This window comes from Eptatretus burgeri, chromosome 13 (assembly GCF_056783735.1).
Source record: "Eptatretus burgeri isolate ZD-2024b chromosome 13, Ebu_testis_v1, whole genome shotgun sequence".
NCBI classification, from domain to species: domain Eukaryota; kingdom Metazoa; phylum Chordata; class Myxini; order Myxiniformes; family Myxinidae; genus Eptatretus; species Eptatretus burgeri.
In genome coordinates, this window is record NC_140973.1 from 73384161 (window position 1) to 73456249 (window position 72089).

The following is a 72089-nucleotide window of genomic DNA, read 5'->3' on the forward strand; positions in this document are numbered from 1 at the left end:
ATGTCCTGCTCCGACCTCACGACATAATATGAATCGCCCACACTGAACTCCGCGTCATGACTTGCCTTGCAAGAAACGCGGGCTGTGCTCTGATGACTGGCCGAGGGCAGCGTCGGTCCTACACGCCCGCTCGGGCGCCCCCGACCAGCGCTGGTCAACGCGCCCGCTCCGTGTGCGCCACGGGGCCCGAGCTGCACAACATGCCTCCGCCTGATCGCAGCTTCGCTGGCCGTAGAGGCGAGAAGGTAAGATGTTATGGCGAACCCATGCACAGACAGTAAGATGTGCCCATTCGTGCCTGGCTCTGTACGATAACAAAGTGTCGCGAGCGGTGCACGGGTCTGCCTTTGACAGCACGTTCCGTACAACATCTTCCGTTCCGATCCGCCATTATGCCCGTGGCCAGCGCTCGTGTTTGCCCGATTCTGCTATCATGTGCGTGGGGCGAAACCCAATCGATATAATTAGTCCAGAAATGGGTTGAAAGGAACGCGCCACTTGCGCTTTGCACACTCGCATCCCGCACAAAGTAGTGTGGGGTTGCCTTTCTATTATCGGCCTTGGTACGTATTCCGTGCAGCGTGGGCGTCGTGCTGGGTGTGTTTCCTGTCCATTGAGCAGAAATTACCGCTGCGTGTGCGTTTTGCAGGCTGTTTTCTTCAGAGGGGTGTGGGTATATTGCCTGCTGGCCTTTTTCTGAGGACCCATCTCACAGCGAAGGGGTGCACGTGGCTCAGATTTACCTCATTAATAATCAGAAAAGAAGAGTAGAAATGACGTTAGAAAGAAATGAAGAAGGAATGATGTAAGCAAACCTAGCTATGAGATCCTCGCAATGCACACCCCTGTTGTCCCACTAGACAAAAGGGAAGGGACTATCTACACGCATATTAATGCAATAACTGTCCTGGGACCACTGTCTGTTAGATGCATGTGGTTCCAAGAACCGCAACAATATATATATATATATATATATATATATATATATATATATATATATATATATATATATATATATATATATATATATATCACAATATCTCACAGTTTTTTTTACGGATTCGGACCAAACTTGGTGGACATGTTTGGTGTTTGGCCACGAGGAATTGATTCAATTTTGGTGAAGATCCGAGTCTGGATCCAGATCTGATACTTTTTTCAGTGATTCTTCATCATTGAGAGTGTGCTAAACTGATATAAAGCATGATATCTGAAAAAGTTGTGGACGGATTCGGACAAAACTTTGTGCACAGGTTGGGTGTGTCACATGGAATAATTGATTCTATTTTGGTGAAGATCCAAATCTGGATCTGGATGCGAGAATTGTTGAATTTCTAAAGTGATGATTCATCATTGAGAGATGGGGCTAAAAACGATACATTACTGTATAGCATGATATTTCAAAAATGTATGGGGCTCGATATGTTCTCATAGACCAGGCATTATGGTGGAGGTATTCCCCTCTACTGAATGCCCATTTTTTAAAATCAATTCTTTTTTGTGTTTTTTGTTGTATTTTGATGTTTATGTATTGTTGATGGATGGTTGTTTTCATCTTTTCTGTAAAATAACTGGGAAGATGCATTTACTATTTTTACATGATCAATGAAAGAAGTCCGAGTTGAAGTCTTCAGCTATTTGCTTCGTGAAGGATGATAATTTGGGTAAAGTGTGTTAAATTGTAAAGAAAATCAGTTTTTCTCTTTCCAACATTGTGACATGTCATGTTGCACTAGCATTTCGTTAATTAACTGATTACTCAAACTTGTCTGTATCTGGGCTACAAATGGCTCCGTGACTCGAGGTGTGGTTGCCTCCTTATTGGGTGTGATCGCCTGATTGCACCATGGGTGTGACCGCGTCACTCGTGCTGACAATTGGTGTCAGGAGTAGGATAGTTCCCTCTTGTGGTGGATTTTGATAAGGTGGTTTACTGTGCCCTCTAGTGACAATTTTTTGTTTTCCCATAGTTTGTATTCACATAAGATGGAAACACACTACCACAATACTATGTCCAGGAAAGGAACAATAGGATGTTTATAACTCTTTTGGTGAGGCTGAGATACTCCTCCTTGGACTCAGTTGTTTCAAACGAGATGAATACCAAGATGGATGATTTAAAGATTGGGATGGATGAACACAATGCTAGATGATGAATGAACAAAATCTGATTTGAGAGAACATTTTAATACATGGAGGGATGAAGAAAATGAACAAAAAATGGTGAATTTGTCAGCACAATGAACTGCTGTGTTTGTGGCACAGGAAGAGCATTGGATGGATCAGTTGAACCTTGCAGGTTGATCAAACATTAATTTTAGGGGCAACCTCTGAAATGGCAGAAAAAATGGTTACCCATGAACAGTTGGGTGAAATGTATTGTAACAGACTGGTGTTGCCCTAAGGGGCTGGACCAGGTCTCGCTGGAAATAACCTCAACAGGATCACCAAGCATTAGGAGAGGTTGGCACACACATGAATTATATTTGTGTATGGGAGAATTACGATCATAATTTAAACAGTTCACAAATTTTCAGGTGCGTTTTCCTCCAAACAATAATTTAACAAGCAGTCATAGACTGGTACTTACGAAATTGTCAACTTGACCTCTGACCTTGTCTAATAAAAGCTGTCTCTAGAGAAGGTAGCGACGCAAACCAGAAGTTTCTACGATGATTCTGTACCAAACCATCAAAAATCGAATGTTTGACCTCACTGTGACCTTGACCTTTGACCGATTTTGACCAAAATCTAATCAGCACTAGCCATCACCCTCCTGAATCGCGTAGTGTAATTTGACATTGGTAGCTTCTTCTGTTCTCGAGTTATCGTGCCTACAAACAAACACACACACACACACAAACAAACACACAAACAGATGACGGAAGTCAGATTTCGTAAGTAATAATTCTAGACATGCATTCACATCCACAAAACCACAGCGAAGTAAATAAGTGTTTTTTCTTTTCTTTACAGGAGCGAGCCTTATCAGGGAGAGCAGATTAAAGGATTCTGTTGAGAGCCACACTTTGGCTACAAGAATGGAGGAAGTCAGTAAATCAACAGTGGAGTTGGCCCTGGATGCCATAGGCAGAGAGTTTGGAGAGCAAGGTGGGATACCAAACTGTATTGAAAGCATGAGATATGTCCAGAGAGCTGGCTCTAATCTCATGTCTGAGGACCTCAGTACATTGTTGTATGAGAGCAGAAAGAGTACGCAATGGTCCGTGCGTGAAAGTGTGATCTGTGCATGTGTGAGGCGTACGCACCTTAATGAGTTTAGCAATAGTGTTTTTGTTTGTCATTGGTTCAGCTGTAAAAATGGCAGACACAGTCAGCAGTTTTCCAACCCAAAGTTGTAAACTGCACGGTCTCGTTACACGGCCTAATGACTCAGAGCGAGCCAGACTGCAGCGGTCTATATGCAAATTGAACATCCAAAGATATCGTGCATTATTGGACTCCACCCATCCCTACTACAAAGCACTCCATGAGTCTCCCCCTATACCATCGTGGGAAAGACCATGTTATTATCTAAACGTGGTGTCTTGGTCGCTCAGGCTTAGTTGGATCTGAGAGGAATAACACGTCTTACTTGTGCTATTTACTATTCTCATATGTGGCTTAATCAGAAAATAATCATGAAACAAGCTCTTTCATGGAAATTATGTAAACATGTAAGTGCACATGGTTGAACTATGTATGCATATGACATGTATGTTATATTTAAGCATAATATTTTAAACGTTTCAGGAAGGAGATACTTTACAAGAACGAATGACTTATTCATCATTTACGTCAATTAATTGAACAGTCGTATGATGAGTAGGCTTTCCAAATTTGCAAATGACGCAAAGCTTGGAGGTAAGGTGGATAGCAGAAGTGGTGGTGATTAGATTCAGGAAAGTATTGATACTTGCATAGATTGGGCAAAAGATTGGCAGATGTAGTTCAACCTGAGCAAGTGCAAGGTGTTGGTGATGGAGAAGAACAATGAAAATAGAGATTGCAGGATGCATTGGGTAATTTTGGAGCGTGTCACACAGGAGAAAGATCTGGGGGTGGTAATAGTTTGAGGGGAAAGCAGACAGGACAATGCCAGGCAGATACAGGTAAAGCAAATCGGTTTTTAGGTTGCATTCGGAGGGGGATCATTTATAAATCAAAAGAGGTGGTGTTAACATTGTTCAGGAATTTAGTGAGGGCCACATCTAGAATATTGTGTGCAGTTTTGGTCACCACAACTCAGGAAGGACAAAGATGCCATTGAGACGGTTTCAGCACAGAGCTACGAGATTGATTATCTCGTATGATTATCTCATTCTGTCAATAAAACAAGGGATATAATGCATTTTAATGATACAAATCAGACAATATTTAGTAACCACCAGCTATTTAATACCAACTACTGAAATAACGTATCAGAAATTAGTTACATACCGGAGACAAAATGAAGGCCACACAACGAGTCATGTTCACCAGGTCGCCATTTTTCTCTTCTCAGAACCGATATCCAAAGATTTCGTCGGTCTACTTCGGCAGGAAAGCGGTAAAACTGCACTCCAGAGCCTTTAGTATATCGCTGAGTACATTGCTGAGTATATCGCTGGGGCACAACAACTCTTACCCATTCGCAGAAAAAAAATCGCTTGCTTCGAAGTAACGGTGTAGTTGAAGTGGAGACTACTGGTTGTTATGGACGTGGTATACTTTCTTGCCACTCAATATGGCGGAGCTACCACAGTCACGTGACCGGTGACGTCATCTGAATAAGGCCTATTGTATCTTGCATCACTACTCCTCTTCTTCTTCAAAAGGCTGTTTTCAATTTGACCTTTCCTTCATCCCATGTCGAAAACATCCCACTTGTTACAACGTTTTTTTTCTCCATTCTCTTAATTCTCATTTATTGCATCCCTCACGTAATGTCTTTAATTGCATCTCTGACTTTAAATTTTAAAAATCCCAGTTTGCAATGCATGTTCATCTTCCATCAATTGACCTTTTCTTCCAACTTCAATGCCAATTCACCCCACCTCCTTAAATATACCTCCTCCTTAGGTCAGTGGTCTGCAAGCAGGTCAGTGGTCTTTCTGTCTTCTATCGTCTCCTCTCCGGTTTTGCCCCCCCCCTGCTCTGTCTGAGATATATCCCCCCCCCCCCCCATATTTCTACAGGGCGCTCAAGGTTCGCCTATAACTCCCTTCTGGTAAAACTACCAAAATCAAGAATCACTGCTCACCTTCACTCTTTCATTCCTCTTTTTTCCTGCCTTTGGAGCAAACTCCCACACTCTTCAATCACACTCTTCCCTTCAGGTCTTCAAAACAGCTGTTTACCACCATCTCTTATCCTCCCCCATCCAAAATCACGATCTTTTCTACCCCCGTTAATCCACCCCAAACTCACCTCCAAATTCCCTGCTTTCCTTCCTGAAAGTCCCTGTGGTATCCATCTTGTTTACCCTGTGTACCCCACCCCATTCCTCTCCCTTCCACAGATCTTCTCATGTCTCTGTTCCTTCTCCTCTCCTACCGCTTTTGTCTCCTGCCCCCTTTATTGTATGTTCTGTGTGTTAGCTCTCATACAAGCCTCGACAGTGTATACAAAAATAAAAAAAATATCCTAAAGGTGTTCGATGAGATTGAGGTCAGGGCTCTGTGCAGGCCAGTCAAGTTCTTCCACACCGATCTCGACAAACCATTTTTGTTATGACCTCACTTTGTGGATGGTTGCATTGTCATGCTGAAACGGGAAAGGGCCTTCCCCAAGCTGATGCCAAAAAGTTGGAAACACAGAATCGTCCAAAATGTCATTGTATGCTGTAGCGTTAAGATTACCCTTCACTGGAACTAAAGGGTCTTGCCCGAACCATGAAAAACAGCCCCAGACCATTATTCCTCCTCCACCAAACTTTACTGTTGGCACTATGCATTCGTTCTCCTATGGCAGGTATTCTCCTATACCTATGGCAGGTAGCGTTCTCCTGGCATCCATCAAACCCGATTCATCCGTCAGACTGCTAGATGGTGAAGCGTGATTCATCACTCCAGAGAACGTGTTTCCACTGCTCCAGAGCCCAATGTCGGTGAGCTTTACATCACTCCAGCAGACGCTTGGCATTACGCATGGTGATCTTATGCTTGTGTGCGGCTGTTCAGCTATGGAAGCCCATTTCATGAAGCTCTCGACGAACAGTGTTTGTGTTGACGTTGCTTCCAGAGTCAGTTTGGAACTCGGTAGTGAGTGTTACAACCGACGACAGAAGATTTTTCCGCGCTACATGCTTCAGCACTCGGCGGTGAGCTTGTGTGGCCTGCCACTTCTTGGCTGAGCTGTTGTTGCTCCTAGACGTTTCCAATTCACAATAACAGTGCTTACAGTTGACCGGGGCAGCTCTAGCAGCTCTAGCAGGGCAGAAATTTGATGAAATGACTTGCTGGAAAGGTGGCATCCCATGATGGTGCCATGTTGAAAGTCACTGAGCTCTTCAGTACAGTCCATTCTACTGCCAATGTTTGTCTATGGAGATTGCATGGCTGTGTGCTTGATTTTATACACCTGTCAGCAATGGGTGTGACTGAAATAACCGAATCCACTAATTAGAATGGGTGTCCGCATACTTTTGGCCATGTAATGTACCTGTGGATCTTTAACGTTCATCACCGAAAATGCTGGCAGACCATGGTCCTCTGACTTACCATCCACTAGAGGCACAGCCAGGAATCCAACCGAGGATCTGGATTGCTCAAGTATAGGTTTGCTGCCTCTACCCCATTCTGTTGGACTTTTATAAGTCTTACCGATTGCAATGGGGAACAAAATATCCACACACGTGCACTCTTACAGCGGCTTTGTTGAAACAGTGACTGCTGGATATACCCACCTTTCAGCTAAAAGTGTTATATTTGGAGACAGTACATTTAGTACTACTGTATAACAACAATTATAGAAACAACAGTAATTAAACCGAAGTTTAAAGAGCAGGTACTTATGATAAAATTTATGTATACACATCACTATCATAAGAGGATACCAGTACCATCAGTGTAACTTGTTTATCTCTCAAATTTTTTTTTAGTATGAATACAGTAAATGGTCATGGAATGGAATACCAGGAAATAGAGCATGCAGCATGAACTCTCAGCATTTGATGTGGTTGCTAGGAAACAGGCATACAGTGATTATGACGTTGCACCTGTCATAACGATGAATGTACAGTATTAGATTTTACAAAATCAACATTTGAATCAGAAAATACCTTCTTAAAACTGATGTGAAAAAAAAACAGGAAAACTATATGATAGTGTTGTGGATTTCAGAATCGGATCCGACGAATGCAAACAACATCCAGGTCCTCAGACGGTTATTTCCATAAATGCATGTTCAGAATAGACCCATCCCATTGTCTGGTGGGATTCTAACTCTGATACATTGGAGAAGGGTAGAGAACAGATTTCCTTTCTTTCTTATGGGATAACCTTTTCGTCTTTGTGACACGTTCATGACGTATGATTTTATGTCGGTTTTCATTTCTGCATGAGCGATATTCACCGTTTGTGCATGCGATAGATAGCCGTTAGCCCAACGGAGACTCATTCTATTCCCTTTCCATCAAGACACATCGGCTTGGAAATACACGATTTAATTACACATTTTATTTTGGTAATCATTTTTACATTTCATTAATTCTCATGGTCATACATGGCTATGGATCATTTACCTCAGGCATCCACCTCTTTTTTTTCCATTGACATTCGACACCCACCTTCTTCCATTGGGATCAACACCCGGTTCAGCAGCTCTCTGGACGCTAACTGGCTCTTGTTTGTGTCAGGCTGAACAGTGAGGTGATAATTACCCATTGACGTTTTGTGAGCACTTCACATTTTCGCTCAGTTGTTCCGGCAAATGGTTGATTTCTGGCATTCGTCCAGCACCCTGAACATGGCGTCGTGGGCCAGGCCTGTGTTAGTTGGGAGTTGCATCTCGTTCGATGGTCAGGAGAGATTGATTGTGAGAATTGACGATTGGGGGTCACTTGCAGCGATGCGCCAATCGGCAAGCTGGATTTGGCTGAAGTCTGCTTGAGGCTCCGCCCACATGGATCGCTGATAAAAAAGGACAGCAGGACTGCCTTCCTGACCATTGTTGACAGCTCATCACAGCTCCTTGCAGCCCCTGATAGCTCCTGACGGTTGGTGACAGCTCCTGATTGTCCCCGACCATTGATGACAGCTCCTTACACCTCCTGAGAGCTCCTGACGGATGCTGAAAGCTCCTGACCATTGGTGACAGCTCCTTACAGCTCCTGATAGTTCCTGATCATTGGTGACAGCTCCTTACAGCTCCTGATGGTTGGGGACAGCAGCAACGGTGGTTGGTGACAGTTGGACTGTTCTTGCTGGTTCTGCCCGGTACCTGGCTCTTGGCGTTCCTGGTTCCTGGGGGTGATGACATGACGTCGATTGGTGTTCGAGCCTATTTGCGGATGCGTGCACGGCGAAGCAGGGTGCTGGCAGTGGACCAATGCATGCTCACATATTATGGTTTATTTTGGTAGATGCACAACAACTTCTGCCTTGGTAAGTTGAGACTGGATTTATTTTCCCCCTTAATGATCTGCTGGTTACCCATGTCTTGTGTTTAAATGTTAAGTAAGGCATAGTTATAAGCATCTGCTATTTGTCCATTTTTCTATAAATGCTTTTTGAATTCTTTATTTGTTTGAGATTATTTTGTTGATTGACATTTGATTGATTTGAATTCATCCATTTAATATACAAGGAAATAAAAAGTTCTTCAGTTTATTTATTTTTCTTAATAATGAATTCCTTGTTGATGTTTCAACCTGTCCGTGCTTGTCATTTCCTTCCATTGATCCAGCATTGTCCGAACCTAGATAGACTGGGAGATTATAATACCCAACCTAATTAACCTGTCATAGTCGGCGTGCACAAGCGGTAAAAGCTCGGCCGCATTATTTTTAAGATCTAATCAAGATAAGATTGGTGCATCGCCCAGGGTGCGTTCCCCGGTCAGGAGGCCACGTGACCTCTAGTTAAACGGCAAATTAGACGGTGGACACTGGAACTCATGGTTAACTGATTGGCATTTGTGGTTGTCAAGCAACCCACCACGCCACAAAGTTAATTGTGAGCGGTGGCCTCAGGTCCAGTTCTTCTGAGGAGAAGCGAGGATTAGCCCCCTCAAAATACACTCGGTACCCATGGCCATAACAATATATACACATGCACCATCAAACACCACGGTACATATCACCATTAAACCACATGGTCATCAAACCGCATGAAACCATGGTACCTGATGACCATCAAACCGCACAGAACCATGGTATCCTGATGACCATCAAGCCACATGTAACCATGATATTCTGACGACCATAAAACCGTATGGAACCATGATACCTGATGACCATCAAACCACACGGAACCATGGTATCCTGATGACCATAAAACCATATGGAACCATGGTATCCTGACGACCTTAAAACCCTATGGACCCATAATACGTGATGACCATCAAACCGCACGGAACTATGGTGTCCTGATGACCATCAAACCACATGTAACCATGGTATCCTGATGACCATAATACCGTACGGAACCATGGTACCTGATGAACATCAAACCGCACATAACCATGGTATCCTGATGACTATCAAACCATGTGACACCATGGTATCCTTCGATGTCGTAGTATCCTTGTTTGATGGTCATCAAAACACACTAAACCACAGTGTCCTTCGATGTGGTATCCACGTGAAACCATAACATCCTTCGATGTATGGTAGTATCCTTGATTGATGGTTATCACACTGCACATAACCAATGTATTCCTCATTGTATTATCCTTTCTTAAGGCGCTGTCACACCTTGATGATTTAGCCAGCGTATGCCGACTTATGAAAAATTTGTCTAAAACGCTGGCACACGTCGAATACGTTATGGGTAAGTTTTGATAACATTAAGAGCACGCTGAAAAACACTGCCATACGTCGTAGTACGCTGGCTTTCATCGTTGTACTTTGCGGTTGTCCTCAAATTTTAGCATGCTTGAAATTTTACGACATATGCCAGCGTATGACTCGCACGTTCCACTACACCGGCCATAAGTTGTAGGCACGTTATGCGATCGTTGACACAAGTTACTTGTAAGTTACTCATAAGTTGAAACACGTCGAAGTAATGATTAGCGTACCCGAAACTTATTTATAACTTATGAGTAACGTGTTGTAGGCATGTTACACGTCGAGGAACGTTATGCGATCGTTGACACACGTCGAGGTACGTTACTTGATAGTTACTCATTCGAAACACGTCGAGGTAATGCTTAGCATACCTAAAACTTATTTCTAACCTCTGGGTAACGTGCTTTGAACCTATGTGTAACGTACCTCCAACGCATATTGACGTATGTAGACGTATTTGATTGACGTCTTCCGGACGACCACAGAACTTGCTGAATGTGTTTCTAATTTACAGCTACCGTATAATGGCGTATTGGCAGCGTTTAAAAAAAAAAAAACAACAACAATAACTTCCGATATTTCGTCACGTGCCGTTACGTCACGTCCGGTTGCCTCTTCAGTTTGCTCATGTCTTATTCTTAGTTCCTCCTCTGTGAATATTTTCTGTTTGAGGATATTGTCAGGTCGACGTCAAAACTTAAAAGCAAATGTCCGAATATATTGTTACGGCTGTGGAAATTCGCAAACCACCATTCAGGGCCCATAGGTGAGATATCTCTAAGAACATGTGCAGTTAGCCCCAAACCCATTGTATAGAGGGAATTTATGTGATTCATCCGGGCTGTGACGCTTTGAGATAGCCATTTTTTCTGTTCTATCTTTATTTTGAACCAACTACGTCTCAACCGCCATCACACAACAACCACCACGCCAGCCATCGTCACCAACTGCAACCACTCTCCAACCCTCAGACAACAACAACGCCAACAGCCACGACCTTTACCTTCACAACTCAATCCCACAAACATCGCATCACCGCCATTCCCAACGGCACCATAACCATCAACCACCACCGAAAACCCTCCACCACCTTCGCCTTTCCTTCTACGGCCATTCCCGCACCACCTGTGAACACTGAGCGTCGGGCTGACTCGGGCCCGTTCGGCGATTGGTGCCGAACGCACCGAGCCGCGAGCGCAAATAGCGGCCTTTCCGAGGGAGAATTCAGATCAAGAACGCTACACGCCCACTTCCCCTCCGTCCAATTAGCAAGCGCGGGGCGGCTTGGCCCCGCCTCCAGGCGTGTCTGTGTGAAATCGATATATGCAAATTCTAGGATCAGGGGAGATTCACGCCCCCTTTCCTCCGACCAATGGGCGAGCGTGGCTCCGCCCCCGAGGTCATTCTGATCCGGATATTTGCATATTCGCTGCTCCTGCCGGCCTATAAGAAGGTGAGCGCAAGGCGAATGAAGTCAGTCGAGTCGGGTGGAGAGTGAGTCGAGTCGGGTGGCGAAGTGATCGGTGTGTCTTCGAGTTGGGTTCTGGAGTCGGCTGAGAAGAGTTGCGGGAAGAGGCAAAGGAGCTCGGGTCCGAGGCGAGAAGGATGGCGGTCGGCGACGAGGCCGCGGTGTGGGATCGCTCATCGCGGGACCCAAGCCAGCCAGCCATCTCCCTCCCCCAGGGCATCAACAATTCCCCCTTTCTCCCGCGCTGAGATAGTGCAAAAAGGGGGCCCCGTTCCCACCCCACTCCAAACATCGTGCCAACGAAACCCGCCAAGGAGCACGGAGTCGGGGCACAGCCACGCGGCCACATCTGCGGCTCATCCGCCAACGCGTCACGAGGACGCGGGTAGGACCCCCCCCCCCGGTCTCGCTGGCCTGGCCGCTCCTCCAGGTCACGCGCACAATTGGCCTGCAGGCCTGTCTGCCCCCTTGTCTATGAGGGTGGCTTCTTTCCTTTGCTTTTGAGTAAATGTGTGTTGGCGCCGTCTGTAAAGTAGAACTGTATAAGTGTTGCCGTGTGGGCGCGTAGTCGGTAGTAACTCTGCGTTGTTGTTGCTTTTGTTTTGGTTGCTATATGTGCATTTTGACTGTTTGGCTGTATATATGTGCTTTCCGTGTGCCAGGAAATAAATGTGCTTTGTGTGAACTGTTTTCCTGTTTTGCTTCGTCTTTTCTTTTTTGACCCTCCATCCTGCTACATGTTAAGGGTTCGTAGTGGGCTTAATACGCCCGGTAATTAATCGGAACCATCGAGGCCGATAACACCGCTCGGTTATCACTGTAGCACAGAACAGACCGCTTAAGCGGTTCGTGTCCAGAGTCGACCTGCGGCGAGGTACGATCGCCCGGTTTACCATCCGCGTGGGTACTTAGGTAGGTCGAGTTTGGCGAACAACCTTTTCCTACGCGGGTGGCTGATTGGCACGATTGTGGTGAGGTCGAAAGGCCCACCCGTGACTGGCTCCGGGCGATAGTTCCCAGAGGGTCACGACTGAATTGTCCGTCCTGTGAGTGACGCGGCCGTCCACACGCCGGCGGGCGCGAATTCACAACGATATTTTAAAATTCGTGATAGACTAAAATAAATAAAACAACAACAACAACAACTTCAGATATTTCGTCACGTGCCTTCACGGAGCCAAGGAGAAAAAAAGAAAATGTGCCTTGACGGAGAAAATAAGTTTCGGGTATGCTAAACATTACCCCGACATGTTTCGACTGATGAGTAACTTACAAGGAACTTGTGTCAACGATCGCATATCGTGCCTACAACTTATGCCCAGCGTAGCGGAACGTGTGGCGTTCGTATGGCGATTACGTCGTAAAATTTTCAGCATGGTTGAAACGGCTTACTTCATCGTTTTTCAGCGTGCTCTGATACCCCTTGGGGGTATGGGAACTAAATGCTAGGGGTATGGGACTCGATCTCTGAATATTTGTATATATTTGATTTATTAATTTATAATTGGTTAGAATGTCAGATTATAACTGGCACTGTTATTCAATATTCACTGTTATTCAATGTTTGTATATTTGTAATTTATTGGTTATTTTTTATTTTTTTTTGTAAATATGTATGATAAATGCTTATGATTGCCTTTCATGTTCTATTCCTAGCTATCCATATCTAAAATAAATTCAAGCTATTGACATCTTTGGAATTCATAGTCAACTAATAGGACTGGTGATAATGATTTTGACAGTCAAGCGAAGGGGGTATGGGACCATGTTAGGCAATCCATTGGGGATCTGGAATCATCAAAAGGTTAAGAACCCCTGCCTTAAAGACCTCAACTGAATCGGAAGTTTAACGTCCTTGATGCACCCTCTTATTTAACACATCGCATTAGTTCTTCGTGTCTGTTATTTCATTGTGTCCTTTACGACGTCCATAAAACAGTAACTTTCCTCTTTGGAATCATTTCCAATTTTGTTTGACATGCTATGCAAACAGAGACAGACACACACAAGGAATCACAAGGAAATTAGATACAGGTGGAGGCCATTCAGCCCGCCATGCCTGTGCCACATCAACACCGCACCAATTTATCAACAGAAGATCAAAATAAGAAAATGCAAAATGTTTTTATTAGGGTACCCTGTCATTCTGACAGGGAACCCTATTGTTTTTCTTGTTTATTTCCTTATTTTTTTATTTTTTATTATTTATATTTTTCCGCCGGCAATTTTGCGGGTTCTTTCGCTTTAAAAATCATTTTCTCAGGAATGGTAAGTCCGATCGAAACGAAATTTTCACCATAGTATGTATCTTTTTTGATAGCAAACTTAAGTGGTAATTGTGACGTCATAGGTCACATGGTACGGGCGCCATCTTGAAAAAACCGAAAAACTTTGGACCTCTGTATCTCTGAAACTTTCTAGGGTAAAAATGTTTTCGCTTCAGACATTTGAATAAGCTCCTCAATGGGAACAGGGGTGATTTTTCGTGAGGTCATCGGTCAAGAGGTGTGCCGGTCAAAATTCGTTAGGTACAACGCTGCATCGGAAAAATCTGAAATTTCTTGAGCCTCATCTGTACAACAATTCACCGTAGAAAAATATATTATGACGTCATAGGTCACTTGATTTGGCAGCCATCTTGTTTTGGGAATTTAAAAAAAAAAATCTTCTCCAGAACGGCCAAACAGATTGAGGCGAAACTTTACACACATTCCTCATGAGGTCCTTTATCAAGTTTGTTAATTTCTTATTGATCGGTCATACGGTTTGGCGGCAATCTTGAATTTACCGTAAACCTTCAAACATCTTCTCCAGAACAGCTGAACAGATTGAGGCGAAACTTTACACACACATTCCCCATAAGGTCCTTTATCTAGTTTGTTAATTTATTATTGATCGGTCATACGGTTAGGCGGCCATCTTCAATTTACCGTAAACCTTCAAACATCTTCTTCTCCAGAACGGCTCATCAGATCAAGGGGAAACTTCACTAACGTATTGCCCATGAGTAGGGAATATAAGTTTGTTAATTTCTAATTGATAGGTCACATGGTTTGGCAGCCATGTTGGATTCATGAATAATATTAAATAATGTTTTCTCTGGAATGGCTTAATCTATCGAAGCGAAAATTTGCAACTGTCATCCCCCATGATGTCAGCATACATGGTAGAAATTACGACGCCACAAGTCACATAGTTGGGCAGCCATCTTGGATAGAAAAACGAACTTTTTCCGATTAACACGAAACTTCACAGACATGTTCCACGACACAGTTGAAAGCAGAATCTAAATTTTTTTTGTCATCTCATGTATCTCATGTTGTATCAAGGGCCAAGGTCTGGGTAGTGCACACGAGTAGTGAATATTACTTTGTTAATTTCTAATTGATAGGTCACATCGTTTGGCAGCCATGTTGGATTTAAGGAAAATATTAAATAATGCTTTCTCTGGAACCGCTTAACCTATCGAAGCGAAAATTTGCAAATGCCATCTTCCATCAATTCTGCATACATGGTAAAAATTATTATGTCACAAGTCACATGGTTTGGCGGCCATGTTGGATTTAAGAAAAATATAAATAATGTTTTCACTGGAACGGCTTAACCTATCAAAGCGAAAATTTGCAACTGTCATCCCCCATGATGTCTGCATACATGGTATAAATTATGACATCACAAGTCATAGTTGGGTGGCCATCTTGGATAGAAAAACGCACCTTTTCCGATTAACACAAAACTTCAGACATGTTACACGACACAGTTGAAAGCAGAATATAAATTTTTTTGTCATCTCATGTATCTCGTGTTGTATCAAGGGCCGAGGTCTGGGTAGTGCACACGAGTGGTGAATATAACTTTGTTAATTTCTAATTGATAGGTCACATGGTTTGGCGGCCATGTTGGATTCAAGAATTATATTAAATAATGTTTTCTCTGGAACCACATAACCTATCGAAGCGAAACTTGGCCAATATAATCTACCCCCATGCCTGCATGCACGTTAACAATTATGACTTCACATGTCACATGGTTTGGCGGCCGTCTTGGATAGAATAACGCACTTTGTCCGATAAAGACGAAACTTCACAAACGTGTTCCACTACACGATTGGAAGCAGAATTTAAATTTATGATGTCATAGATCACATGGTTCGTCTGCCAACTTGGATTGAAAATTAATAAATTTTAAAAATCTTCTTCTCCAGAACAGCCAGACAGATTGAGGCAAAAATTCACCCAAACTTTCCGCAAGACATCCTTTCACAAGTTTGTAAATTTCTAATTGATAGGTCACATGGTTTGGCAGCCATGTTGGACTCAAGAATTTTATTAAATAATGTTTTCTCTGGAACCACATAAACTATCGAAGCAAGACTTGGCTACTATAATCTAGCCCCATGCCTGCACATATGTTAACAAGGACAAATGTGTCCAAGAGCCGCGTCCTAAAGGTTTTGTCTTCACCAGAAGAAGAAGAAGAAGAAGAAGAAGAAGAAGAAGAAGAAGAAGAAGGAGAAGAAAAAAAAAACAACTTCCGATATTTCATCACATGCCTTGACGGAGCCAATAGCGAGACCAGTCATGGACGAGCGTCGTTCATGACAAGAAAATAGTGTATTTACGAAATTACAATACATTAAATGGAATAATCTTTAAATAGTAACGTGAACTTTTCTAAACTTTAAAGCTAATGTCCAAATATATTTAAAAGTTCATGATAGACGCTCTCAAAAGGCACCCTCGATGCGAGAATGTGTACAAGTGTTTAGTATTTAAGGAGATACGGATCCTGTATATGAAATAGTCGAGTCCTAAAGGATCTGTCTGAAGAAGAAGAAGAAGAAGAAGAAGAAGAAGAAGAAGAAGAAGAAGAAGAAGAAGAAGAAGAAGAAGAAGAAGAAGAAGAAGAAGAAGAAGAAGAAGAAGAAGAAGAAGAAGAAGAACAACAATGCCGAGCTCTCTTAATTTTAATGAAGAAGAGTAATAAAATGAAGAAGAAGAGTAAAAAATGTAGTAGAAGAAGAATATAAGAATAAAGAAGAAGAAGAGTATAAGAATGAAGAAGCGTAAAAAATGAAGAAGAAGGAGAAGAGTAAAAAATGAAGAAGAAGAGTAAATAATGATGAAGAAGAAGAGTAAAAAAAATGAAGAATAAGAGTAAATAATGAAGTGCTAAAATAAGACATGCTAAAAATTATGACGTCACATTGTGTGGCGGCCATCTTGGATAGAAAAACACATTTTCCGATTAACACTAAACTTGACAGACGTATTCCAACACACGGTTTGAAGCAGAATATAAATTTGTGATGTCATAGGTCATATGGTTCGTCAGCCCTCTTGGATTGAAAATTAATAAATTTTTTTAAACTTCTCCAGAACAGCCAGACAGATCGAGGCAAAAATTCACGCACACTTTCCCCAAGACATCCTTTCACAAGTTTTTTTAATTTCTAATCGATAGGTCACACGGTTTGGCGGCCACGTCGAATTTACTCGAAAACCCTCAAACATCTTCTTCTGCAGAACTGCCGGTCAGATCGAGGGGAAACTTCACGTACGTATCGCACCCGAGCGGTGAATATAAGTTATTTTAATTTCTAACCGATAGGTCACATGGTTCGGCAGCCATGTCGGATGCAAGAACAACATTAAATATCGTTTTCTCCGGAACCGCTCATCCTATCGTCGCGAAACTTTGCGACCGTCGTTTAAGTCTCACGTCGTATCAAAGGCGTCATGTACGGGTACCCGGTCATCACTGCCAGCAGTTATAAAGTGGCAGTTCTAGTTTATTATTATTATTACTTCGTGTTTTTGTGTTTTTTTCTAGTTTTCGTCTTTTTTTTGTAAAATCCTAACTGAACTAAGATTTCCCCTTCAGACAGACTGAAGCAATTGCTTTACCACGCTCGGAACGAGACTCCGTACAATTTGCCAAATTCAGAGCCAAAGTCCTGTTAAACTGCAAGTTCATGTTGCGATTGAGGTTCCGATGTGTGTTCTACAGTGTTCAAAACATAAAATTTAATTAAAATGAAGTAGTTCCTCGATCATAAACTGACAGAGTGAACCAATTGCTTGAAAACTAAAACCACAAACTTGAAAACACTGATTTAAAGGGAACCAACATCGACAAAACGATTCATAATCCACTCATTTAATATACATACTACTCATGTATGGTGATTTTTACCACCACTTGTGGCCCTGGCAGACTACCAAACTCCTTCCCTAATGCCTTAAGTGCAGGGGCACAAACACCCATCAGAGATGATGCAACCAGGTGGACGGGGTTCGTGATTGAATTCAATTTCACCATCCATTCACAAGATGAAGACTTTACTCGTATAAAGTTTGGTGGACAAATGGCTACTGCATTAGATATCACATCGCGGTTCGTAAAAACTGCTCTAAGTGAAGAGTACAGGTTTGCATTGAGGAAATTTATCAGAGGATATTGCAGAAAACCCTCTTTTCTCGAAAGGGGTTTTCGGCGGAAGGCGGTGGATTGAGGAAGGGGTCTTCTCGCATGTGCTCATTGCAATAGTCCATCAGGTCCGTGGCAGCCTTGGACACCTGCAGCACATGCAAAACCAAACATACCTCGTTCATTTAGACACCTTGTATCCGGAACACACATCATACCTATTGTACTAATTCTGGTGGTCGTGTGGAGAATAAAGTGGTGCTTTAACCATCTCACCGCCATCATATTCAAACAGAAGACCAAATACCACATTGGACCCAAATACCACATCAGAAGGAACCCAAATAAGTACAGAGTAAAAATGGAGTCATCAGGAGGAACCTGGATAGAATTTGTGCTTCAGCCACTACTCCACTACCCTCAAACGCACATAACTGGAGCATCCTCAACAGGTTTTTTAAGCCTCTGTGGTGCCATACTCTGTGTACCAACCTTGACCCGACGTAAATTTGCATCAATGCGAAGCTGTTCCACAATGCGCCGAGCCTGAATCAAGCTGTTTGTGCTGTTGGTTGCCATGGTTGTTTGCAGGATCTGGACTGAGGGTATCAGAGTCTGCACACACATGGCCAACGTGAACAGTCATTACAAAACGGCAACACGGATGTTATCAAGGGTGTGTTCCATTACCTAGTTGCTTGCTTGGAGCTCACCAAGTGGCCTGTTTGATTCAAAGCACTCAAGCAAGTGTTGCATGATAACAGTATTCTTGTGTGATGGTGCAGAGCGATTAGGTACATGGATGAGAGCAGAGTCACCATTCCAATTCTGAGTTATTTTACTGGAATAATAATCAAAGATACAAAACATGAGATGCAGGTAGGTGCATTCCAACACAACGTTCGCAGCAACCGGAAGTGCTGTAAGAGCGATGGTGTTGTTAACAGCAGGTGGTCAGGGGCTGCTTCTCCACTTATCATTATTATTATTCAGGTGGGTTTCTGAGTTTAAATATTAATCTCATCATTATTCTGAATTTTAATGGGGTGGTACTAATTTTAATTGGGGTGGTAGTTTTTCTCATAACACTCTCCCCTTCAAAAGAAATGTCGTCCCGATATTCACTTCATCCAAATGTCTGTTCCTTATTCCATCCCTTGTATATACTCCCAAGGTTTTTACCATGAGTAGACAGAGATATTGGTGTCAGCTTCTTGGAAGACCTCCTCCAGAATCTTCCCAATTCAAGTTCTCCAGCCAACATCCATTATTTGGCATGGAGATCTTGGTTATTCCATTTTCAACTCCTGCACTAATGCCTGGTCCTAATTCTGTTTCCCTCTTCTCAGGTTTTTCCTGGCTGGGTGTTGCACCTTACGTCTTTTCCATCTGATGTGGTCTTGGGGGAAGTCTTCTCACCATGGAGGCCTTCATCTGTCTTGTCATCAACCTCTGTCTGGATTTCTGTCAGCTTTACTGCTCTGAGGTTGGTGTGACTTCTCAGTTTCTGCTGTCTCTCCTGTTCCCAGCTGGCTGTTTCACCAATCTTTTCAATTAGCAGTTCATCTGTCAAGTTCAGGTTGTCTAGGTATGGCTTTATCTGGAACTTCACATTGTCATTCAGTAGTCCTGTGCTTGGAGATCTGAGGAATTTCTTTTGAATCAATTCAGGCTTAAACTGTTCTTCAGCTTCGTTCTCTTTTGACGCCAGCAGCAACTTCTCCTTGAGCTCCATGGCCTGAAACCATAAATTCTGTGCAGACTTTCTGGGACCCTGTGATGTGTTCACCAACTGCTGATAAAGATCAGTGGTGCTTTCCTCTTTGAAGTACCCCTTCAGAATGGTCTTCAGTTTCCCTAGTGTCAAGTCATTCTTGATCTTCAACATGTTTCACAAACTCAGTCCAGGGCTGATTACTTTTATTACTGCTTCAATAATCTCTGATTCCCCATGTCTCTTGCAGATGCCTACCTCAATCTGGTGCATGAGGTTGGTGTATGACAACCTATCCTTTTGACCCTCTTCCACAATTTGCCCCTGAATTTTGAATTGTCGTTGAATTGTCACTTCTGGGAGTTTACTTTGTGTAGATGTGAGGACTTCTGTTGGGTTACTGCCCCTTCCTTCCAGTTTTAGGCTGAGGGCTCTAAGACCTTCCTCCAATGCCTCTCTGGATTCCTCTTGGGACTTCTGCAACCAGCAACATTGTGCTTTCAGGAGCTCAAACTGACGGCGTGCTGACACTGTGTCTTCAGTTTCCTTGTGTGCTTCTCCTCGTGTCTCCACAAAGTCAAGGAAGTCCTGCACAAACTGTTGTGCCTCAACCCCTTCCTGTTCTTCTTCAACATCCAACTCATGTTTTGCTCCTTTGATCAAAGTGTGCCTGTTATTTTTTCTCTAAGTCTCATCTTCCCCTGAAAAACATTTCAAATAACTACAGGCCTCAATAAGCTGGTCCCATCCTAACTCATTTAACACAGTGCTGGTCCTCTCCTGCAGCTGTTAAGAGATTCATCTTGAACAACAGCTTTTGCTCTGCAGACATGTTATTTTATTTTCTTTTTCTTTTAAAGTTTCGATTCACCAGAAGAGTTGGTTCAGGCTCTTGTGCTTGATGAAAAACTCCTCCTGCCTGGCTCGCAAAAATGTTACACGATAATAGTATTCTTGTGTGATGGTGCAAGGTGATAAGGTAGATGGATCAGAGCATTATTCTGAAATTTTAAATAATCAGACACAATACATGAGATGCAAGCTGGGTGCATTCAAACACACCATTCACTGCAACTTGAGGTGCTGTAGGTGCGACGGTGTTGTTAACAACAGGTGGTCAGAGGATGCATCTCCACTTCTCATCTATATATTACTAAAACTCTCATCTTGAAGCCTGGTGTTGGCTTAGTGGTTAGGGTGGTGGTTTGGGATCCTCGGGTCCTGAGTTCAAGCCTCATTGGCCACTGAATTAAAAATACACCAGGAGGTTGACTCAGCCTGTCATCCTTCCGAGGTTGGCAAAATGAGCACCAGTGTACTGCTAAGGGGGACACTGCATCAGTGGCATAGCTGCGTCCCAACCAATGATGCAACTCGATAGAGAAAGACTCTTGTATATACGGTATGTATGTATGTTCCTGAAATGCAGCCAAAACGAGACATGATAGCGCAAAAGTTTTAGTGCCCCCTTACTCACCATTCTCCCGTGATGTGCAGTATCAAGTTTCGTTAAAATCGGGCAGTGAAAAAAAATTTTTAAAATCAATTCCCGATTCAGTCAAGTACTCTTTGGGATTATTTGATTAATGAAAACAACCTCAGCGGTATAGTTCGCTGGAGCTATCTTTTAATTTTTTTCTTGAAATGATTGTTTTCATCAACCGCTGTCACAACGGGGACCCAACGGGTTCACGGGTCATCTAGTTATGATTATTATTCAGTTTGGTTTCTGAGTTTTAATATTAATCTCATCATTATTCTGAATTTTATAATAATCAAATATACAATACATGAGATGCAGGCTGGATGCATTCAAACACACCGCTCGCAGCGACTGGAAGTGCTGTAAAAGTGACTGTTGTTACAGCAGGTGGTCAGGGGCTGCATCTCCACTTCTCATTTTTATTATTCAGTTTGGTTTCTGAGTTTTAATACTAATCTCATCATTATTCTGAATTTTAATGGGGTGTTAGTAATTTTAATAGCGGTGGTAGTAGTTTTAATGGGGGCAGTGGTTTTTCTCATAACACAAGCACTCCAATGGAACGGAGTGATCAGCACTGCTTAACAACATGGCGGTCTCCATGGAAGCAATGCTGTCGTGTTACTCGAGCACATGTTGCCCGGGCATCGTTTTCAGTTTTACTCGATTCTCTTGTGACAACTTCTCCAAATGAATTGATTGTGTTAACAGTGGCTCGAGTATGAGTAAGAGGGAAAGAAAGATAAATAAATGGTAGGTCTGTCCTTATTTTATTTTTTTTTCGGAAATTTCAAGGGGCTAACCTGAATTTAGGTTGATATTTATGAGAAAAAATATATAAAAACAAGCTCAAATGAGCTAAGATCCTCGTCCTCTTAATGATGACGTCATAAAAACGAATATGACGTCATTGTGATGTATCAGGTTTGCGATAAATTATCTGTGCTAATGCCCGGCTTGATTCCCGCAAACAGAATTCAAAAAGCTTGCCGAGTTCGGAGATAATGGTATAGGCGATTTCCATTAGCGGAGATATTTTGACGTCATAACTTTTTTCCAAGGAGGAATTTTCAAAATCGGCGATGGTTACTGTCTGCGCAGGGTATTTTATATATATATATATATATATATATATATATATATATATATATATATATATATATATATATATATATATATATATATATATATATATATATATATATATATATGCCAAGTTTCAGGAAGTTTCGATGAAAACTGTAGGCTGTGAAACAAAAAAGTCCACAAGAAAGATGAAGAACAACAACGTGAGTCAGACTTAGAGATCCTCCACGAGGATCTAAAAATATGAACCTGAAAAAAAAATTCTCTCGGGGTTGCTCCCAGCTGTCAAAAATTGTAAAAAAAAATGTGCATTTTTATGTATTTTATGTCAGATATTTTTCATGAAATTTTTGTGTGCTTACTGGTTGGTTTGAACGTGAATAACACGAAAAAAATGTTTTTGATCCCAAAAAAGTGTTACATATGTCCCGAAACGTGGCTCAAAAATGGGGAAATTTTCCATTTTCAACATGAAATTATGTCTTTTGTTCTTGTACTGACACGCCTTGTTGTACGTCTGAGATATTTATTGTTTAGATCTATTGTATTGTCTGCTCATTACTCCATTGAATCACTGAGTCCGTCAGTCAGTGACTGACTGACTGCCGTCAATTTCAGGTCTGGTATCCGGTCATTCAGGCATTTAGCGAAATTGCCTTTTGTGAACTAATGATAACTATTCTGTCATTTCAGAATATATACTGAATTCAGACCTGACATTGTTAAAGCAAATGGATAAATATTCCGAAGTGAACGTGATATATCTAAGGCAACGGTGAAAAAGTTGCTGGGACAGCTGTGGTATTTATCGGTAGAACTGATACCATTATGTCTATTTGACCGAAACGTGTCAATTGAGACAAAAACAAAAATATCTCAAACTCTAAAAGAACAAGACGATGCCGATGATGAAGCACCGAAAAGAGCTGTTGTTCACCAGAAAGATATCATGCGCCGAAAACTGGAAGATTTCGCATCTCCGAGAAGCAGAAGTTTTTTTGATGTACTGCATTTGAACTCTGACTTTCTGCACAAAGACCCAGATCAATGGGAAACTGAAGATAGTTTCGTACAGAGCCATACTATCGTCAGCAAGCTGAAAGTTGTAAATTACTGTGCAGAGCGTGGTGTAGCCCTGGCGACTGAGTACAACAGTCTTATTACGTATGATGAGGAGCAAAAGCAGTACCTATTACAAGCGGTAACTGATCACCGAAAACGATTCCTAGACTGTAAGATATCAACTTTGAACAAGTGAACTATAGCTCTTGTCCCGTCTGTTCAAAGACTCTGTCTGCAAACTGCGGAGTTCGAAAAACGCGAAAAATACATAAAATCTTGATTTTTTTTTTTTGACTTTTTAAGTTTCACTGACACGGACTGGAAAAATATTGCCAAGTTCAACAATATTTTTCTGCAGTATTTCAGATTCTATTGCACCAGAAAACATCATACGTTACATGTTAGTCATTTTGGCACAAGATTAAAAAAAAGAAAAATATAAAATGAATTTCTTTTTTTTCAAATTTCGATGGACCCCTAAAATGCAACCCCTAAAATATTTTTTTATTTTTTTTTCTTATAAATATCAACCTCAGTTTGGGTTAGCCCCTTGAAATTTCCAAAAAAAATAAAATAAGGACAGCCCTAATAAATGGGGAGTCAGAAGGGAGAGCCACCCCTGCTAGGCTTGTCTATGGACCTTCCACTGTGCATTTTGGGGAGGGGTAGACGATTTAAAAGAATTCAGATGAAAAGTTGAAGTAACAATTAAAGTATGAAATTCAAGTTTTCATATCGTCCTCTGTGACAACAAAACCGAGAAATAGCCACCAATCATTTTGAATCCTACTACGGTGGCCATTTTGCTAACATGAGTGGGCATTCTAACATGAGTGGGCATTCTAACATTTTGCTAACATGAGTGCACCTTAAATCCTGGAGAATGGTACCATCCCAGCCTAGGCTGGATGTTGCCAAGCTCAGGGATGAGAGAGTAGCTGAGGAGTTTGCGAACAGGCTGAGTGGACACTTGGGGGGTCTGGGTGCTTTGGGGGGTCCTGAAGAGTTGTGGAGCACCTTCAAGACCACCGTCCTTGATGTTGCCGGTGGATGCCTTGGAGTTCACCGCAGGGCAAAGAAGAATTTTGTCTCTCAAGGGACACTGGATACCATTGACCAGAGTCGCAGGGCCAGGCTGAATGGCAGAGCTGAGCTGTTCAGGGAGCTGAGGCGTAAAACTGTACGTGCACTGAGGGTGGACAAGGAGGCCTATGTGCGAGGAATCTGTGAGGGGGTAGAGCATCACCTGTGGACAGGTGATTCTCGTCCCGCTTACAGGGGAATTCGCGCATTACGTTCATCCAAGCCCATCCCTCGGAGCACTGCAGTTCGAGCAGAGAGTGGTAGGCTCTGACAGAGGAGTCTGAAGTGAAGGCCCGCTGGGCCGGTTACTTTGAGCGGTTGTACCAGGCTGACTCCCCAGCTGTCGAGTTGGACGTCAAGGGTGTTACAATCCCTGTTGCTGACCCTCGAATCAACTGTGGTCCACCATCGCTTGTGGAAACACGGGCTGCGGTGAACCAGTTGAAACGGGGCAAAGCTCCAGGGATCTGTGGCATCCATGCTGAACTTCTCAAGGCTGGTGGAAATGCTGCACTCGCGTCATTGCATGCAGTTTTGTGCTCTGCCTGGAACACAGGCATCATCCCAACTGACTGGAAGAGGGGCCTTGTTGTCCCTCTCTGGAAAGGGAAGGGTGATCGCCAAGACTGCAACAACTACCGAGGGGTGACGCTGCTCTCAGTGCCGGGCAAGGTCTTTGCTCGGATAATTCTTGATAGGGTTCGCCACCATCTGCTTGAGCACCAGCGTCCAGAGCAGTCAGGCTTTACACCAAAGAGGTCAACGATTGACCGTATCCTTGCTCTTCGTGTCCTCACTGAACGCAGACGAGAGTTTCGGCAGGGGCTGCTTGCAGCCTATGTTGATCTCTGTAAAGCGTTCGATTCAGTGAATCGGGATGTCCTCTGGAGGATTCTTGGTCTTCGTGGGGTGCCACCGAAACTGATCGATCTGATGTCTGAACTCTACTCTGGTACTGAGAGTGCTGTGAAGTGTGGTGGTACCGCCTCTGACTTATTTCCAGTTGTTACTGGAGTTCGTCAGGGATGTGTACTTGCCCCCACACTTTTCAGCACTTGTATGGACTGGATTTTTGGGAGGATGTCGGAGAGATCAAGTTGCGGTGCATCGTTTGGCAATGTCAAGATCTCGGACCTTGATTTTGCAGATGATGCAGTCATCTTTGCGGAGACTTTAGACATCCTCTTGGGGGCCCTCGAGGTGCTGAATGAGGAGTCGGAGCCGTTGGGATTACGGATTTCTTGGGTCAAAACAAAGATCCAGGCTTTCGGTGACATCTTGGATGCTGCTGTCCTGTCTGTGTCTGTTTGTGGTGAGGATGTTGAGGTCGTGGATAGATTCACTTACCTTGGCAGTGATATTCATGTCTCCGCAGGTTGTGAGCCGGAGGTCAATAGACGTCTGGGTCGGGCCTGGGGAGTGATGGATTCACTGGATCATGGGGTGTGGCGCTGCCGGTACCTGTGCGGGAGGACGAAAGTCCGAGTCTTCAGGTCCTTGGTACTTCCAGTCTTGCTCTATGGGTGCGAGACTTGGACTTTGACCAAGGATCTGAGACGGAGACTTAATTCCTTTGGTACCAGGTCTCTTCGGAGAATCCTTGGCTATCGCTGGTCGGATTTTGTGTCCAACGAGCGGTTGCTGAGAGAGACTCGGATGAGATTTGTTACCTGCATAGTCCGTGAGCGTCAGCTGCGGCTGTATGGACATGTGGCTCGTTTTCCTGACGCTGATCCTGCTCACCAGATTCTCTCAGCGAGGGAGTCTCATGAGTGGAGGAGGCCAGTGGGCCGACCACGTGCCTCATGGTTGCAGCAGGTTGACCATCATCTCAAGGAGATGGGGATGGGCCTGGCATCTGCCTGGGGGATGGCCAGACGGAGGCCCCTGGAGTACCGGCGGAAAGTGGACGCAGCGACGCGCTGTTCTGGCACATGCTCCCATACCTGACCTGACCTGAGTGGGCATGTTCCGTTAGCAAGCGGCGTGCTTACCGCTCATCAAGCAGCTCCCTTGGTCGCTTGCTCCTCTTGTCACATGACTTGGTAAGCGGCTTGTAAAGCAGTTGATATGGAACAGCTGCCGTGGCAAGCAATAGCAAGCCGCTTACGAACGGAACGGATCCCTGGTCTCGTTGGACAGACTGTTTGGGTGTATTCTGTTTGCAAGTAACCCTCTAACCACCACCATCTCATACATGCAACCACAGTCCAGCCTCAGGCACATGAGAACTTTTACTTCTATTCTATAATGAGCAGTCATAGACTGGTACTTACGAAATCGTCAACTTGACCTCTGACCTTGTCTAATAAAAGCTGTCTCTGGAGAAGGTAGCGATGCAAACCAGAAGTTTCTACGATGATTCTGTACGAAACCATCAAAAATCGAATGTTTGACCTCACTGTGACCTTGAACTTTGACCGATTTTGACCAAAATGTAATCAGCGCTCGCCATCACCCTCCTGAATCACGTGGTCTAATTTGACATTGGTAGCTTCTTCCGTTCTCGAGTTATAACTTTTTTTGGATGTTTGACCTCACTGTGACCTTGACCTTTGACCGATTTTGACCAAAATCTAATCAGCACTTGCCATCACCCTCCTGAATCACGTGGTGTAATTTGACATTGGTAGCTCCTTCCGTTCTCGAGTTATAACTTTTTTTTGGATGTTTGACCTCACTGCGACCTTGACCTTTGACTGATTTTGACCATAATCTAATCAGCACTTGCCATCACCCTCCTGAATCACGTGGTGTAATTTGACATTGGTAGCTTCTTCCGTTCTCGAGTTATCGTGCCTACAAACAAACACACAAACAGAGGATGGAAGTCATCAATATACTTACGAAATCTTTAGATTTCGTAAGTAAAAAGGTTGTTCAGTCAAGGTCCGATTTCTGATGGAAAATGATCGGACGAGTGGAGGACACACCATCATCAATGTGCTTGGCAGGAAGGGTGTTCCACATTTCTATTACTAAATTGGGTACAAGTTGTTAATTTATTTTAAACTCAAAGTCAACATCTAGTACAGAGTCCAGACAGTAAAAACAGATGTCTGAATATAAATAGGTAGGACTAACAAGCATGGGTGGGTCGACCGTAAGAGTGTGCTGACCGCCGTGGGTGCGAGGCAAGATAAAGTTGCAATTTTGGTTTGAACAATTACAGAGGAGAAAATGTAAAGGTTTAGTGGAGTAAGAGAAAGGAGTAGGAAAGGCTTTTAAGGGGGGCTGGAGGGGCGTGCGGTTCAAAATTGCACTATATTTGCATGTCTGATATATAAATGGCCAACAATTGGAGGGATAACGAGATTCAGGTAAGTGTTCAGGTAATAGGCAACAAAATTCAGGTAACTGTTCATTCATTCATTCATTCGTTTTGTATGCAACCTGTAGCAGGTGGTTGCATCATTACTGAGAGGACAACTGTGTTGCTGATGCAGTGCCCCCTGTAAGTTAGAGCAGAAATTTGTAATTTGGTCAGTCTGCCCGGCGATAGCTTGCTGATTCTCCACAAAGTACACTATGGTATCTTTAACATCGACAACATAAAGCTGGCAGATGGGACACCCAGTTTAACGTCCAACTGAGGGACAGGAGAGGAATTGATACTTCATCCTGGATGCCCAAACACCAGGATTATGGTTACCTCCACCACTGAAGGTGGACAGAGATTATGTTTTCACCCCCCCCCCCCCCCCCGTCTGTCTGACCATTTGTCTGTCTGTCTGTCTATCTTTCTGTCCGTCTGAACAGGATATCTCAAAAAGTTGTGGACGGATTCGGATGAAATTTGATAAACAGGTTGGGTGTGTGACAAGGATGATTCGATTAGATTTTGGTGTGGATATCGGTTGTACGATATTGACATGCGCAGTTTGTGCTGGTTTTCAACTCGATTACTCTTTCTGCTTTTCAAATGCAGCTTCAAGCCATGGTATATTGCAAGAGGCGTTTCTCTGTCAGCATTGCAGCATGTAGTGTTTTCATGGGACGACCTGTTTTACACTGTTGTAGGTTAGTGGCTGACATATCGCATTTGCTACATTGTATCCCCTACCTTTTATATTTGCCTGGTCCTCATTATTTGGCCCTTCCAGGATCATTTTGACCAGTGTTAGTAGGTTCCTTGGTGCTGATTCCTTCTGGCAATCTTTGGAGAAGGAAACAAAGAAATTCTCTCGTTTCTGCATCACATTCTTTTAGACTATTAGGTCAGGTCACGTATGGGAGCATGCGCCAGAGCAGCGCGTCGCTGCGTCTACTTTCCGCTGGTACTCCAGGGGCCTTCGTTTGGCCATCCTCCAGGCAGATGCCTGACCCGTCCCCATCTCATTTGAGATATTGATCAACCTGCTGCAACCACGAGGCATGTGGTCGGCCCGTTGGCCTCCTCCTCTCACGAGACTCTCTTTCTGAGAGAATCTGGTAAGCAGTATCAGGGTCAGGAAAACGAGCCACATGCCCATGCAGCCACATCTGACACTGACAGACCATACAGGTAACAAATCTCATCTGAGTCTCTCTCAGCAACTGCTCGTTGGACACATGGGGGAAAGGAAGGCAGCATGAAGGGCGGGGAGGGGAAGGCAAAGGAAGGCAGTGTACGGAGAGGGCAATGAAAGGCAGTGTGAGTTGAGGGTCCGTCCAGACATACTATCGTCTGGACATGTCCGAAGATAACCACCGTCCGGAAATAACCACCATCCAGACACATTTAGAGATAAGCACCGTCCGGACATAATGACTATCCAGATACATGCGGTGATTGGAGATAATCACCGTTCAGATGCGTGTGGAGATAACCACCCCAAGGATTCTCTGAAGAGACCTGGTACCGAAGGAGTTAAGCCTTCGTTTCGGACAATGTTTGCTGCTTTGGCCAGGACCATGGTACCTGAGTCATCCCCATTGTCACAAACGTACTCCAAAGCTTCCCCAATATCTTTGTCATAAGCCAACAGCACTTTCCTTCCCTGAGGAACTTCTTTCAAATTAGTGACCAATTCTAACAGTTTTACTTTGAGCCTGGTTGAGTTCACTTTTGATGATGATTCTGTTGGAGTATATCAGAACTCATCTGTTGGAGTCTATCTTCATACATTTTAGCTAAATCAGACAGTTTAAACATGGGGGCTTGTATTTCTTCTGACTTCTCGTTGATATATGCCACCAACTCTGCCAAGACCACAGCCTCAGCAAATACTTCACTGGAAGAGGAAAAACCACTCTTCACCTTGCTGTCAGCATTACGTGCTCGGTTATATACTGTACATCAATCAGACAATCTATACGACACTGTGCATCGAGTGCATACATATCTGACAATGCTTACTTTGCCGTGAGCTTATAATTACAGAGTTTTGTTTCTTTCTGCATGAGACTTCCTGGTTGATCAGAAAAGAAGCATTTCGGTTGCTGATAATTTACTTTGGGAGAAGTATCAAGGCTGTGTCTTGTTTTCTTTGGGCTGGGTTCATATAATGTATGTTTCGAGAAACGATTTTGCCTTTTGAAGCTTATCTCCAGAAAAAATTGAGGTAACAAGTTTTATGGTAAACAGCTTTGTGAGCCTTGAGGGTATAACAATGGCATCGCCATCATCTAACCTGCTGAGGCCAATTCCCATAGGGACTGGGCCACACTTCTCAAATAGTTTCAACTTATTTGCAATTGACAATCTGAATCCGAGCTTTCTCTGGACAGAACAGGGGTTTGTCTTTTTGGTCTTCCTGGCACAGAAAACACAGTACCCATTCTGTTTGTTGCACAGAAGTAGCTGACTGGTTATGTCCCTTGGAGTGGTGACCCGTCCAGGATTGTGCCTAATAACCAGAGACTGCTTAGGCAGCACCAATGCTCTGCACAGAGCATGGTCCCAATGGATGGATGGATATTCACACATTAATACACTGAAAACATCACAATCTTGTTTTTGATGCGAAGATATTTATGATTTTAAAATGTAACCCTCAACTTTCAGCAGATCAACGTCAGCCGCAAAGCCCCCTTTTTCAAAATTAAAGGGTGCCATCCTCGTCAAACATGACGCTATGTTTAAAATATACAATCCAGACTCCAGAGTGATAGAATATGGCTGGATGCAATATGGAACGTTCCTAAAAAAAATACAGTTTGTAAAAATAGTTATTTTACCAATAACCACATAAACTAGTGTGCTTTACATAAAATCAATAAGTTTTTGGGAGGTGAAGGGTTCCAGGCTTCAAAATCATTTTCCATCAGGGCTCTGTTGCTAAAATGAAAAGGTATGACCTGAACTACAACTCCACCAACTCATGAAATTTGCCGTTGGTGCTCTCAGCGTTGGGGAATATCGAGATTCAGAGAAAAGTCGCAGATCGGAGGACATACTGCATAGATCGTGCTCAGAAACACAAAGCAATAGTTTAACAGATCATTCCCATGTCCTTTTTCTCAAGACTGCGTGGGATAAGGTGCTCGATGAACTCTCTAGTTTTGTTTTAATCCTCCCTTTGGAATACAAAGTCTGCAACAAGTGTGTGTCCACTCTCAGGAGAGGCAGAAAACAACATTTGTCCAACCTTAAGAATGAACTTTTAAACTTGTCTCCCTCCTATAAAACCTGGTGGCATCTTGTAAAGTCGGTTTCTGGTGTATGCTCTCCTTCCATCCCTTCCATCTCTACAAATAGCACCACAGCGGACTCCTCTTGTGAGAAGGCTTCATTCTGTGCTGTACATTGGTAAATCAATCGTCACTTGTGCATAAAATGTGTATTAAAAGTCCCAGAAACAACTTTTTTGTCCTGGAAAACTCCTGCAATTTTGGTCTTCCATTGTCGTGCGATCTCGGCATTAGTTGCCAGTTGGTGTCTTTCATGAAGAGAAAACTTTGGGTCCATACAATCATCCGAGAGCATGGAAGAAGAGGGCAGAGCAGATAAGCATAGTGTTGATATGTATAACATCATACTTACCTGCTCTGCCAACATGTGTCCGTGTCATTGATGTATTATTGGCCTACCTTTGCTCATCCAATGTGATGAGCATTCTTCACACGAACAGCCACATCACTGATCCAGCCAGACTTGAACTGGTTGTGGGCATCCAAACTTTTCTACGCCTTCACCTCTTCCAGGGTTTAAAAACTTTTTGTAAATATTAGATAATTCACTAAATTTGGAAATAAAATGGTTGAAAAGTTTGCCTTGCTTCTGGGCCTTGCTGTCTTCGGCAATCCATACGTTCTGTGTTACCTGTAACCTTCATTGTTATGACATTGATCCTTAGGTAAAGTGTCCAACACTTCGGGGCAACCTTTGACACCGATTGTTTGGCCATGACAGAGCACACAAAGCATAATAACACTAATTTTCCACTTCCCCGATCGGGAAGGGACGTTGCTTTATCCTCCGCTTGTACTCCAATATGGCCGCGTTGTCATGTGTGTGCACAAATTGATGACATCACCAAGCACACTCCATGTCTGCACTGCATTTTTGGATTATGGAAACTGCGTCCGTGTTTTGAAATGGTCGTGCTATTTTTTATATTTTTTTTGAGATGGTCAATTATTTTCAGGAATCTGTTTGCGACATTTGTCAGTAGCACTGTGAAGGTAAACACCCAATTTAACAAATAAATCAAAATTGAAATTCAGTGTGAAATATAATTTGCATAATTAAAGGCGTTGAAATTAAATACAATGGCTTCAAAAAACAAATTGGAAAATCCGGCTTTGGGATAAGGAATGAAATAGGGGTTACATGGATTGCGGCTCTGAAGGTATTGCGTTTTTCACCGAATATGAGAAAAATGGTTTTTCTTGTTATTGAGGTTGCTGACCCCTGGTCCACACAAAAAAGGACCATTGTAAAAGTGATCACCTAGATCTTTATTATTGGATTGTCACTAAATGCCCAACTGGCTCATTAATCACGTTCATAGAGGAGGTGATCTGCATGTCCCTCCTGGTGTAGTGTATATGTCATGCACACACACACACACACACACACACACACACACACACACACACACACACACACACACACACACACACACACACACACACACACACACACACACACACACACACACACACACACACACACGTTCCTCTATGCCCTCAGGGCAGTTTGCAATCCGTACCACAAAAATGATAAATTTAAAAAAGGATGCAATCATAATTTTGTATGCAGCCTCTGGCTGCCAGTTGCATCATTGCTGGGAGCATGGCTGTGCCGCTGATGCAGTGCCCCTGGTTTCAGTAAGCTGGTACTCATTTCTCTGACCTCAGAAGGATGACAGGCTGAATCAAACAACCTAGTATTATTTAATGGCATGACAAGGGCTCGACTTCAAGATCCTCAGATCTTAAGCCCTGAGGTTGCATTGTCCGCATCTCCATCGTATCCACCAAAGGGGCATTTGTTAATAATGATGTATTCTTCATTTTAAAATTTAAGTGAACAATTCATTAATGTTTTGATGTTTAAAATCGAGATATATTTTAGATTATTAAATTTATTATTTTGCTTTAAGACCATGGTTTATTAAACTTTAAGGCCATGGTGGAACACTTTAAAACCATGGTTTTACTTTAAGACCATGGTTTTGCTTTGGGTGGTTAGGGTGGCGTGCTTTATGCCTGGTGTTGGCTTAATGGTTAGGGTGGTGGGCTTAGGATCCGAGTATCCTGAGTTCAAATCCCACTCGGCTGTTGAATTAATACCAGGTGGGGTTGACTCTGCCTGTCATCCTTCCGAGGTCGGCAAAATGAGTGCCAGCATGCTGGTATCCTGTGTCGGAGTGGCGACCCGTCCAGGATTGTGCCCAATAGCCAAGGAGACTGCTTCGGCAGCACCAACGCTCTGCACAGAGTATGGTCCCAGTGGATGGATGGATGGTGGCGTGCTTTGGATCCTCGAGTTCTTAGTTCAAATCCTGCTCAGCTGTTGAATTAATACCAGATGGGGTGAACTCGGCCTGTCATCCTTCCGAGGTCGGCAAAATGAGTGCCAACATGCTGGTATCCTGTGTCGGAGTGGAAACCTGTCCAGGATTGTGCCCAATAGCCAAGGAGACTGCTTAAGCAGTACTAATGCTCTGCACAGAGTATGGTCCCAATCTCCTCCTCCTCCTCCTCCTCCTCCTCCTCTTGCTTTAAGACCATGGTTGAATGCTTTAAGACCATGGTTTTGTTTTAAGATCATGATTGAATGCTTTAAGACCATGTTTTTGCTTTAAGACCATGATTGAACGCTTTAAGACCGTGGTTTATTCAACTTTAAGACCATGGTTGAACGCTTTAAGACTATGGTTGAACGCTTTGAGACCATGATTGAATGCTTTAAGACAGTGGTTTGTTCAACTTTAAGTCCATGATTGAACGCTTTAAGACCATGGTTGAACGCTTTAAGACCATGGTTGAACGCTTTAAGACCATGGTTGAACGCTTTAAGACCATGGTTTATTCAACTTTAAGACCATGATTGAATGCTTTAAGACCATGGTTTATTCAACTTTAAGACCATGATTGAATGCTTTAAGACCATGATTGAATGCTTTAAGACCATGGTTTATTCAACTTTAAGACCATGATTGAATGCTTTAAGACCGTGGTTTATTCAACTTTAAGACCATGATTGAATGCTTTAAGACCGTGGTTTATTCAACTTTAAGACCATGGTTGAACGCTTTAAGACCGTGGTTTATTCAACTTTAAAACCATGGTTGAATGCTTTAAGACCATGGTTTTGCTTTAAGACCATGATTGAATGCTTTAAGACCATGATTGAACGCTTTTAAGACCGTGGTTTATTCAACTTTAAAACCATGGTTGAATGCTTTAAGACCATGGTTTTGCTTTAAGACCATGATTGAACGCTTTTAAGATCGTGGTTTATTCAACTTTAAGACCATGGTTGAACATAGAGTAGCTCTTACTTGCTTCGTAAAGAGACACCCTGAACCAAGCCACGAACTTTGGGTAATAAATGTTTATGACCAAGAAAAGTAAACACGTGAACAGACTGCGCAAACTGACTGCTTACACCATGATAAACAAGAGCTTGGGAAAAACATCGGTAGTTTTGGTATTATAATGTCAAAATCATCAAAATCCTCTATTTTTCCTCTTGATTTCCTGATTTTGGTTTGGTCAAAAGCAGTCCAAATGAGATTCGAAAAATCATTTTGAGCCAAACATAACGTGCCAAGTTTCTCTTTCATACAAGGATACTGGCTGATCAAGTCTGCGCTACCATCTACACCATATTCATTCAATCGAACCGTTTATTAACTTCAATTCATTGTCACTGGGGATGGGGTGTGGGAGTGGAAGAATGGGGATGAGAACAGTGGGGAAATTTGCTCTAAAAAATTCCAAAACATTTCCTTCAACATAACAGGCAATTATTCCCTTCCCCTGAGCTGTGCAGCCTGGGTTTGAATCTGGATCCAGCTATAAACCGTCATCTTGGTGTCTAGCAGGCAGGACGAGGCATCAATGTGTGTGCCGGAACAGACAACCGATTGGGAAGCACACCGACATTAGTTTATGGACGTGAAAGATCCCACAATGCCCTGCGTGAAGAGTGGGTGAGCTATCGCCAGCACCTTGAACAAATTGCAAATTATTACTCTAACCTACCCATGTCCGAAGTTTTTTAAAATGTTTTAAAACGTGAAAACGATCCTTAAAAAAACCAAAAAAAACCTATAACCCTTCCCTACTCTCTTGGGCACTGCATCAGCGGCACAGCTATGCTGCCATTCTACCTGGAGCCATGTGCTACATATCAAAGAAGATTCCCTTCCCGTGCCAACCTCACCCTTCACACTTCACCTATCGTTTGTTGTTGTTTGACGAATATTGTCCTGAAGATGTTATCAGTGCCCTTTGCTTTAATACACCCCCACCACCTTATCGCAATGACATACTCCACAAGGGATAGCAAGTCCAACACTGAGCGGTGTGAGCAGTGGGTGCGCGTGATTAAATGTCAACAAATCATCAAACACCCACAAGGGGCACAGCACTGCCACAGGGAGCACGCTAAGTCGTGCAGACACTCCTTGATTTAAATTAGTGAGCAATCACATCCCCATTATGGCCGCACCAACTGTAACGGGGTCACCGATTTTGTCATGACCGGGTCGATCGTGATCAACGCAGCATTGTTTCTGCGCGATATGAAAGATAAAAACACAATGTGGTCAAGACATCGAACTGAAGGTGTAGACATCCAGTAGATGTGCTATAGACATTCAACGTGACCTCGGGGTCAAGCCCCATGAGACGGAATAATCCAGGTATTTGAACTTGAGTCATGTTCAGGTTCAGGTAACCTTCGCGTGACTATACACCCAATGATGGATCTTACACGTCATTCTGGAGGGGCTAGGGTCACCACACTCATCACAGAAGAACATTGTGATTTGAAAATTATAAATCAAACAATAAACGGATGTAAAACTCACCCTTATTGGGTCTATCTCAGTGTCCACGTACAAGACCTTCTTGACCGAAGTCCTGGTCTGGTACAAGACGCTACCGATCTGCCTGCAGTCACCGCGAACCCGCTTGGCAAACACATAAAAAAGGACGTCAGAATCCCAAACTAACTCCTCCTCCTACTTTTACTACAACCCACCTCTCATTGCTCTGCCTTTGACTTCACTCCCCTTCTGCACTCGTCTAAACCTCACGTGCGCGCATACACACACACACACACACACACACACACACACACACACACACACACACACACACACACACACACACACACACACACACACACACACACACACACACACACACACACACACACACACACACACACCTTATTCATCCTCGCACACCTGTTCGTGGCAGAATCTCTGTATCCCTCTTCCCAGGCCTCAGGGAACGAATCCTGCCTGGACCTCTCTGGACAACCACCACGCATCGCATTGCCAACGACGAAACTTGATAATCCCATGTTTGAGTACCGTTGTCGACATTGTCTCAATGTCAGTGTCTTTCTGTCCAAATCTGCATGGGCTCCAGTGGGTTTTCATCAGAGGTTGTTAAGTACAGCACCCTTCACCTACCCTTCCGGTGGAGTGAAATTGTGCAAAGGTTGTGCGAGATAAATCTGAGCACAGTTTCTACGAGAAACGTCCCTTGAACGACTGCCTTAATTGTAGTCGTGACATCATTAGATGCACCATACGTCATCACATTGATACATGTACCTCCTTGCAGAATGACTTCACGAGTGAAGTACCTATAAACCTATATATCGGCATAGATTCAATGGTCTTAATGTGCTTCATCGCCGTCTGGATGCACATATGCTGTGTGACGCTCACAGCACGAATCCCAACACTGATTGGTACTGAGCGCAATGGGGGTGGAACAGCTGTTCTGCCATGCAGTTCGAGGTAACGTGACTCCAGAGAGTGGTTCAGTGGCTGCAACTGCGGATGCAGTTGAACTAGGTGGAGGTTGATACTTGAGTCCTCTCCCTCTGGGACAGTGTTTCCTCCGGATTGATGGGACCAACAATCACAATACGAATCAGTTCTTAAAATTGTGCATTTACATGAGAAGCTTTTCTCGTGATTAATAAGCAAACAAAGAAATGAAAGAGATATGGGATGGGAGAGGGAGGTTTCAACAAGAAAGGAGGATAGAAGGAGATAATGGAAGTTAGGGGAGAGGGGTGAGGAGTCGTGAATGAAGGGAAAGAGGTTTGGAGCAGATACGAGTAAGGGGACTGAGGGAATATTGTCAGGTCAGGCCAGATCAGATCTGTGACTTGCTACAGGTACCATGTAAACCTGTACTTACCTGTTTCATTGTTGGGTTGGCGGTGAGTAAACCGTCTCCCTCACCAAGTTTCCTGGTGAGGAGGGTGTATGGATATGGACACCCAGCCAAATCAGATCTGTGACTTGCTACAAGTACCATGTAAACCTGCACTGATCTGTTTCATGGTCGGGTTGTCGGCGACTAAACCGTCCCTCCCACCAGGTTTCCTGGTGAGGATGGTGCATAGATATGGACACTCAGCAGGATTAAAAATAAAACCGGTCAAAGGGTGGAGGAGTTCCTTGTGAGCCAACGGCCATCCTTATCTGGTGACCAACTGTGTCTGCGAATGTCCTCCTGCAGTTGGGTACCTCTCTCTTGGAGGTTGGTGGCAGAATTTGCACTCCAGCCACCATAAAACACTTCATTCCACAAAACACATAGGAAACACAAAGAATATTGAAAACCCACTCCATGGAAATACCTCCTGTGCTGCTGCCCTTCGCAGGGCATCTCACCGGGTGACGGGAATGGGGCAAAACCTTCGGGGACCTCATTCTTTGATGATGGAAGAAAAAGCACGGGATAACATTCCTGGGACTGATTGCGGTGGTGTGTGTCGGGGTGGTGCTGAGGTGGCATTCACCAAACGGTAGTCTTCTCAGGTTAACTTGAGGTGGTCCCTTCGGGTGGGTGCCTGGAATGTCCTATCCCAAAGAGAGGATGATCACCTGTCTGCTATCTGACTCCAGCATTTGAAAATCAGTATTGCATCACTCTCTGAGGTTCAGAAACCGGATTGTGGTGAGACCATGGCGGATGGTAAGCCTGGTTTTGGCTTAACGGTTAAGGTGGCTGGCTTAAGATCTTAGGGTCTTGAGTTCGAATTAACACCTGGTGGGGTTGACTCAGGCTGTGATCCTTCTGAGGTTGGCAAAATGAGTACCAGTGTAATGATAATAGAGGGCACTGCATCAGCGGCACAGTCGCACCCCAGAAAATGATGCAACCAGCAGCCACAGGCTGCACACGACAGCCAGCATGGTGGGTGGTTGCACCTACTATTGGTATAGTCGCTCTGATGGTTACCATGGGGTTACTGTAGCTGTGTGTAATAACCTGACTCCCATCCCATGATAATTGAGGTAACACAAGTCAACAAGCGTTTGAGACTGAGGCATCGTCGTCACTCCTTGTGTGTCATTTCCCTATTATGGTCTCTATTTATGCTCCGACTGAGGCGAGTGATCTCACTGTGAAGGAGACATTCTATGCCACGCTCGAGCCTGTGGTTGATCAGTGCTCCAGGCGAGATACTCTTCTAGTCTTGGGGGATCTAAATGCATCGACTGGCACTGATAGGGATGGTTATATGAGACGTGTTGGTCCCCATGGGTCTGGAACTGTGAACCGTAATAGCACCAAGTTCCTTGACTTTGCAAGAAGTCATGGACTTATGGTAGCTGGTTCATGGTTTCAGCGCCCACAGGCTCATTCAGGTCAGGTATGGGAGCATGTGCCAGAACAGCACGTCGCTGCGTCCACTTTCCGCCGGTACTCCAGGGGCCTCCGTCTGGCCATCCCCCAGGCAGATGCCAGGCCCATCCCCATCTCCTTGAGATGATGGTCAACCTGTTGCAACCATGAGGCACGTGGTCGACCCACTGGCCTCCTCCACTCATGAGACTCCCTCGCTGAGAGAATCTGGTGAGCAGGATCAGAGTCAGGAAAACGAGCCACATGTCCATACAGCCGCAACTGACGCTCACGGACTATGCAGGTAACAAATCTCATCCGAGTCTCTCTCAGCAACCGCTCGTTGGACACAAAATCCGACCAGCGATAGCCAAGGATTCTCCGAAGAGACCTGGTACCAAAGGAATTAAGTCTCCGTCTCAGATCCTTGGTCAGAGTCCAAGTCTCGCACCCATAGAGCAAGACTGGAAGTACCAAGGACCTGAAGACTCGGACTTTCGTCCTCCCGCACAGGTACCGGCAGCGCCACACCCCATGATCCAGTGAGTCCATGACTCTCAGGCCCGACCCAGACGCCTATTGACCTCTGACTCGCAGCCAGCAGAGACATGAATATCACTGCCAAGGTAAGTGAATCTCTCCACGACCTCAACATCCTCACCACAAACAGACACAGACAGGACAGCAGCATCCAAGATGTCACCGAAAGCCTGGATCTTAGTTTTGACCCAAGAAACCCGTAATCCCAACGGCTCCGACTCCTCATTCAGCACCTCGAGGGCCCCCAAGAGGATGTCTAAAGTCTCCGCAAAGATGACTGCATCATCTGCAAAGTCAAGGTCCGAGATCTTGACATTCCCAAATGACGCACCGCAACTTGATCTCTCCGACATCCTCCCTAGAATCCAGTCCATACAAGTGCTGAAAAGTGTGGGAGCAAGTACACATCCCTGACGAACTCCAGTAACAACTGGAAATAAGTCAGAGATGGTACCACCACACTTCACAGCACTCTCAGTACCAGAGTAGAGTTCAGACATCAGATCGATCAGTTTTGGTGGCACCCCACGAAGACCAAAATCCTCCAGAGGATATCCCGATTCACTGAATCGAACGCTTTACAGAGATCAACATAGGCTGCAAGCAGCCCCTGCCGAAACTCTCGTCTGCGTTCGGTGAGGACACGAAGTGCAAGGATACGGTCAATCGTTGACCTCTTTGGTGTAAAGCCTGACTGCTCTGGACGCTGGTGCTCAAGCAGATGATGGCGAACCCTATCGAGAATTATCCGAGCAAAGACCTTGCCCGGCACTGAGAGCAGCGTCACCCCTCGGTAGTTGTTGCAGTCTTGGCGATCACCCTTCCCTTTCCAGAGAGGGACAACAAGGCCCCTCTTCCAGTCAGTTGGGATGATGCCTGTGTTCCAGGCAGAGCACAAAACTGCATGCAACGACACGAGTGCAGCATTTCCACCAGCCTTGAGAAGTTCGGCATGGATGCCACAGATCCCTGGAGCTTTGCCCCGCTTCAACTGGTTCACCGCAGCCCGTGTTTCCACAAGCGTAGGTGGACCACAGTTGATTCGAGGGTCAGCAACAGGGATTGTAACACCCTTGACGTCCAACTCGACAGTTGGGGGGATCAGCCTGGTACAACCGTCAAAGTAACCGGCCCAGCGGGCCTTCACTTCAGACTCCTCTGTCAAGAGCCCTACCACTCTCTGCTCGAACTGTAGTGCTCCGAGGGAGGGGCTTGGATGAACGTAATGCGCGAATTCGCGTGTAAGCGGGACGAGAATCACCTGTCCACAGGTGATGCTCTACGCCCTCACAGATTCCTCGCACATAGGCCTCCTTGTCCACCCTCAGTGCACGTACAGTTTTACGCCTCAGCTCCCTGAACAGCTCAGCTCTGCCATTCAGCCTGGCCCTGCGACTCTGGTCAATGGTATCCAGTGTCCCTTGAGAGACAAAATTCTTCTTTGCCCTGCGGTGAGCTCCAAGGCATCCACCGGCAACATCAAGGACGGTGGTCTTGAAGGCGCTCCACAACTCTTCAGGACCCCCAAAGCACCCAGACTCCCCAAGTGTCCACTCAGCCTGTTTTGCAAACTCCTCAGCTACTCTCTCATCCCTGAGCTTGGCAACATCCAGCCTCGGCTGGGATGGTACCATTCTCCAGGATTTAAGGTGCAGCTTTAGAGTTGCTACAACAAGCCTGTGGTCAGTATTGAGGAACTGAGCACTCCGGTAGACCCTGCAGTTCTGGATCATCCTCCAACGACCGTCAATGAGGACATGGTCAATCTCCTTTGCCACACCGCCAGCGTTGGAATACCAAGTCCAGCGATGAGCTTGTGGGCGCTGAAACCATGAACCAGCCACCCTAAGTCCATGACTTCTTGCAAAGTCAAGGAACTTAGTGCTATTCTGGTTCATAGTTCCTGACCCATGGGGACCAACACACACCTCATAACCATCCCTATCAGTTCCAGTCGATGCATTGAAATCCCCCAAGACTAGAAGTGTATCTCGTCTGGGGCACTGATCAACCACAGACTCGAGTGTGGCGTAGAATGCATCCTTCACGGTGAGATCACTCGCTTCAGTCGGAGCATAAACAGAGACCAGGGAAAATGACACCTAAGGAGTGACGAATCCTTAATCTCATAATACGCTCGTTGACCGGTGTTACCTCAATTATCATTGGGGTCAGCTTATTGGACACAGCTACAGCAACTCCTTGGGTATGGTAACCATCAGAGCGACCAGACCAATAGTAGGTGTAACCACCCACCATTATCTCGCCGCAATCCGGTCTCCGAACCTCAGAGAGAGCTGCAATCCCGATGTCCAAACGCTTGAGCTCAGATGATAACAGAGACAGGTGATCATCCTCTCTTAGGGATAGGACATTCCAGGCACCCACCCGAAGGGACCGCCTCAGGTTAACCCAAGGAGACCGCCGTCTGGTGGACGACACCAGCACCACTCCGACACACTCTCCCGCAATCTGACCCAGGGATGTTACCCCGTGGTTTCCTCCTGTCAACGATTGGGGGTCCCGAAGGCTTTGCCCCCAATCCCGTCATCCGGTGAGCTGCCCTGCGAAGGGAAGCTGCACAGGGAGGTACTCCCACGGAGTGGGTTTTCAGATTTTTTTGCGTTTTTGCGTTTTGCGGAATGAAGGGTTTTACGGTGGCCGGAGTGCAAATCCTGCCACCAACCTCCTAATAAGAAGTGACCCCAACTGCAGGAGGACGTCCGCAGACACAGTTGGGCACTAGATATGGATGGCCGTTGGCTCACAAGGAGCTCCTCCGCCCTTTGACAGGTTTTGTTTTTAATCCTGCTGGGTGTCCATATCCAAACACCCTCCTCACCAGAAAACCTGGTGGGGGAGACGGTTTAGTCGCCGACAACCCGACCATGGAACAGGTTAGTACAGGTTTACATGGTACCTGTAGCAGGTCACAGATCGAACCTGACCTGACAGAAATCGATCGAACCTGACCTGACCTGACAGGCTCATTGCTGGACTAGTATTCCAATGCCGGTAGTGTGGTAATTGAGATTGACCATGTGCTCATTGTTGGTCATTGAAGGATGATCCAGAACTGCAGGGTCTACCGGAGTGCTCACTTCCTTGATACCAACCACAGGCTTCTTGTAACAACTCTGTAGTTGCAGCTTCAATCCGGGAGAATGGTACCATCCCAGCCGAGGCTGGATGATGGCAAGCTCAAGCATGAGAGGGTAGCTGAGGAGTTTGTGAATAGGCTGAGTGGGGATTTGGGGGTCTGGGTGCTTTTGGTGATCCTGATGAGTTGTGGAGTGCCTTCAAGACTACCATCCTTGATGTTGCCTGTAGATGTCTTGGAACCCATCGTAGGCGAAGAAGAACTTTGTCTCCCAAGGGATACTGGGACCAGAGTCGCAGGGCCAGGCTTAATGGCAGAGCTAAGCTGTTCAGGGGGCTGAGGTATAAAACTGCACATGCAGTTAGGGTGAACAAGGAGTCCTATCTGCAAGGAATCTGTGAATGGGTAGAGCATCACTTGTGGTCAAGTGATTCTAGTCCTGCTTACAGAGGAATTTGCGTATTGCATTCCTCCAAGCCCATCCTTAAGTGTACTCCAGTTAGAGTGGAGGGTGGTGGGCTCTTGACAGAGGAGTCTGATGTGATGGCCACTGGACCGCTAACTTTGAGCAGTTGTACCAGACTGACCCACCACCTGTTGAGTTGGATGTCAGGGGTGTAACTATCCCAGTTGCTGACCCTCTAATCAACTGTGAACCACCTCCTTTGTGGAAACACAGGTTGCAGTGAACCACTTGAAAGAGAGTGAAACTCCAGGGATCTGTGATATCCATGCTGAACTTGTCAAGGCTGGTGGAAATGCTGTACTCATGTCATTGCATGTGGTTTTGCGCTCTGTTTGGAACACAGGCATCATCCCAACTGACTGGAAGAGGGGCCTTGTTGTCCCTCTCTGGAAAGGGAAGGGTTATCACAAGGACTGCAACAACTCCTGAGGGGTGACTCTGCTCTCAGTGCCAGGCAAGGTCTTTGCTCAGATAATTCCACCACCATCTGTTTGAGCACCAGTGCTCAGAGCAGTCAGGCTTTACACCAAAGAGGTCAAAGATTGACCATATCCTTGCTCTTCGGGTCCTCACCAAACGCAGATTAGAGTTTCGACAGTGGCTGCTTGCAGCCTATGTTGATCTCTGCAAAGTATTCGATTCAGTGAATCGGGATGCACCCTGGAGGATTCTTGGTCTTTATGTGGTGCCACCGAAACTGATCAATCTGATCCCTAACTAACCCTAACTATACTCTGGTACTGAGAGTGTTGTGAGATGTGGTGATTCAATCTCTGACTTATTTCCTGTTGTTACTGTAGTTCGTTAGGGGTGTGTACTGCCCCCCACACTTTTCAGCACGTATGGACTGGATTCTGGGGAGGATGTTGGAGGGATCAAGGTGCGGTGCATCGTTTGGGAATGTCAACATCTCAGGTCTTTGTGGAGAAGATGCTTTCATAAAAATGAGGGGTTCAGAGAGGAGGCCTATGGCCCCCATTCTAGGCGAGATACGGCCATGAGGAGCACAAATAAGGTTAGGGCAAGTTACCTCCACAATACCTCGTGGCAAGTTTGGTCTGAATCTGTCTGGTGGTTTCTGAGAAGAAGATTTTTGAATAAAATACCAAAATTTGGGGTAAAACTTCTTTTTACCCCCTTTATCGGTGGCATATCCAGATGGGGTGCATAACCCCATGAGACTTGACTGTCGGGATGCATTCTACCAAATTTGGTCAATATTGGTCAGGTCGTTTGTGAGATGTTTTAGTTAAATATTAACGGATGTATGTAGGTACATACAACCGGACACCGAGACCCACTCGATGAGCATATTTCGGAGAAATAACCCAAAAATATCACTAATTAATACATTTCTCACACTGAGAAAATAATCTTGGAACTATTTAAGCTCTACATAAACATAGTAGGGGACTCAGACTGCCACAGCATGCAAAATAAGGGTTCGAGGTCACACTTCTTGCTATACTTTGTTTTTATGTGTTTTTAGGTCGGTTTGTCCATTCCTCATAAGGTTTCAGAGGTCTGCTCATCAGACACTCTTGCAAACAATTTCTGTGGGTGGAAGTTTGAAGATATGAGATCACTTAAATGAGCCAAATAATTAGGGGTAGGGGAAACTGAAATGAGATTTTTATGCATTTATTGTGTTGCAATACATGCATATTAGGCATCATTGGAAAGAGCTAGGGTCAAGCTAAATTTTGATAATTTTTTTTACTTTGATGACGTCATCAATGATGTCACGAGAGGCCAAAAGGTCACGTATTTTTGCCAGAAGTCAAAATATGGGAAATCGTGATATAATATGTAGTGTTCTAGCCAAAACAAAAGAGAGTGAAAAACACAAACACCATTAATATAAGAGTACATCTACACTAAGTTTTTGGTATTAAGAAAAGTTACATAAGTACAATCGTTTTCATATTAACTCATTCTGACAAAAGTGCAAAATCAGCAAAAATGTCTAAAAATGTGGATTTTATGAAATAGACGAGAGACTGCATTTTTTTTACAGTAACGTCTTTAATAACATCAAATATTAGTACAATAAGGCTTTATATGCATTTAATATATGATTTAACCCTTTCCTGGCTAAAATTAACCCTTTTTATTGTTTCGGTAATGGTTCAGTGTGTTATGTAATTCAGTCGTCAAAACTTCACATTCAATTCAATTTCTTGGTCCTATAGGAACCAATGACAAAATGTCAGTGACATTGAGTTCCAATCTGCTCATCATAGTAGTTCTGATTGAAATATTCATATCAAATAGTCCTCATCTGAGGCTAGATCGCAATTCTGTGGATCTCCGCAACACTTGCAGGCAATGGTGCATTTCAAGCCAGCCACTCTACATAAATAGCGTCCTTTGCATTTACCCTTCTTGCAGTTACAATGGGTTTGAACTATTCCAGGTTTTGAGGGTTTCGTCATTCGTGTGGCAAGCAGGCAGCCATTCTTTTTAAACCTCCCAAATTATTATATGTCTGTTCTAGTGCCATGTCTGTCCAAACTCCATTGAACTTTCCTTCCTTTTTTCTTACCACAAAGTTACCATTTTTGAACTCTGTCTCAATTGAAGCCGGTAAATTCTTCATGGCGTTCAGATAGTGTGGAAAACAAGATACATATTTAGAATGTTCAGCAGACACTAGGTATGGGAGGATCTCTTCGGCTGCAGCAATATGCAGGTCCCATATGCCAGCTCTCTCTGCAGAAATGTACCTCTTCAGGATAGTTATCATTTCTATGTACATAAGCCACAGTTGACTTGTTGGCGAAGTGCACTTAGTCTTCACAAATTCATCCATCTTCTTCATAACATCATCAAGACTGGCCTGAGCTTCCTTACAGGCACGTTGGATGTCATGGTCTTTGCTGCTATTGACTGTGTCACATATCTTACTCAATTGGATGGACAAAGATGATAATTCATCAGTGCCAGTGGACTTTTCCACCAGCCAGTCTTCGAAGACTTCCCCGAAAAATGCATATATAGCATTCTCTACAAGAGTGTGAGCTCGCAACATTTGATAATAATATTTTCCAGACATTATCTTGTTAGCAGTGCCTGGCAAGCACACACTGCCTTCAATGAAAAGGTCTTCTAGTCCAGTTCCTTTCATCAGTTTGCCAATTTCCCCTTGAAAATTCATTGCAATGTGAAATCCACCCATTCGAAGAATAAGGTGGTCGTACTTTGTGGGGTGTTTCTTCTGTAATGCCAGAACAATTTCATAGATGGCTTGATCGCATGTCAAGACACAGAATTCTTGGCCCAGATCTTTGGATACAGTCATACAATAATCTAATGACTCTTGAACAACATCAGGGTTGGTTGGGGAAAGAGGAAGAAATGGACCACAACCAATCACAGTAGCCTTTTCATATTTTTCAATCTGCATTTCTTTGAAGTTTTTCCAGGATACTGGATGCATTTCATGTGTGAGATCTAGTAAATCAGTTGAACCTGTCATACATAGTTTGAACAGAATATTGAAGTCCTCTTCCATTTTAAATATGTTTGTGTCATCTGGGACTAGTTTGAGTCCAAGCAAGGAATGACTTTTCTGTCGATCAGGAAGGGTGATCCAACTTCTTCTAGGTTGAACAGGCTCCGTGTCTTCAAGGGTCACTGAACGGGATTTCTTTTGTAGCGGAATGCACTTAGTGCTTGATTGGTTTTCTCTGGTGGCGTCATTGGGATATTGGTAGATTATATGTGGGGTTCCATGAGTAGTTGTTCCATCAACAGTGTTCTCATGAAAGTCAAGATTATCAATGGCAAACTGGGTGAAAATATCTTTTGCAATGTTTCCAGGAATGAAATAGCCTTGCTTTTCTATCTGATCATTAGCTTAATTTGCCATGGTGGATATATATCTCTGCGCATCGTTATAACTGATGCAGTTACCAATTCTATTTAGTAGGGTTACCGTGTCCTTACTTCGAGTCTGCTTTATGATGTGCACAGCAGTGCCAACATGTTTTGGAGTTGCTATTTTAGCAATGGCAGCACATATATCCTGTGGAAGGTCGAGCACTTGTTCATGCTGTTTTGCCTCAAGCACAACACGGTCATCAGGACCAAGACCACTGTCTGCATCAGTCAACATCCAAGCAATGTGGTTGTACAAGTTATTCGGGACACACTTCAGTGCATATTCATATGATATATTCATGTTTACTTCTGCAACATCCACTTGCTTCAATCTCTTCCTTTCTTCACTGGCTATTGATTTTAGCTGTTTGTGAATGGCCTTTGCAGTATGAAATGACTCAGAAGGTGATGTATGGGACTGTTGAGGTTCATTGGCAGTTTTGTCATTGTCAAGATCCTCCTCAATGTATTCTGATTCTTCCAGGCGATCTTTCAGTTTCTTAACTTCTGTGAGGACTGTTCCCAAAGCTAACTTGGAGGAACATAAGAGATTCGAAGTACCGACCTGGGGAACAATCATAATTTGCTTACCATAGTGGTTCTGAAATTGTTTTACAAGCGTATCACCACGATATGACATGGCATGTTCCACCTGCTTCTCATCCAACCACCGACAAAGCATATCACGCAATTGCGAAACAAAATAAATACAACGATCACTGAGCAGTTTTGCTTCAATAGTAGAAATAAGCCACTGAAACCCTTTTTCAGACACTCTAACTGTCAGTAGTGTTGATATCTGTGGGGCATTTGTTCATAAAACTATTCAAACACAACCGATGATACCTAAATCATTTGCAATCATGTCCGCACAGCCTACGTCACAACCTTGAATCAAATGTAGCATTCGTTCATCATTGAGTTCATTCGCTTTATTCCAAATTGATAACTGTCTATCCTTTGTGGCAACCAAAATTAATTTGTGATCTCGTTTTTTGTCTCTCACTTTACCACACACAAAACAGTTCGTTTTGAAATCTAACTTTGTGTCAAATTTCAATCGAGTAGATGTGCAGACGGGTTCTTCATCCATATTTGCAATTTTTGTTTCGACCTTAGGCTGTTTTTATCAACCGTTTTTTTTATTAGTGTATGTACTTCGACACGAACTGTGAATCTTAGGAAGTTTCTTGAGAAATATGTCCTTACTGCTGACATCATCTAGGAGGCGGTGAGCAACCTTGTCCATTCGATGGGATAAAGCTTACAGTAATGAGGGATAACCATTCTCTGTGACATTTTGAAGAGTACACGATGTCTTCTTTTGACAAATTATACAGGAATTATAATCTGTCCCATCACTTGGCGACTTACTTTTCTCACCAATTCGAAAAGCCCCTTCCTCCATTGTGTTGCTGGGATGTACCAAAGGTACATATACCTGAAGATGTGTGAAATGTAGTAGTTAAGAATCAATATACAACTATTGAAAAACTATGTATTGGAGGGCAAAAATAATAAATGTTCAGTGCTTAATTCAACAAACAAGTGATCATTGGCATCACGGGCCACTATACCATCGAGTTACAGATCAAATGAGATTATAATTTATATACTACAACATGTACTAGGTCTGTAAGGATGCTAACTACATGACCTATATAGCTGCTGGCATGTACATCACTGTAGCTATTCCTGACATCATCCATGTCACATGCACAGGTATGTGTACCTGCATGCAGGCCTAAAAAAATTTCAGGCACCTTTTCAAAAGGTCAGGTCAGGTATGGGAGCATGTGCCAGAACAGCGCGTCGCTGCGTCCACTTTCCGCCGGTACTCCAGGGGCCTCCGTCTGGCCATCCCCCAGGCAGATGCCAGGCCCATCCCCATCTCCTTGAGATGATGGTCAACCTGCTGTAACCATGAGGCACGTGGTCGGCCCACTGGCCTCCTCCACTCATGAGACTCCCTCGCTGAGAGAATCTGGTGAGCAGGATCAGCGTCAGGAAAACGAGCCACATGTCCATACAGCCGCAGCTGACGCTCACGGACTATGCAGGTAACAAATCTCATCCGAGTCTCTCTCAGCAACCGCTCGTTGGACACAAAATCCGACCAGCGATAGCCAAGGATTCTCCGAAGAGACCTGGTACCAAAGGAATTAAGTCTCCGTCTCAGATCCTTGGTCAAAGTCCAAGTCTCGCACCCATAGAGCAAGACTGGAAGTACCAAGGACCTGAAGACTCGGACTTTCGTCCTCCCGCACAGGTACCGGCAGCGCCACACCCCATGATCCAGTGAATCCATGACTCCCCAGGCCCGACCCAGACGTCTATTGACCTCCGGCTCACAACCTGCGGAGACATGAATATCACTGCCAAGGTAAGTGAATCTATCCACGACCTCAACATCCTCACCACAAACAGACACAGACAGGACAGCAGCATCCAAGATGTCACCGAAAGCCTGGATCTTTGTTTTGACCCAAGAAATCCGTAATCCCAACGGCTCCGACTCCTCATTCAGCACCTCGAGGGCCCCCAAGAGGATGTCAAAAGTCTCCGCAAAGATGACTCCATCATCTGCAAAATCAAGGTCCGAGATCTTGACATTGCCAAACGATGCACCGCAACTTGATCGCTCCGACATCCTCCCAAAAATCCAGTCCATACAAGTGCTGAAAAGTGTGGGGGCAAGTACACATCCCTGACGAACTCCAGTAACAACTGGAAATAAGTCAGAGGCGGTACCACCACACTTCACAGCACTCTCAGTACCAGAGTAGAGTTCAGACATCAGATCGATCAGTTTCGGTGGCACCCCACGAAGACCAAGAATCCTCCAGAGGACATCCCGATTCACTGAATCGAACGCTTTACAGAGATCAACATAGGCTGCAAGCAGCCCCTGCCGAAACTCTCGTCTGCGTTCGGTGAGTACACGAAGTGCAAGGATACGGTCAATCGTTGACCTCTTTGGTGTAAAGCCTGACTGCTCTGGACGCTGGTGCTCAAGCAGATGGTGGCGAACCCTATCAAGAATTATCCGAGCAAAGACCTTGCCCGGCACTGAGAGCAGCGTCACCCCTCGGTAGTTGTTGCAGTCTTGGCGATCACCCTTCCCTTTCCAGAGAGGGACAACAAGGCCCCTCTTCCAGTCAGTTGGGATGATGCCTGTGTTCCAGGCAGAGCACAAAACTGCATGCAACGACACGAGTGCAGCATTTCCACCAGCCTTGAGAAGTTCGTGCACAAAGCTAACAGCTAACAGCTTTTCAAAAGCTGTGCTATTTATGACTCGACTTAAGTTCATTCATATGCTTGTTTAAAACTACTTACCTTATGGTTGATATTAATTTCTTCCTGCCATTTTATGGTTCTGAATAATGGACTAAAGTGGGATTGAAAATTTTCTGAAATCAACACATGATGCCAAGGAGAGATGAATAGCAATTTACCTCCAATTACTGAAGAGTGCTTGTTTAAAAAAAAAATATGGTGGCCTGTTCAAGAGTACTGTTTTTTTATATTTGCAACTACAACAATACATGAAGGCTTCGCTGTAAGATTATGATTAATAAATGTAGGCCTATACTCTTATACTTGTGTCCTTTCAATGTATTTAGTTCCAGCATCACTCAGCTCCAGTTCAGGAAAGAGAGTATGCTTTATTGAAATGTCTGAAACTGGCAAAGGGTTAATGAAGGAATGGGTTAATAAACACTTCTGGTGAACAAACATTCATTCTGATATCCATTTGTGACTATGCAAATGCTTCACAAGCTTCAAAATAAAACATAATTGTATTTTTCAGAAAAAGCTGAAATTTGACTTTTTTTGCTTATTTTGCATATTTTGCATATTGGACTCGAGGGGTTAATATGAAAACTATAATACTTATGCAATGTTTCAGAATATAAAAAATTGGGGTATCTGCTGGCTTATACTAATAGCATTTGTGGTACCCAGACTCTCTTAGTTTGGTCACAGCACCATATTTAATATCACGAATACCCAGATTTTAACTTGCATCCAAAATCTGACCTTTTGACCCCTCGTGACATAATGGATGACGTCATCAAAATTATGTTATTGCCAAAATGTAGTGTGGGCCAACCCCTTCTCAATGATACCTAATATGCATGACTTTCATCAAAATTGACTCAAGCGAAAACGTTTGATTCCATTGAAATAGTGAATATTTTCGCTTGAAATTCGCACAAAAAATGCTCCAAATTACCCTAAAATCAGCTTTTAAAACGAAACAAAAGCATTGTCTGAGTCAACTTTTTGTTCTGCATCACTATTCTCAAGCGAAAACGTGTGATTTCATTGAAATAGTGAGTAGTTTCGCTTGAAATTCGCACAAAAAATGCTCAAATTACCATAAAATCAGCTTTTAAAACGAAACAAAAGCATTGTCTGAGTCAACTTTTTGTTCTGCATCACTATTCTCAAGCGAAAACGTGTGATTTCATTGAAATAGTGAGTATTTTAGCTTCAAATTCGCACAAAAAAATGCTCAAATTTCCTGAAACAAGCTTTTTAAACCAAACAAAAGCATTGTCTGACAACTTTTTGTTCTACATCACGATTCTGAAGCGAAAACGTGTGATTTCATTGAAAGGGTGAGTATTTCAGCTTCAAATTCGTGAAAAAATGCTCAAATTACCCAAAAACCAGCTTGTTAAACCAAACAAAAGCATTGTCTGACTCAACTTTTTGTTCTACATCACTATACTGAATCGAAAACGTGTGATTTCTTTAAAATAGTGAGCATTTTAGCTTCAAATTCGTGCAAAAAAAGCTCAAATTACCCAAAACAAGCTTTGTAAACCAAACAAAAGCATTGTCTGACAACTTTTTGTTCTGAATCACTATTCTGAAGCAAAAACGTGTTCACTATTCGAAAAAGTGAAGCATCACTATTCGAAAAATTTAAATAGTGAGTATTTTAGCTTCAAATTCGCGCAAAAAATGCGCAAATTACCCTAAAACAAGCTTTTTAAACCAAACAAAAGCATTGCCCGACTCAACTTTTTATTCTACGTCACTATTCTGAAGCGGAAACGCGTGATTTTATTGAAATAGTGAGTATTTTAGCTTCAAATTCGCAAAATGCTGCATTTCACAGAAAGGACTTGAAAACACAAAAATGTCTCAAATTGGCCGAAAACAAGCTTTTTTCACCAAACAAAAGCATTGTCCGACAACTTTTCTGCATCACTATTCTGAAGCGAAAACGTGTGATTTTATTGAAATACTGAGTATTTTAGCTTCAAATTCGCAAAACGCTGCATTTCACAGAAAGGACTTGTAAACGCAAAAATGTCTCAAATTGGCCTAAAACAAGCTTTTTTCACCAAAGAAAAGCATTGCCCGACTCAACTTTTTATTCTACGTCACTATTCTAAAGCGGAAACGCGTGATTTTGTTGAAAAAGTGAGTATTTTGGCTTCAAATTCGCAAAACGCTGCATTTCACAGAAAGGACTTGTAAACGCAAAAAGTCACCAATTGGCCTAAAACGAGCTTTTTTTTCACGAAACAAAAGCATTGCCCGATTCAACTTTTTGTTCTGCATCACTATTCTGAAGCGAAAACGTGTGATTTTATTGAAATAGTGAGTATTTTAGCTTAAAATTCGCCAAACGCTGCATTTCTCATAAATGACTTGTCAACACAAAAATGTCTCAAATTGGCCTAAAACAAGTTTTTTCACCAAACAATAGCATTGTCTGACTCAACTTTTTGTTCTGCATCACCATTCCGAAGCGAAAACGCGTGATTTTATTGAAATAGTGAATATATCAGCTTCAAATCTCGCAAAACGCTGCATTTCATAGAAAGGACTTGTAAACGCAAAAATGTCTCAAATTGGCCTAAAACAAGCTTTTTTCACCAAAGAAAAGCATTGCCCGACTCAACTTTTTATTCTACGTCACTATTCTAAAACGGAAACGCGTGATTTTGTTGAAATAGTGAGTATTTTGGCTTCAAATTCGCAAAACGCTGCATTTCACAGAAAGGATTTGTAAACGCAAAAAGTCACAAATTGGCCTAAAACGAGCTTTTTTTCACGAAACAAAAGCATTGCCCGATTCAACTTTTTGTTCTGCATCACTATTCTGAAGCGAAAATGTGTGATTTTATTGAAATAGTGAGTATTTTAGCTTAAAATTCGCCAAACGCAGCATTTCTCATAAATGACTTGTCAACACAAAAATGTCTCAAATTGGCCTAAAACAAGCTTTTTTCACCAAACAAAAGCATTGTCTGACTCAACTTTTTGTTCTGCATCACTATTCTGAAGCGGAAACATGTGATTTTATTGAAATAGTGAGTATTTTAGCTTAAAGTTCACAAAATGCTGCATTTCACAGAAAGGACTTGTAAATGCAAAAATGTCTCAAATTGGCCCCAAACAAGCTTTTTTCACCAAACAAAAGCATTGCCCGACTCAACTTTTTGTTCTGCATCACTATTCCGAAGCGAAAACGCGTGATTTTATTGAAATAGTGAGTATTTTAGCTTCAAATTCGCAAAACGCTGCATTTCACAGAAAGGACTTGTAAATGCAAAAATGTCTCAAATTGGCCTCAAACAAGCATTTTTTCGCCAAACAAAAGCATTGTCTGACTCAACTGTTTGTTCTGCATCACTATTCCGAAGGGAAAACGCGTGATTTTATTGAAATAGTGAGTATTTTAGCTTCAAATTCGCAAAACGCTGCATTTCACAGAAAGGACTTGTAAACGCAAAAACGTCTCAAATTGGCCAAAAACAAGCTTTTATCACCAAACAAAAGCATTGCCCCACTCAACTTTTTGTTCTGCATCACTATTCTGAAGGGAAAACGTGTGATTTTGTTGAAATAGTGAGTATTTTCGCTTAAAATTCGCAAAACGCTGCATTTCACACGTAGGACTTGAAAACGCAAAAATGTCTCAAATTGGCCTCAAACAAGCGTTTTTCACCAAACAAAAGCATTGCCCGACTCAACTTTTTATTCTGCGTCACTATTCTGAAGCGGAAACGCGTGATCTTATTGAAATAGTGAGTACTTAGCTTAAAATTCACAAAACGCTGCATTTCACAGAAAGGACTTGTAAACGCAAAAACGTCTTAAATTGGCCTAAAACAAGCTTTTATCACCAAACAAAAGCATTGCCCGACTCAACTTTTTGTTCTGCATCACCATTCCGAAGCGAAAACGTGTGATTTTATTGAAATAGTGAGTATTTTAGCTTAAAATTCGCCAAACGCTGCATTTCTCATAAATGACTTGTCAACACAAAAATGTCTCAAATTGGCCTAAAACAAGTTTTTTCACCAAACAGTAGCATTGTCTGACTCAACTTTTTGTTCTGCATCACCATTCCGAAGCGAAAACGCGTGATTTTATTGAAATAGTGAGTATTTGAGCTTAAAATTCACAAAACGCTGCATTTCACAGAAAGGACTTGTAAACGCAAAAATGTCTCAAATTGGCCTAAAACAAGCTTTTTTCACCAAAGAAAAGCATTGCCCGACTCAACTTTTTATTCCACGTCACTATTCTAAAGCGGAAACGAGTGATTTTGTTGAAATAGTGAGTATTTTGGCTTCAAATTCGCAAAAAGCTGCATTTCACAGAAAGGACTTGTAAACGCAAAAAGTCACAAATTGGCCAAAAACAAGCTTTTATTACCAAACAAAAGCATTGCCCCACTCAACTTTTTGTTCTGCATCACTATTCTGAAGCGAAAACGTGTGATTTTATTGAAATAGTGAGTATTTTAGCTTAAAATTCGCCAAACGCTGCATTTCTCATAAATGACTTGTCAATACAAAAATGTCTCAAATTGGCCTAAAACAAGCTTTTTTCACCAAACAATAGCATTGTCTGACTCAACTTTTTGTTCTGCATCACTATTCTGAAGCGGAAACACGTGATTTTATTGAAATAGTGAGTATTTTGGCTTCAAATTCGCAAAACGCTGCATTTCACAGAAAGGACTTGTAAACGCAAAAAGTAACAAATTGGCCTAAAACGAGCTTTTTTTCACGAAACAAAAGCATTGCCCGATTCAACTTTTTGTTCTGCATCACTATTCTGAAGCGAAAATGTGTGATTTTATTGAAATAGTGAGTATTTTAGCTTAAAATTCGCCAAACGCTGCATTTCTCATAAATGACTTGTCAACACAAAAATGTCTCAAATTGGTCTCAAACAAGCTTTTTTCACCAAACAAAAGCATTGTCTGACTCAACTTTTTGTTCTGCATCACTATTCTGAAGCGGAAACACGTGATTTTATTGAAATAGTGAGTATTTTAGCTTAAAATTCACAAAACGCTGCATTTCACAGAAAGGACTTGTAAATGCAAAAACGTCTCAAATTGGCCTAAAACAAGCTTTTATCACCAAACAAAAGCATTGCCCGACTCAACTGTTTGTTCTGCATCACTATTCCGAAGGGAAAACGTGTGATTTTATTGAAATAGTGAGTATTTTAGCTTCAAATTCGCAAAAAGGTGCATTTCACAGAAAGGACTAGGAAACGCAAAAATGTCTCAAATTGGCCAAAAACAAGCTTTTTTCACCAAACAAAAGCATTGCCCCACTCAACTTTTTGTTCTGCATCACTATTCTGAAGGGAAAACGTGTGATTTTGTTGAAATAGTGAGTATTTTAGCTTCAAATTCGCAAAACGCTGCATTTCACAGAAAGGACTTGCAGATGCAAAAATGTCTCAAATTGCTTTAAAACAAGCGTTTTTCACCAAACAAAATCATTGCCCGACTCAACTTTTTATTCTGCGTCACTATTCTGAAGCGAAAACGTGTGATTTTATTGAAATATTGAGGATTTTGGCTTAAAATTCGAAAACGCTGCATTTCACAGAAAGGACTTGTAAACGCAAAAATGTCTCAAATTGGCCGAAAACAAGCTTTTTTCACCAAACAAGAGCATTGTCTGACTCAACCGTTTGTTCTGCATCACGATTCCAAGGCAAAAACGCGTGATTTTATTGAAATAGTGAGAATTTCAGCTTCAAATTCGCAAAACGCTGCATTTCACACAAAGGACTTGTTCACGAAAAATGTCTCAAATTGGCCTCAAACAAGCGTTTTTTACCAAACAAAAGCATTGCCCGACTCAACATTTTCTTCTGCGTCACTATTCTGAAGCGGAAACGCGTGATCTTATTGAAATAGTGAGTATTTTAGCTTCAAATTCGCAAAACGCTGCATTTCTCATAAATGACTTGTCAACAAAAAAATGTCTCAAATTGGCCTAAAACAAGCTTTTTTTCGCCAAACAAAAGCATTGTCTGACTCAACCGTTTGTTCTGCATCACTATTCCGAAGGGAAAACACGTGATTTTATTGAAATAGTGAGTATTTTAGCTTCATTTTCGCAAAACGCTGCATTTCACAGAAAGGACTAGGAAACGCAAAAATGTCTCAAATTGGCCAAAAACAAGCTTTTTTCACCAAACAAAAGCATTGCCCGACTCAACTTTTTATTCTGCATCACGATTCTGAAGCGAAAATTTGTGATTTTATTGAAATAGTGAGTAATTGAGCTTCAAATTCGCAAAACTCTGCATTTCACAGAAAGGACTTGTAAACGCAAAAATGTCTCAAATTAGCCTAAAACAATCTTTTTTCACCAAACAAAAGCATTGCCCGACTCAGTTTTTTGTTCTGCATCACTATTCTGAAGCGAAAACGCGTGATTTTATTGAAATAGTCAGTATTTTAGCTTCAAATTCGCAAAACGCTGCATTTCACAGAAAGGACTTGGAAACGCGAAAATGTCTCAAATTGGCTTAAAACAAGCTTTTGTCACTAAACAAAAACATTGTCTGATTCAGTTTTTGTTCTGCATCACTATTCCGAGGCAAAAACGCGTAATTTTATTGAAATAGTGAGTATTTTAGCTTCAAATTCGCAAAACGCTGCATTTCACAGAAAGGACTTGTAAACGCAAAAATGTCACAAATTGGCCTAAAACATGCTTTTATCACCAAACAAAAGCATTACCCGACTCAACTTTTTGTTCTGCATCACCATTCCGAAGCGAAAATGCGTGATTTTATTGAAATAGTGAGTATTTCAGCTTCAAATTCGCAAAACGCTGCATTTCACAGAAAGGACTTGGAAACGCAAAAATGTCTCAAATTGGCCTAAAACAAGATTTTTTCACCAAACAAATGCATTGCCCGACTCAACATTTTATTCGACGTCACAATTCTGAAGCGAAAACGCGTTATTTTATTGAAATAATGGGTATTTCAGCTTAAAATTTGCAAAACGCTGCATTTCTCATAAATGACTTGTCAACACAAAAATGTCTCAAATTTGCCTAAAACAAGCTTTTTTGACCAAATAAAAGCATTGTCTGACTCAAATTTTTGTTCTGCATCACTATTCTGAAGCGGAAACGTGTGATTTTATTGAAATAGTGAGTATTTTAGCTTCAAATTCGCAAAACGCTGCATTTCACAGAAAGGACTAGGAAACGCAAAAATGTCTCAAATTGGCCAAAAACAAGCTTTTTTCACCAAACAAAAGCATTGCCCCACTCAACTTTTTGTTCTGCATCACTATTCTGAAGGGAAAACGTGTGATTTTGTTGAAATAGTGAGTATTTTAGCTTCAAATTCGCAAAACGCTGCATTTCACAGAAAGGACTTGCAGACGCAAAAATGTCTCAAATTGCTTTAAAACAAGCGTTTTTCACCAAACAAAATCATTGCCCGACTCAACTTTTTATTCTGCGTCACTATTCTGAAGCGAAAACGTGTGATTTTATTGAAATATTGAGGATTTTAGCTTAAAATTCGAAAACGCTGCATTTCACAGAAAGGACTTGTAAACGCAAAAATGTCTCAAATTGGCTGAAAACAAGCTTTTTTCACCAAACAAGAGCATTGTCTGACTCAACCGTTTGTTCTGCATCACGATTCCAAGGCAAAAACGCGTGATTTTATTGAAATAGTGAGAATTTCAGCTTCAAATTCGCAAAACGCTGCATTTCACACAAAGGACTTGTTCACGAAAAATGTCTCAAATTGGCCTCAAACAAGCGTTTTTTACCAAACAAAAGCATTGCCCGACTCAATATTTTCTTCTGCGTCACTATTCTGAAGCGGAAACGCGTGATCTTATTGAAATAGTGAGTATTTTAGCTTCAAATTCGCAAAACGCTGCATTTCTCATAAATGACTTGTCAACACAAAAATGTCTCAAATTGGCCTAAAACAAGCTTTTTTTCGCCAAACAAAAGCATTGTCTGACTCAACCGTTTGTTCTGCATCACTATTCCGAAGGGAAAACACGTGATTTTATTGAAATAGTGAGTATTTTAGCTTCATTTTCGCAAAACGCTGCATTTCACAGAAAGGACTAGGAAACGCAAAAATGTCTCAAATTGGCCAAAAACAAGCTTTTTTCACCAAACAAAAGCATTGCCCGACTCAACTTTTTGTTCTGCATCACGATTCTGAAGCGAAAATTTGTGATTTTATTGAAATAGTGAGTAATTGAGCTTCAAATTCGCAAAACTCTGCATTTCACAGAAAGGACTTGTAAACGCAAAAATGTCTCAAATTAGCCTAAAACAATCTTTTTTCACCAAACAAAAGCATTGCCCGACTCAGGTTTTGTTCTGCATCACTATTCTGAAGCGAAAACGCGTGATTTTATTGAAATAGTCAGTATTTTAGCTTCAAATTCGCAAAACGCTGCATTTCACAGAAAGGACTTGGAAACGCGAAAATGTCTCAAATTGGCTTAAAACAAGCTTTTGTCACTAAACAAAAACATTGTCTGATTCAGTTTTTGTTCTGCATCACTATTCCGAGGCAAAACGCGTGATTTTATTGAAATAGTGAGTATTTTAGCTTCAAATTCGCAAAACGCTGCATTTCACAGAAAGGACTTGTAAACGCAAAAATGTCACAAATTGGCCTAAAACATGCTTTTATCACCAAACAAAAGCATTACCCGACTCAACTTTTTGTTCTGCATCACCATTCCGAAGCGAAAATGCGTGATTTTATTGAAATAGTGAGTATTTCAGCTTCAAATTCGCAAAACGCTGCATTTCACAGAAAGGACTTGGAAACGCAAAAATGTCTCAAATTGGCCTAAAACAAGATTTTTTCACCAAACAAAAGCATTGCCCGACTCAACATTTTATTCGACGTCACAATTCTAAAGCGAAAACGCGTTATTTTATTGAAATAATGAGTATTTCAGCTTAAAATTTGCAAAACGCTGCATTTCTCATAAATGACTTGTCAACACAAAAATGTTTCAAATTTGCCTAAAACAAGCTTTTTTGACCAAATAAAAGCATTGTCTGACTCAAATTTTTGTTCTGCATCACTATTCTGAAGCGGAAACGTGTGATTTTATTGAAATAGTGAGTATTTTAGCTTCAAATTCACAAAACGCTGCATATCACAGAAAGGACTTGTAAATGCAAAAATGTCTCAAATTGGCCTAAAACAAGCTTTTTTCACCAAACAAAAGCATTGCCCGACTCGAGGGTTTTTTTCTGCATCACTATTCTGAAGCGAAAACGTGTGATTTTATTGAAATCGTGAGTATTTTTGCTTCAAATTCGCAAAACGCTGCATTTCACAGAAAGGACTTGTAAACGCAAAAATGTCTAATTGGCCTAATACAAGCTTTTTTCACCAAACAAAAGCATTGCCCGACTCAACTTTTTATTCTACGTCACTATTCTTAAGCGGAAACACGTGATTTTATTGAAATGGTGAGTATTTTAGCTTAAAATTCGCAAAACGCTGCATTTCTCATAAATGACTTGTCAACACAAAAATGTGTCAAATTGGCCGAAAACATGCTTTTTTCACCAAACAAAAGCATTGCCCGACTCAACTTTTTGTTCTGCATCACTCTTCTGAAGCGAAAATTTGTGATTTTATTGAAATCGTCAGTATTTTCGCTGCAAATTTGCAAAACACTGCAATTCACAGAAAGGACTTGTAAACACAAAAATGTCTCAAGTTGGCCTCAAACAAGATTTTTTTTTCGCCAAACTAAAGCATTGTCTGACTCAACTGTTTGTTCTGCATCACTATTCCGAAGCGAAATCGCGTGATTTTATTGAAATAGTGAGTATTTCAGCTTCAAATTCGCAAAACGCTGCATTTCACAGAAAGGACTTGTAAACGCAAAAATGTCTCAAATTGGCCTAAAACAAGCTTTTTTTTTTACCAAACAGAAGCATTGCCCGACTCAACTTTTTATTCTACGTCACTATTCTAAAGCGGAAATGCGTGATTTTATTGAAATAGTGAGTATTTTAGCATAAAATTCACAAAACGCTGCATTTCTCATAAATGACTTGTCAACACAAAAATGTCTCAAATTGGCCTAAAACAAGCTTTTTTCATCAGACGAAAGCATTGCCCGACTCAACTGTTTGTTCTGCATCACTATTCCGAAGGAAAAACGTGTGATTTTATTGAAATAGTGAGTATTTTAGCTTCAAATTCACAAAACGCTGCATTTCACAGAAAGGACTTGTAAATGCAAAAACGTCTCAAATTGGCCTAAAACAAGCTTTTATCACCAAACAAAAGCATTGCCCGACTCAACTGTTTGTTCTGCATCACTATTCCGAAGGAAAAACGTGTGATTTTATTGAAATAGTGAGTATTTTAGCTTCAAATTCGCAAAACGCTGCATTTCACAGAAAGGACTAGGAAACGAAAAAAAATGTCTCAAATTGGCCAAAAACAAGCTTTTTTCATCAAACAAAAGCATTGCCCGATTCAACTCTTTGTTCTGCATCACTCTTCTGAAGCGGAAACGCGTGATTTTATTGAAACAGTGAGTATTTTAGCTTCAAATTCGCAAAACGCTGCATTTCACAGAAAGGACTTGCAGACGCAAAAATGTCTCAGATTGGCCAAAAACAAGCTTTTTTCACCAAACAAAAGCATTGCCCGACTCAACTTTTTGTTCTGCATCACTCTTCTGAAGCGAAAATTTGTGATTTTATTGAAATCGTCAGTATTTTCGCTGCAAATTCACAAAACGCTGCATTTCTCATAAATGACTTGTCAACACAAAAATGTCTCAAATTGGCCTAAAACAAGCTTTTTTTCACCAAACAAAAGCATTGTCTGACTCAACTGTATGTTCTGCATCACTATTCCGAAGGTAAAACGCATGATTTTATTGAAATAGTGAGTATTTTAGCTTCAAATTCGCAAAACGCTGCATTTCACAGAAAGGACTTGTAAACGCAAAAATGTCTCAAATTGGCCAAAAACAAGCTTTTTTCACCAAACAAAAGCATTGCCCGACTCAACTTTTTGTTCTGCATCACTCTTCTGAAGCGGAAACGCGTGATTTTATTGAAATAGTGAGTATTTTAGCTTCAAATTCGCAAAACGCTGCATTTCTCATAAATGACTTGTCAACACAAAAATGTCTCAAATTGGCCTAAAACAAGCTTTTTTTCGCCAAACAAAAGCATTGTCTGACTCAACTGTATGTTCTGCATCACCATTCCGAAGGTAAAACGCATGATTTTATTGAAATAGTGAGTATTTTAGCTTCAAATTCGCCAAACGCTGCATTTCACAGAAAGGACTTGTAAACGCAAAAATGTCTCAAATTGGCCTAAAACAAGTTTTTTTCACCAAACAAAATCATTGCCCGACTCAACTTTTTATTCGACGTCACTATTCCGAAGGGAAAACACGTGATTTTATTGAAATAGTGGGTATTTCAGCTTCAAATTCGCAAAACGCTGCATTTCACAGAAAGGACTTATAGACGCAAAAATGTCTCAAATTGGCCTAAAACAAGCTTTTTTTTTTACCAAACAGAAGCATTGCCCGACTCAACTTTTTATTCTACGTCACTATTCGAAAGCGGAAACGCGTGATTTTATTGAAATAGTGAGTATTTTAGCTTAAAATTCACAAAACGCTGCATTTCACAGAAAGGACTTGTAAACGCAAAAATGTCTCAAATTGGCCAAAAACAAGCTTTTTTCACCAAACAAAATCATTGCCCGACTCAACTTTTTATTCTGCGTCACTATTCTGAAGCGAAAACGTGTGATTTTATTGAAATATTGAGGATTTTAGCTTAAAATTCGAAAACGCTGCATTTCACAGAAAGGACTTGTAAACGCAAAAATGTCTCAAATTGGCTGAAAACAAGCTTTTTTCACCAAACAAGAGCATTGTCTGACTCAACCGTTTGTTCTGCATCACGATTCCAAGGCAAAAACGCGTGATTTTATTGAAATAGTGAGAATTTCAGCTTCAAATTCGCAAAACGCTGCATTTCACACAAAGGACTTGTTCACGAAAAATGTCTCAAATTGGCCTCAAACAAGCGTTTTTTACCAAACAAAAGCATTGCCCGACTCAACATTTTCTTCTGCGTCACTATTCTGAAGCGGAAACGCGTGATCTTATTGAAATAGTGAGTATTTTAGCTTCAAATTCGCAAAACGCTGCATTTCTCATAAATGACTTGTCAACACAAAAATGTCTCAAATTGGCCTAAAACAAGCTTTTTTTCGCCAAACAAAAGCATTGTCTGACTCAACCGTTTGTTCTGCATCACTATTCCGAAGGGAAAACACGTGATTTTATTGAAATAGTGAGTATTTTAGCTTCATTTTCGCAAAACGCTGCATTTCACAGAAAGGACTAGGAAACGCAAAAATGTCTCAAATTGGCCAAAAACAAGCTTTTTTCACCAAACAAAAGCATTGCCCGACTCAACTTTTTGTTCTGCATCACGATTCTGAAGCGAAAATTTGTGATTTTATTGAAATAGTGAGTAATTGAGCTTCAAATTCGCAAAACTCTGCATTTCACAGAAAGGACTTGTAAACGCAAAAATGTCTCAAATTAGCCTAAAACAATCTTTTTTCACCAAACAAAAGCATTGCCCGACTCAGTTTTTTGTTCTGCATCACTATTCTGAAGCGAAAACGCGTGATTTTATTGAAATAGTCAGTATTTTAGCTTCAAATTCGCAAAACGCTGCATTTCACAGAAAAGACTTGGAAACGCGAAAATGTCTCAAATTGGCTTAAAACAAGCTTTTGTCACTAAACAAAAACATTGTCTGATTCAGTTTTTGTTCTGCATCACTATTCCGAGGCAAAACGCGTGATTTTATTGAAATAGTGAGTATTTTAGCTTCAAATTCGCAAAACGCTGCATTTCACAGAAAGGACTTGTAAACGCAAAAATGTCACAAATTGGCCTAAAACATGCTTTTATCACCAAACAAAAGCATTACCCGACTCAACTTTTTGTTCTGCATCACCATTCCGAAGCGAAAATGCGTGATTTTATTGAAATAGTGAGTATTTCAGCTTCAAATTCGCAAAACGCTGCATTTCACAGAAAGGACTTGGAAACGCAAAAATGTCTCAAATTGGCCTAAAACAAGATTTTTTCACCAAACAAAAGCATTGCCCGACTCAACATTTTATTCGACGTCACAATTCTAAAGCGAAAACGCGTTATTTTATTGAAATAATGACTATTTCAGCTTAAAATTTGCAAAACGCTGCATTTCTCATAAATGACTTGTCAACACAAAAATGTTTCAAATTTGCCTAAAACAAGCTTTTTTGACCAAATAAAAGCATTGTCTGACTCAAATTTTTGTTCTGCATCACTATTCTGAAGCGGAAACGTGTGATTTTATTGAAATAGTGAGTATTTTAGCTTCAAATTCACAAAACGCTGCATATCACAGAAAGGACTTGTAAATGCAAAAATGTCTCAAATTGGCCTAAAACAAGCTTTTTTCACCAAACAAAAGCATTGCCCGACTCGAGGGTTTTTTTCTGCATCACTATTCTGAAGCGAAAACGTGTGATTTTATTGAAATCGTGAGTATTTTTGCTTCAAATTCGCAAAACGCTGCATTTCACAGAAAGGACTTGTAAACGCAAAAATGTCTAATTGGCCTAATACAAGCTTTTTTCACCAAACAAAAGCATTGCCCGACTCAACTTTTTATTCTACGTCACTATTCTTAAGCGGAAACACGTGATTTTATTGAAATGGTGAGTATTTTAGCTTAAAATTCGCAAAACGCTGCATTTCTCATAAATGTCTTGTCAACACAAAAATGTCTCAAATTGGCCGAAAACATGCTTTTTTCACCAAACAAAAGCATTGCCCGACTCAACTTTTTGTTCTGCATCACTCTTCTGAAGCGAAAATTTGTGATTTTATTGAAATCGTCAGTATTTTCGCTACAAATTTGCAAAACGCTGCAATTCACAGAAAGGACTTGTAAACACAAAAATTTCTCAAGTTGGCCTCAAACAAGCTTTTTTTCGCCAAACAAAAGCATTGTCTGACTCAACTGTTTGTTCTGCATCACTATTCCGAAGCGACATCGCGTGATTTTATTGAAATAGTGAGTATTTCAGCTTCAAATTCGCAAAACGCTGCATTTCACAGAAAACACTTGTAAACGCAAAAATGTCTCAAATTGGCCTAAAACAAGCTTTTTTTTTTACCAAACAGAAGCATTGCCCGACTCAACTTTTTATTCTACGTCACTATTCTAAAGCGGAAATGCGTGATTTTATTGAAATAGTGAGTATTTTAGCATAAAATTCACAAAACGCTGCATTTCTCATAAATGACTTGTCAACACAAAAATGTCTCAAATTGGCCTAAAACAAGCTTTTTTCATCAGACGAAAGCATTGCCCGACTCAACTGTTTGTTCTGCATCACTATTCCGAAGGAAAAACGTGTGATTTTATTGAAATAGTGAGTATTTTAGCTTCAAATTCACAAAACGCTGCATTTCACAGAAAGGACTTGTAAATGCAAAAACGTCTCAAATTGGCCTAAAACAAGCTTTTATCACCAAACAAAAGCATTGCCCGACTCAACTGTTTGTTCTGCATCACTATTCCGAAGGAAAAACGTGTGATTTTATTGAAATAGTGAGTATTTTAGCTTCAAATTCGCAAAACGCTGCATTTCACAGAAAGGACTAGGAAACGAAAAAAAATCTCTCAAATTGGCCAAAAACAAGCTTTTTTCATCAAACAAAAGCATTGCCCGATTCAACTCTTTGTTCTGCATCACTCTTCTGAAGCGGAAACGCGTGATTTTATTGAAACAGTGAGTATTTTAGCTTCAAATTCGCAAAACGCTGCATTTCACAGAAAGGACTTGCAGACGCAAAAATGTCTCAGATTGGCCAAAAACAAGCTTTTTTCACCAAACAAAAGCATTGCCCGACTCAACTTTTTGTTCTGCATCACTCTTCTGAAGCGAAAATTTGTGATTTTATTGAAATCGTCAGTATTTTCGCTGCAAATTCGCAAAACGCTGCATTTCTCATAAATGACTTGTCAACACAAAAATGTCTCAAATTGGCCTAAAACAAGCTTTTTTTTTTTACCAAACAGAAGCATTGCCCGACTCAACTTTTTATTCTACGTCACTATTCTAAAGCGGAAATGCGTGATTTTATTGAAATAGTGAGTATTTTAGCATAAAATTCACAAAACGCTGCATTTCTCATAAATGACTTGTCAACACAAAAATGTCTCAAATTGGCCTAAAACAAGCTTTTTTCATCAGACGAAAGCATTGCCCGACTCAACTGTTTGTTCTGCATCACTATTCCGAAGGAAAAACGTGTGATTTTATTGAAATAGTGAGTATTTTAGCTTCAAATTCACAAAACGCTGCATTTCACAGAAAGGACTTGTAAATGCAAAAACGTCTCAAATTGGCCTAAAACAAGCTTTTATCACCAAACAAAAGCATTGCCCGACTCAACTGTTTGTTCTGCATCACTATTCCGAAGGAAAAACGTGTGATTTTATTGAAATAGTGAGTATTTTAGCTTCAAATTCGCAAAACGCTGCATTTCACAGAAAGGACTAGGAAACGAAAAAAATGTCTCAAATTGGCCAAAAACAAGCTTTTTTCATCAAACAAAAGCATTGCCCGATTCAACTCTTTGTTCTGCATCACTCTTCTGAAGCGGAAACGCGTGATTTTATTGAAACAGTGAGTATTTTAGCTTCAAATTCGCAAAACGCTGCATTTCACAGAAAGGACTTGCAGACGCAAAAATGTCTCAGATTGGCCAAAAACAAGCTTTTTCACCAAACAAAAGCATTGCCCGACTCAACTTTTTGTTCTGCATCACTCTTCTGAAGCGAAAATTTGTGATTTTATTGAAATCGTCAGTATTTTCGCTGCAAATTCGCAAAACGCTGCATTTCTCATAAATGACTTGTCAACACAAAAATGTCTCAAATTGGCCTAAAACAAGCTTTTTTTCACCAAACAAAAGCATTGTCTGACTCAACTGTATGTTCTGCATCACTATTCCGAAGGTAAAACGCATGATTTTATTGAAATAGTGAGTATTTTAGCTTCAAATTCGCAAAACGCTGCATTTCACAGAAAGGACTTGTAAACGCAAAAATGTCTCAAATTGGCCAAAAACAAGCTTTTTTCACCAAACAAAAGCATTGCCCGACTCAACTTTTTGTTCTGCATCACTCTTCTGAAGCGGAAACGCGTGATTTTATTGAAATAGTGAGTATTTTAGCTTCAAATTCGCAAAACGCTGCATTTCTCATAAATGACTTGTCAACACAAAAATGTCTCAAATTGGCCTAAAACAAGCTTTTTTTCGCCAAACAAAAGCATTGTCTGACTCAACTGTATGTTCTGCATCACTATTCCGAAGGTAAAACGCATGATTTTATTGAAATAGTGAGTATTTTAGCTTCAAATTCGCCAAACGCTGCATTTCACAGAAAGGACTTGTAAACGCAAAAATTTCTCAAATTGGCCTAAAACAAGCTTTTTTCACCAAACAAAATCATTGCCCGACTCAACTTTTTATTCGACGTCACTATTCCGATGGGAAAACACGTGATTTTATTGAAATAGTGGGTATTTCAGCTTCAAATTCGCAAAACGCTGCATTTCACAGAAAGGACTTATAGACGCAAAAATGTCTCAAATTGGCCTAAAACAAGCTTTTTTTTTTACCAAACAGAAGCATTGCCCAACTCAACTTTTTATTCTACGTCACTATTCGAAAGCGGAAACGCGTGATTTTATTGAAATAGTGAGTATTTTAGCTTAAAATTCACAAAACGCTGCATTTCACAGAAAGGACTTGTAAACGCAAAAATGTCTCAAATTGGCCGAAAACAAGCTTTTTTCACCAAACAAAAGCATTGCCCGACTCAACATTTGTTCTGCTTCACGATTCCGAAGCGAAAACACGTGATTTTATTGAAATAGTGAGTATTTAGCTTAAAATTCACAAAATGCTGCATTTCACAGAAAGGACTTGTAAACGCAAAAATGTCTCAAATTGGCCTCAAACAAGCTTTTTTCGCCAAACAAAAGCATTCTCTGATGCAACCGTTTGTTCTGCATCACGATTCCAAGGCGAAAACGCGTGATTTTGTTGAAATAGTGAGTATTTTAGCTTCAAATTCGCAAAACGCTGCATTTCACAGAAAGGACTTGTAAACGCAAAAATGTCTCAAATTGGCCGAAAACAAGCTTTTTTCACCAAACAAAAGCATTGCCCGACTCAACTTTGTGTTCTGCTTCACGATTCCGAAGCGAAAACGCGTGATTTTATTGAAATAGTGAGAATTTCAGCTTCAAATTCGCAAAACGCTGCATTTCACAGAAAGGACTTGTAAACGCAAAAATGTCTCAAATTGGCCTAAAACAAGCTTCTTTTTTTTTACAAAACAGAAGCATTACCCGACTCAACTTTTTATTCTACGTCATTATTCTAAAGCAGAAACGCGTGATTTTATTGAAATATTGAGTATTTTCACTTAAAACTCGTAAAACACTGCATTTCACAGAAAGGACTTGAAAACACAAAAATGTCTCAAATTGGCATAAATCTAGCTTTTTTTCACCAAACAAAAGCATTGCCCGACTCAACTTTGTGTTCTGCTTCACGGTTCCGAAGCGAAAACGCGTGATTTTATTGAAATAGTGAGTATTTTAGCTTAAAATTCGCAAAACGCTGCATTTCACACAAAGGACTTGTAAACGCAAAAATGTCTCAAATTGGCCTCAAACAAGCGTTTTTTTACCAAACAAAAGCATTGCCCGACTCAACATTTTCTTCTTCGTCACTATTCTGAAGCGGAAACGCGTGACCTTATTGAAATAGTGAGTATTTTAGCTTCAAATTCGCAAAACGCTGCATTTCTCATAAATGACTTGTCAACACAAAAATGTCTCAAATTGGCCTAAAACAAGCTTTTTTTCGCCAAACAAAAGCATTGTCTGACTCAACTGTTTGTTCTGCATCACTATTCCGAAGTAAAATTGCGTGATTTTATTGAAATAGTGAGTATTTCAGCTTCAAATTCGCAAAACGCTGCATTTCACAGAAAGGATTTGTAAACGCAAAAATGTCTCAAATTGGCCTAAAACAAGCTTTTTTTTACCAAACAGAAGCATTGCCCGACTCAACTTTTTATTCTACGTCACTATTCTAAAGCGGAAACGCGTGATTTTATTGAAATAGTGAGTATTTTAGCTTAACATTCGCAAAACGCTGCATTTCTCATAAATGACTTGTCAACACAAAAATGTCTCAAATTGGCTTAAAACAAGCTTTTTTCACCAAACAAAAACATTGTCTGATTCAGTTTTTATTCTGCATCACTATTCCGAAAGGAAAACGCGTGATTTTATTGAAATAGTGAGTATTTTAGCTTAAAATTCGCAAAACACTGCATTTCTCATAAATGACTTGTCAACACAAAAATGTCTCAAATTGGCCTAAAACAAGCTTTTGTCACCAAAGAAAAGCATTGCCCGACTCAACTTTTTGTTCTTCATCACTATTCTGAAGTGAAAACGCGTGATTTTATTGAAATAGTGAGTGTTTTCGCTTAAAATTCACAAAACGCTGCATTTCACAGAAGGGACTTGTAAACGCAAAAATGTCTCAGATTGGCCAAAAACAAGCTTTTTTCACCAAACAAAAGCATTGCCCGACTCAACTTTTTGTTCTGCATCACTCTTCTGAAGCGAAAATTTGTGATTTTATTGAAATCGTCAGTATTTTCGCTGCAAATTCGCAAAACGCTGCATTTCACAGAAGGGACTTGTAAACGCAAAAATGTCTCAGATTGGCCAAAAACAAGCTTTTTTCACCAAACAAAAGCATTGCCCGACTCAACTTTTTATTCTACGTCACTATTCTAAAGCGGAAATGCGTGATTTTATTGAAATAGTGAGTATTTTAGCATAAAATTCACAAAACGCTGCATTTCTCATAAATGACTTGTCAACACAAAAATGTCTCAAATTGGCCTAAAACAAGCTTTTTTCATCAGACGAAAGCATTGCCCGACTCAACTGTTTGTTCTGCATCACTATTCCGAAGGAAAAACGTGTGATTTTATTGAAATAGTGAGTATTTTAGCTTCAAATTCACAAAACGCTGCATTTCACAGAAAGGACTTGTAAATGCAAAAACGTCTCAAATTGGCCTAAAACAAGCTTTTATCACCAAACAAAAGCATTGCCCGACTCAACTGTTTGTTCTGCATCACTATTCCGAAGGAAAAACGTGTGATTTTATTGAAATAGTGAGTATTTTAGCTTCAAATTCGCAAAACGCTGCATTTCACAGAAAGGACTAGGAAACGAAAAAAAATCTCTCAAATTGGCCAAAAACAAGCTTTTTTCATCAAACAAAAGCATTGCCCGATTCAACTCTTTGTTCTGCATCACTCTTCTGAAGCGGAAACGCGTGATTTTATTGAAACAGTGAGTATTTTAGCTTCAAATTCGCAAAAGCGCTGCATTTCACAGAAAGGACTTGCAGACGCAAAAATGTCTCAGATTGGCCAAAAACAAGCTTTTTTCACCAAACAAAAGCATTGCCCGACTCAACTTTTTGTTCTGCATCACTCTTCTGAAGCGAAAATTTGTGATTTTATTGAAATCGTCAGTATTTTCGCTGCAAATTCATAAAACGCTGCATTTCTCATAAATGACTTGTCAACACAAAAATGTCTCAAATTGGCCTAAAACAAGCTTTTTTTTTTTACCAAACAGAAGCATTGCCCGACTCAACTTTTTATTCTACGTCACTATTCTAAAGCGGAAATGCGTGATTTTATTGAAATAGTGAGTATTTTAGCATAAAATTCACAAAACGCTGCATTTCTCATAAATGACTTGTCAACACAAAAATGTCTCAAATTGGCCTAAAACAAGCTTTTTTCATCAGACGAAAGCATTGCCCGACTCAACTGTTTGTTCTGCATCACTATTCCGAAGGAAAAACGTGTGATTTTATTGAAATAGTGAGTATTTTAGCTTCAAATTCACAAAACGCTGCATTTCACAGAAAGGACTTGTAAATGCAAAAACGTCTCAAATTGGCCTAAAACAAGCTTTTATCACCAAACAAAAGCATTGCCCGACTCAACTGTTTGTTCTGCATCACTATTCCGAAGGAAAAACGTGTGATTTTATTGAAATAGTGAGTATTTTAGCTTCAAATTCGCAAAACGCTGCATTTCACAGAAAGGACTAGGAAACGAAAAAAAATGTCTCAAATTGGCCAAAAACAAGCTTTTTTCATCAAACAAAAGCATTGCCCGATTCAACTCTTTGTTCTGCATCACTCTTCTGAAGCGGAAACGCGTGATTTTATTGAAACAGTGAGTATTTTAGCTTCAAATTCGCAAAACGCTGCATTTCACAGAAAGGACTTGCAGACGCAAAAATGTCTCAGATTGGCCAAAAACAAGCTTTTTTCACCAAACAAAAGCATTGCCCGACTCAACTTTTTGTTCTGCATCACTCTTCTGAAGCGAAAATTTGTGATTTTATTGAAATCGTCAGTATTTTCGCTGCAAATTCGCAAAACGCTGCATTTCTCATAAATGACTTGTCAACACAAAAATGTCTCAAATTGGCCTAAAACAAGCTTTTTTTCACCAAACAAAAGCATTGTCTGACTCAACTGTATGTTCTGCATCACTATTCCGAAGGTAAAACGCATGATTTTATTGAAATAGTGAGTATTTTAGCTTCAAATTCGCAAAACGCTGCATTTCACAGAAAGGACTTGTAAACGCAAAAATGTCTCAAATTGGCCAAAAACAAGCTTTTTTCACCAAACAAAAGCATTGCCCGACTCAACTTTTTGTTCTGCATCACTCTTCTGAAGCGGAAACGCGTGATTTTATTGAAATAGTGAGTATTTTAGCTTCAAATTCGCAAAACGCTGCATTTCTCATAAATGACTTGTCAACACAAAAATGTCTCAAATTGGCCTAAAACAAGCTTTTTTTCGCCAAACAAAAGCATTGTCTGACTCAACTGTATGTTCTGCATCACTATTCCGAAGGTAAAACGCATGATTTTATTGAAATAGTGAGTATTTTAGCTTCAAATTCGCCAAACGCTGCATTTCACAGAAAGGACTTGTAAACGCAAAAATTTCTCAAATTGGCCTAAAACAAGCTTTTTTCACCAAACAAAATCATTGCCCGACTCAACTTTTTATTCGACGTCACTATTCCGAAGGGAAAACACGTGATTTTATTGAAATAGTGGGTATTTCAGCTTCAAATTCGCAAAACGCTGCATTTCACAGAAAGGACTTATAGACGCAAAAATGTCTCAAATTGGCCTAAAACAAGCTTTTTTTTTTACCAAACAGAAGCATTGCCCAACTCAACTTTTTATTCTACGTCACTATTCGAAAGCGGAAACGCGTGATTTTATTGAAATAGTGAGTATTTTAGCTTAAAATTCACAAAACGCTGCATTTCACAGAAAGGACTTGTAAGCATAAAAATGTCTCAAATTGGCCGAAAACAAGCTTTTTCACCAAACAAAAGCATTGCCCGACTCAACATTTGTTCTGCTTCACGATTCCGAAGCGAAAACACGTGATTTTATTGAAATAGTGAGTATTTAGCTTAAAATTCACAAAATGCTGCATTTCACAGAAAGGACTTGTAAACGCAAAAATGTCTCAAATTGGCCTCAAACAAGCTTTTTTCGCCAAACAAAAGCATTCTCTGATGCAACCGTTTGTTCTGCATCACGATTCCAAGGCGAAAACGCGTGATTTTGTTGAAATAGTGAGTATTTTAGCTTCAAATTCGCAAAACGCTGCATTTCACAGAAAGGACTTGTAAACGCAAAAATGTCTCAAATTGGCCGAAAACAAGCTTTTTTCACCAAACAAAAGCATTGCCCGACTCAACTTTGTGTTCTGCTTCACGATTCCGAAGCGAAAACGCGTGATTTTATTGAAATAGTGAGAATTTCAGCTTCAAATTCGCAAAACGCTGCATTTCACAGAAAGGACTTGTAAACGCAAAAATGTCTCAAATTGGCCTAAAACAAGCTTCTTTTTTTTTACAAAACAGAAGCATTACCCGACTCAACTTTTTATTCTACGTCATTATTCTAAAGCAGAAACGCGTGATTTTATTGAAA

General features: G+C 41.6%; 2 protein-coding genes across 3 annotated transcripts; one reads left to right on the forward strand and one right to left on the reverse strand.

The window, feature by feature from the left end:
• Positions 1 to 7044: 7044 nt before the first annotated feature.
• LOC147014769 (guanine nucleotide-binding protein G(I)/G(S)/G(O) subunit gamma-2-like) lies at positions 7045 to 35944 on the reverse strand. 2 transcript variants are annotated; one of them, XM_085853026.1, is made up of 4 exons: positions 35785 to 35902; positions 26311 to 26395; positions 18381 to 18503; positions 7045 to 18037 (listed from the first exon to the last, which is right to left on the reverse strand). In XM_085853026.1, exons 3-4 carry the CDS (start codon positions 18465 to 18467, stop codon positions 17909 to 17911), a joined length of 216 nt encoding a protein of 71 aa, XP_085709152.1. In that variant the 5' UTR covers positions 18468 to 18503; positions 26311 to 26395; positions 35785 to 35902; the 3' UTR covers positions 7045 to 17908. The 2 variants fall into 2 exon arrangements, with proteins under 2 accessions (XP_085709152.1, XP_085709151.1); XM_085853025.1 differs by lacking the exon at positions 26311 to 26395 and having other exon boundaries at positions 35785 to 35944.
• Positions 32167 to 44275, forward strand: LOC147014770 (uncharacterized). The gene is made up of 3 exons (XM_085850614.1): positions 32167 to 32544; positions 35968 to 36351; positions 44171 to 44275. The coding sequence occupies exons 1-3, from the start codon at positions 32293 to 32295 to the stop codon at positions 44273 to 44275; spliced, it is 741 nt and encodes a 246-aa protein (XP_085706740.1). The 5' UTR covers positions 32167 to 32292.
• The last annotated feature ends 27814 nt before the right edge of the window (positions 44276 to 72089 follow it).

Excerpts from the sequence above, each read along its gene's own strand:
- LOC147014769 (XM_085853025.1), bottom strand. The coding sequence starts at position 18,467 with ATGGCAACCAACAGCACAAACAGCTTGATTCAGGCTCGGCGCATTGTG. Across the intron at positions 18,038-18,380 it reads CAAATTTACGTCGGGTCAAG|GTGTCCAAGGCTGCCACGGA; the intron begins GTTGGTACACAG and ends CATGTGCTGCAG.
- LOC147014770 (XM_085850614.1), top strand. The coding sequence starts at position 32,293 with ATGCACACACACACACACACACACACACACACACACACACACACACAC. Across the intron at positions 32,545-35,967 it reads TGCTGGGAGCATGGCTGTGC|TCTGCCTTTGACTTCACTCC; the intron begins CGCTGATGCAGT and ends ACCTCTCATTGC. Across the intron at positions 36,352-44,170 it reads CCAAATCTGCATGGGCTCCA|GTCGGTTTGTCCATTCCTCA; the intron begins GTGGGTTTTCAT and ends ATGTGTTTTTAG.